The sequence below is a fragment of the Giraffa tippelskirchi genome, chromosome 1 (assembly GCF_054371585.1).
Source record: "Giraffa tippelskirchi isolate mGirTip1 chromosome 1, T2T-mGirTip1v1.2.pri, whole genome shotgun sequence".
NCBI classification, from domain to species: Eukaryota; Metazoa; Chordata; class Mammalia; order Artiodactyla; family Giraffidae; genus Giraffa; species Giraffa tippelskirchi.
In genome coordinates, this window is record NC_137275.1 from 10,990,662 (window position 1) to 11,062,750 (window position 72,089).

Genomic DNA, 72,089 nt, shown 5'->3' on the forward strand with positions numbered 1-72,089 from the left:
AGATAGGGGATAACAAACACCTACTGTTTTAAGGTAGAGATTTGAAGTGGTTACTTACACACAATGAGTTTTTTCCCAATTTATTGAGATTTCATTGATATACAACGTTGCATATGTCTTTAAGGTTTAAAACATAATGATTTAATATCGATGCTTAGAAATAACTTTGAGATTGGGTGTTAGTCAGAGACTGGAAAAAGAAGTAAATTGTTGGTAAAGGATGAAAAATCTTGAGCTTCAGCTTTTCCTTTCTTTTTCCATTCAGACAGCTTCCCTAAATCCATCCAAAAGAAAGTTTCTTTCTTTTTGTATTTAAAATAATCTGAATTGCTGTATGTTGAGAGTCACTAGAACAACAAAAGAGATCAAGTCATTCCATCTTAAAGGAAATCAACCCTGAATATTCGTTGGAAGGACTGATGCTGAAGCTGAAGGTCCAATACTTTGGCCACCTGATGCAAAGAGCCAACTCATTAGAAAAGACCCTGATGCTGGGAAAGATTGAAGGCAGGAGGAGAAGGGGATGACAGAGGAGGAGATGGTTGGATGGCATCACAAACTCAGTGGACATGAGTAACTCCAGGAGATAGCGAAGGACAGGGAAGCCTGGTGTGCTGCAGTCCATGGGGTCACAAAGAGTCGACACCACTGAGCAACTGAACATCAACAATGTTGCTTGAGACCAAACAAACCTAACTGAAGCAAACTAGGAAGGAAGGAAGGACCAAATGGAGAGTAGGAAAAGAGGAAAGAAGGATGTCCAGCTCTTAAATACATTCTCTTCTAGAAAAAAAATTCAGACCTCTACATTTAAAGAAAAATGCATTTTCCAAACACCAGAGCATACATGAATCAGCTAAAATGCCAGTGATCATCAGACTTTAAAAAATAATATGTTCCGATGCTATGATTATTCAGTGTGTATATGTATATATATATATATATATACATATAAAATCCCTCTCTCTCTCACACACACACACATGCACACACACAGACACATAGAGTTACAAGTGGCTAACCAGTTTTGTCAGAGGGCAGCAGAAAAGTCACAAACAAGCGTGTACTAGAAGTTTTTGATTTATGTAGGAGGTTTCCTGTAAGCAACTCACTGTTGCTGATTAAATCACTGCAACAGGTTAGATTCTGTTGGTGAACAGGAAAACAAAGGGAAATCTATTTCTGCTACCCGAAGCATTTATGCTGTATGAACCTTAAACCAAGGCATTCTTCAGATAAACAGATCCCAAATGTTGTTGATCAAGAACAAACTTCGAATCTCTGCAAAATTACAGAATATGTCTTTTTTTTCCCCCTTTATACCCAAAGTAAAAAGTTAAATAACTTTTTTGTGCCCACCAAATAGTTTTCAAGTAGTTTATACAAAAATATGCAGATGATAGACAATAATTTACTCTTCACTACTCATACCTCAAATATGTTCTGATAATATTGGTATACTTTGAAAATGCTATACTTCAAGTGGCTTCCTACTGCCTGAAAAAATGTGTAAAAATTATTATAATGATTACATTATTGTTTATTGTGGTTAAGAATACTCATGGATCTTCCCTAGAAGGTTCTAGATATTGCTATAGCAGGCTCCAGTCACAGGTTTCCTGTGCCCATCCTCCAGCTTGCCACTCACTGACTGTGTTAACACTAGGCAGATCATTCACCCATACCTGGGTTTATTCTGTAAATGGAGCTAGGAATTTTGCTGTCTCTTACATTGTGGAGATTAACCAAGTAAATACATGCAAAGTGTACATGAGCACCTAACTGCTTAATAAATGTTAGTTATGTCAGTAACTATAATCCTCACCACCATCATCATCACAGCTCTGGATCACCTACTATTTCCCAAATTTGACTTCTCAGATCATTCCTGTAACTTATACTGTCATCCTTGTTTTATGGAATTGAAAGCAAGACTCAAGTTGGTGAACAATTTGTCACAGCCACTCTCCTAGTAAAGACAAAGTTCAGGATCAAGCTGGGCCTTGTGGTTCCTATGACTACCCACCCATTTCCTCTTCACCTTCTTCCCCCAAGTCCTCTACGTTCTGTCTAAATCAACCTCTGTGCTCAGCACTAGTAGAATATAAGCATGAATTCCTTCCAAGAAGTTGACCTTGGCATAATTCCCAACCCTGCTGTTATTAAAAGAAAAGTAGGAATTCAACACAGTGTTTATTTGGGAATCATCAGATGGCCTGGAATAATGCCCAGCTCCAGTGCTTATAACTACTATGTTAACTTGAATTATTGTGCCAACATTTCCTCATCAGTAAAACAATGCCTACCCGATAGGCTTTTCTGGGGATTAAATGAATAACCCGAGATTAACGCAGTAGTTGGCATGTCATAAGCCCTTAATAAATGCTAGCATAAAAGGCCTATAAGTGGGGCCTCTCTTGACTGCCCAAAGAGTACAATAATGGACACAAATCACCTGGATCCTAAGTAAGAGCTGTGCCATATTTGAGACAAAACTGTCCATCACCCACCTCCAAGGAGTAAAATGTTTGAGTGAAAAAACAGCTGAGACAGGTTTCCCCTTTTAAGAGTGCATCTGTGGGGGCTATGTGCCATCTCCTAAAACCAACAAAGGAGAGCGGAGTTTTGCTCCTTACCTCAAACCAAGTGAAGGGGGCTTTAAAGGAGCACTGATGTTCCTGTGTGACGTGGAATCTGGGGAACACATGCCCTTTGCCTGGGGAAGACCACAGTTGGGAGAGTTATGGCCAGAGTTATGCCTTCCAACATGGGAAAGAGATGGAGTCCCATCCATGAGGCAAGAAGCCTTTTCTAGGGCACCAGATATGACTGCAAGGTTGGAAGCTAGCCTGGCGTTTTTGTGGAATGGATTATTGGGAGACAAGGGCACCAGTGGAAAAGCTGGAAGTGGCCAACTAGAGGTATGGGATCATCTGTCCTGAGCCTCTAGCAGGAATACCTCTGAAATGAGTCCTTTAATGTGTCTCCTCGAGGGACTGACAGAGAGTGGCTATTTCATGTGTTGCAGGAACCGCGTGTCTGCCCATTACAGTGGCCACCATGTTACATCAAGCTCTTTTTCCTTATCACCCTCTCCTCTTGCATCTGATCATGGAGGGATCAGAAACCTACGCTAGCAAGAGCAGGAGGGAGCAAAAGGATAGGGTGAGCAAGTAAAAATGATGCTCACCTGCCTGTAACAACCAAGGCACCCAGACCTGAAGATGGCCTGATTCAGGCAGGGGAATGGTTATATGTTTGAATAAGACTCGAATTTTGATGTTTGCACTGGTCTGTACATTTATGATTCTAAAGGGTCTATACTGTGACGTCACCCCAGAAAGTATGGGAATAGTCAAGACTTGGTCCAGGGCAGGAAATCATAGGACCATGTAAGGGTCCTTCTCACATGGGAGGGAGTCAATAAATTTCAGACTGTTAACACCTTTTGGCACTTTCCTTATTGCAGGTATAGTGACTTCTCTCAGTGATACATTTGCGAGAATAAACTGGCTATGTTCGGCTTATCTCCTCCAGTTGGGAGCAAGCTCTGAAGAGAACAAACCTTCTGCCGTCTGGGAAGTGAGTCTTACCTGGGCAGCACCTTGGTCACCCCTCCGATGGATACCCATGCTGGGCCAGCATACCAGTGACAGTTGGGGAGTCTGTTTAAATCAGGAATTCACTTCTCTGTTGCGTTTGGCTCTCAGTTTGAGCTAAGTCCTACAACCAGCCTTTCTGTGACATGAAGACCCTATACGGATCTCCATGTGTTTACTCTCTATCTAATTTCTCAAACTGTTCAAAGCTCACACAGGGAAGAGAAGTGAGAGGCATTGGGTCTCCCGGATATAACAACAGTCCAGAGAGTGAGACTGATGAGGAGAGGTGATAAAGACTAAAGATATCCTCTGATTGTAACCAACCCAGTCCAGCCTTATTGCATACTACTGTGGCTATTACTACTTGTATTAGTACTTGTATGAACCCAAGTATGCCCCCTTCCTTTCCTGCATGTTTGTGTTTGCTAAGGAAATTTTCCATCTCTGTCCTATTTCCTTTTCTGGATTCAACTCAATGACTTCCTGGTCTACAAAGCCTCTTCTAACTCACTCCACACTATGTCCTCCACCCAAATTATGTGATACTTCTCCATTCATTCTTACCCAGAAACTATGAAAATGGCCCTTACAGTACAGTCATACTTGCCTTTGAAATGTTTAATCCTATTGAACACAATCAGCCTGGTCCTTCTTCATCTGTGCGTCCTCACAGCACTGCTCTCACATAAAATGGGGCTTCAATGTTTGCTGAAACTGATTGAAATGACACTGATTCTGTATCATGTACAGTTCTTGGGTTCAGAGAGGTTCCGCTTAAACACCAGACTATTCTCTGCTTCTTTCTAGTTTTTCTCATGCAAGCACTATTGCTCTCTGAATCTGTTTGTATCACAGTTACAGAGAAAATGTAATGCTTTATATTAAACATCTAGGGCTGTACCTGGTCTTAGCACTCCAAAAAATCTATTTCAGCTTCCACTTTGATTGGAAACATGATAACAGAAGAGACATTACCGTTATTTTGCCAGTACTTTGACAAGAATATTATCCCCCAAAGCATTCAGATCTATTGTTCTTTGGGTCTTGAAATGTCAAAGAAATCTTTTTAAAAAGATAAGGGCAGGACTTTCCTGGTGGTCCAGTGGCTAAGTCTCTGCATTCCCCAGGCAAGGGGCCCGGGTTGGATCCCTGGTCCGGGAACTAGATCCCACATGCCACAATTAAATATCCTGCATGGCACAGCGAAAATGTAAGATCTCACATGCTGCGACTAAGGCCCAGAGCAATCAAAAATACATATTAAAAAATAATAAAGAAGATGAGGGTATGTACAAGCTCTTCAAAAGTAGACAACCCATCACCAAAGAGGGAGAGTATGCCAGAAGCATTGCATTAAAGGGCCATACTTAGCTGATTCAGACTGTGAGCTCAAACAGACCCTATGGATCCCCAGCCCAGCTTGGCTGTCTTTCCTCTAAAACTAGAGCAATGATAACCATAAAATCAACCTCGGACTTCACAGGACTTTATGAGCATGTATGGATACAATATACACACCATGCTTATAGACTACAAATGTGTCTATTAACATCAGTGTTACAAGAAGGAAACCACAGCTCATCCCCACGAGTCTGGCTTCTGATGCTCCTGTGTCCTCATCTGTATCTTTTATACTTTTGTAATTTTTATTGTGTTTTTACTTTCTATTAGTTAGAGATAAATGACCGTTTCAATATGGAAATTAAATAAAGTGTCTTATTAGAGATAACTAGGATCCCTTTTAGTCTCCTAATTAAATAAAAAGTCAGGCTCAGCAGTCACTCACTATGATCTGGGGCAAGTCAGTTTGACCCTCTGTGTCACTGTCTTCCTTATGCATGAGCTGATGTTAATAGCTGATGAAATGGTGAAGTAATGCCTTGAATGATAAATGTCTCCATAATAAAATATAAAGCTGACAACTAGTGTTAGGTGTGCTGGGTTGGCTAGAAAGTTTCCTCGGATTTTTCTGTAAGATCCTACTGAAAAACCCAAATGAATCTCTTGATCAACTTAGCTGGGGACAGCAGAATCCTGAGGCTTTTAAGTCCTGGCTCCCTAGTCATATAACTGAACATATCTGTGGCCTCCAAATCTATTTTCTTACCTGCCAATGGCTAGAGAAGAATAATAGTTACCTCACAAGGTGGTGATAAGATTTAAAGGAAATAATATACACGAAGTGTTAGTCACTCAGTTGTGTTTGACTCTTTGCAACCCCATGGACTATGGTTCACCAGGCTCCTCAGTCCAAGGAATAATCCAGGCAAGACTACTGAAGTGGGTAGCTGTGTCCTTTTCCAGGGGATCTTCCGGAACCAGGGATCATGCCCACATCTCCTGTATTGCAGGCAAATTCTTTACTGCCTGATTCACCAGGGAAGCCCCAATGAACATGAAAGAACGTGCTCAATTCTGAGATCCTATAACACGTTAATATGCATTACGTTTGTAAAGCCCTGCCCTTCCTTCTTCATAAAGAACCAGATAAAGAATAGAAGGTGGGGGAGGGGGGAAGAAAGGTGGGCATGAAGAAAGGACTCTGATTGTACACTCAATGCCACCACCAGGTGAGTCAGCTATTTCACCTTGCCGGGGAACTAAACATTCACTTAACAAGCAAAAAGAAAACTATGCTACTGCAGGAAGAATGCGCTATTCCTATAGCCCTTTCAGACTCTGAAAAGTCTGCATGATTTCCATGCATCTGCTATCCACTTACAAATAAAATAGAATCTAATCCTTTTATAACAAATAATTCCACCATCATTAATGAAGTACAGCAGTGCAGTGTAGTGAAAAGAAGAAACCAAAGCCAGAGAGCCCTGGTTTGAATCTTGATTCTCCAGCATGTCAATTGACTCTGGAGGAAGTTATTAAATTTTCATGGCCTCGGTTGTCTTATTTGTAAAATGGGATAATGCAACCCCTCATGGGACTTCCGTGAGGGGAGACAAATCCATGAGACAGTGCATTCTAGTTCATTTGTTCTGCCCTTTTAAAAATATCCAGCGGGCATATGGCAAATGAAATACTGAACCCCCTTAGTTCTGCCTGGTTGGAGACATTGGGAGTCAGGGAGCTAATAAAGATCTCTTGGCGTCAAGGTTAAAGTCAAGCCCTTTGTGTTGACTATGGGTGACGGACACAAAGCTAATGGCTAAGTTAGAAAAGACTGTTGTTTCAGTGGTGTAGAATTCCAGACACATTCTGCACTCTGTATTGCCAGGAACCGTGCAAGCAGAATGCTGCGGAAACAACAGGATTAATCCTCACCGGAGGACATTTGCCTTTAGTCCCCACAGGAAGCCTGCTTTCTGTGGACTGTTCTGGGAGGAGGGGAAACTTGATATTTTTTCTGGGTTGAAGGGGAGACTCAAGCCTTTCCTTTCTTTGAAGACTGAGAGCAGAAAGTGGAGAAGTGCAGCCATATGAATAGCTCTTCCCACCATCCCAGAAGCCTCAGGCTCAAAGCATTAGACGTACATCTTCCATGTGTTCCCTTCCTTAGTGAGCAAACCTCGCAGGTTGGAACGCCCAACCTGTCTGTCTCCCACTGATCTCTGAATTGACGACCCAGTGGTCTTCATCATGGAATGGGGACCTAGGGCATATGTAACGCAGTTCATTAGAATGCATCACTAAATCAGTAAGCCTTTGCTTTATGCTTCATTTAGCCCATCTAATGTTTACTTTCCCTGGAGAAGGGAATGGCAGTCCACTCCAGTATTGTTGCCTGGAGAATCCCATGGACAGTGGAGCCTGGTTCACTGTCCATGGGGTTGTAAAGAATTGGACACAACTGAGCAACTAACACACACAGTGTTCAAATTTGTAATGAAAATAATATAATAGCACAGTAGGTGTTGTTGTTGTATTCTATATAATTCATAAATAAAGTTAAATATTGCAGTTGTTTGAATTACTGTTGTATGCAGAAACAAGTAATATATAAACAACTAGTAAAGTACAATCCCCCCAAAATTCATATCCTTAGACTATAGTCTCTTTAAAAGCCAAGACCAGGACATTTATGTTTGAATTGCAAGTGCCTTGTACAATGTTGACAAAATTGGGTACATACTATGGTCAAGGTTCTATTCTAGGCCCTCAGGATTCAGAGACCTTTGTGAGAAGGTAATTATGTAAACAACCGACCAGAAGACAATGTGGTCAGTGCTTCCGGTAAATTGTAATTATAATGATGAGAATGCAAAGAGGATATAATTCATTTTATTAAGATCAGAGCAAGATTGGGCTCATTCACATAAGAGTAGGGAGTTGAACTAAGCCATAAAGGCTATATAGGAATTTTTCAACCTTTTGAGGAAAGAGGGGAGAATGGACTCAGAGAATTTGTAATTCCCTATAACTTCCAAAATTGGCACAGGGCCAAGCACAAAAGAGGTGGCTCAGTGGTATTAATAAAGAATCCTGCCATGAAGGAGATGCAGGTTCGATCCCTGGATCAGGAAGATTCCCCTGGAGAAGGGAATACCCACTCAAGTATTCTTGCCTGGAGAATCCTATGGACAGAGGAGCCTGGTTGGCTACAGCTGTTGGACAAAAGAGTTGGACACAACTTAGTGACTAAACAACAACAACAGGCAAAAAAGAGTTGTTTCTAAACATGTATCAGTTAGAATCATTTTAGTTATTCTATTAATAATAAATACCACATCTTGACTGACTAAAAAACAAAAATAATTTTTAACTTACACTATGTAGAACCATAAGATTAAGAGGGTTTCAAGTATAGTTTGATTTAGAAGTTTACCATGTTGTCAAGATTTCCATTTCCTTTCTCTTAGAAACCTTGAACTCTGCCTTCTGCTGTGATACCATCCTCAGGCTGGCTTCCTACCAGTACTGGCTATGGCAATTCTAGCCTCATCTCTACAGCTTATAACCTTCAGAGGCAGAGAGGGCCCCTGTGTCCCAGAAGCTCATGCAAGAGTTCCACATCACACGCACACAAGCTCAAATATGTCCGACTCTTTACGACCTCATGGACTGTAGCCCACCAAGCTCCTCTGTCCATGGGATTCTCCAGACAAGAATACTGGAGTGAGTTGCCATTTCCTACTCCAGGGGATCTTCCCTACCCAAGGATCGAACCCACGTTTCTTGTATTGCCTTCTTTGGCAGGCAGATTCTTTACCCCTGGCCCCACCTGGAAAGTCACCAAAAGAATTCCACCTCCAACCCTAATTGCACTAGTTTAGATCACATCTCCCTTCCTGAATCAAATGTCAGCCAAATACGATGACTGACTCTTGGAGACAGGTCGGGGGTCAGCTTCTCTAAACCCACCTGGGTCCCCAAATACAAATCAAGGCATTTCTGACAGAGGCAATGAAGAAATTGACACTGATGGGGCAACCAACAGGGGACTTACTACAGGTAGAGCAATCCCAAAAGTATTTGAAGAGTACTGGCGTCAATTTTGCCCATTCTGAAGGCAAATGAGTCTGAGGGTTTGTTTGTTTGTTTTTAACTTAAATCTCCTGAAATTTTTCAGGTATTTTTTCCCCTATATTTCATTCTGTTTTGCCTCAACCTCCAAGTGGAGCTAATGATAAAGAACCTGCCTGCCAATGCAGGAGGTGCAAGAGACACAGCTTTGATCCCTTTAGATGAGGGCATGGCAACCCACTCCAGTATTTTTGCCTGGAGAATCCCATGGACAGAGGAGCCTGGAGGGCTACAGTCCATAGGGTCACAGAGTCAGACAGAACTGAAGCAACTTAGTACTCAGGCATAAACTGAAATAAAACATCTTCAGTGAAGACAGACTAGCTCTCATTTACCAACATGGTGAGTGAGAACTGAGCTTCCTTTGTTTTTTGCTTCTCTCCTTTTTTCTCTTTTCTTTTCTTAGAAACTTAAAACCTAAGTAACTAAATCACACTCAAAGCCTCTGTTTTATTCTCTGCCTTCTGTGTCTGCTCATGATATCATTATCTTTTCCTCTGAGAAATAGATATTTGTTTTATCTTGTATAAAACTAGCCTGAGTTCCTGAACAAAGTGCAAGTATATAATAACCATTTTGTTAGACAGAGATTGACTGAAAACAAACTGGTTCTTTATGAAGAAATGCAAGTAGCCCCCAAAGATATCCAACTAGAGCAATTTCATCCACAATAGGATCTACACCCATTTGTATGGTCTACCCTTGTCCTGAATCCAGCCAATTCTCACCCTGGAGCATAAATCTACTCATCACAAATGAATCTCATAGTTTCCAGTTTGGAGACTCATTTTGTATGTCAGCCCACTAGCTTTCTCCTTTATTCTACTCCATTCTTAACACAAGCTTGCTCCATATTCAATAAATATTAAATGTGGCAATAATGATGATGACCATGTAAATAAATAAAAAGAAATAATCCTTTTCAAGCCTTTCAAGATTGTCTACACTTACGATTTAAGATGAAAAGGCAAATCATTTCTTGAGGTCGAGTGGAATGTCTCTTAGCCTCTTCGTATGTTATTAAACCTACTTGATTCTCCAAAGCCAAAGGATAAAACTCCAGTGGAGTAAGATCATTCATTCCTGAATGGACACAGAACCCATTCAAATACCATGTTAATAGTATTCTTGGAAATGAAAACAGCATATTTGACCTCTGCAGTTTCATATATAATTGAGTCTTTTCTCTTGTACAAAGCTCTACTAAAGTAGCATTAAACTCAGGGACATTGTTGGCTTAAGTGTCTTGCACTGGGCTGTGACCGTTTTCACAATAACCACAATATATACATTTGTACACCTCTCATCCCAGTCACAGAGGCTGATTATAGTAGGTATTCATTAAAGGTTTGCTTATAATTACTTTTAAATGAGTGAGGTCTTTCTGCAAATGTTTAATACAAACATACAAACACACAGCTAAGAGTTATTTGAGGATTTCCCGAATCTATCTGCAAATGCATCCCCAATCAACCAATACTTGGAGTCCCAACATTATGTGTGCATTTATTTTTATAAATTAAAGAACAAACTTCAGGTAAAATGAAATAGACCAGGTTGCTGTTCACCTCGACAGCATTTTACCTTTGGCAAAGCGAGCACTGAGCTCTTGCTTGACAAACTGTAAATATTAGCCCCAAACCACCCCAGTCACCCTTGGGGAGGAAATGGAAACCCACCCCAGAGTTCTTGACTGGAAAATTCCATAGACAGAGGAGCCTGGTGGGCTACAGCCCATGGGGTTGCAAAGAGTCAGAGAAGACTGAACACAGACACACACAGAAACACACACACCCCAATCTCACTTCTTACTTATTCAAATGCCTCCTCTACCAGGTGTGTTCTCTGACCTGGTCACTGCAGGCATCTTCCATTTGTCCATCAAGACCCACTTAGCTCTTCTTCTGGGAGGCTGACCTCTTGAGCAACTTTGACTGTCTGTTGTGCCCTTTGACCTCGGATTGAATTGAGCCAATAGGGAGCCTCAGCAGGAGACTAAAGGGAAGAGAGAGGTAAGGGTATTTCTTCCATTGGATTACTTCAGCATAGCCATGTCCTCTTCCAGTTCCCTACCCCTCCCAAGGCAGTCGCTCTATACATGAACTTTCTCTGGCCTTCCAGATTTCAGTAAATCCCCTTCTCCTCACCCTGAAAGGGTGACCTTGAAGAGGTCACTGCTGAGAACAGGGTCTTTGCAAAATCTTTTGTAGTTCCCTACACCACACACACACCTTAAATTAATCTCCTTATAGGTAACAATGTTTGAATTATCCTAATTTCAATATGCTATTTTTTTTTCCTTTGTACCCTGACACAGACATCACTTTGCCAACGAAGGTCCATGTAGTCAAAGCTATGGTTTTTCCAGTAGTTCATGTATGGATGTCAGAGTTCGCCCATCAGGAAAGCTGAGGACAGAAGAATTGATGCTTTTGAATTGTGGTGCTGGAGAAGACTCTTGAGAGTCCCTTGGATAGCAAGGAGATCAAATCAGTCAATTCTAAAGGAAATCAAGCCTGAATGCTCATTGGAAGGACGGATGCTAAAGCTGAAGCTCTAATACTTTGGCCAATTGATGCCAAGAGTTGACTCTTTGGAAAAGATCCTGATGCTGGGAAAGATTGAAGGAAAATGTAGAAAGAGATGATAAAGGATGAGATAGTCAAATAGCATCACTGACTCAATGAACATGAATCTGAGCAAACTCGAAAACTCCAGGAGATAGTGGAGGACAGAAAAGCTTAGTGGGCTGCAGTTCATGGGGTTGCAAAGAGTCAGACAAAACTTAGCAACTGACCAACAACAACAACAGTTATAACAGGTCAACAAAAACAATAGCTCCTTCTCCTGGTAAGCCCATGCCTCATGCTACCCCAGGGTGATGTTGAACATCAGCTCTCCATCAGGGTTTGTGTGTCTTCTTTTGTGACTTTAGTGGAAAGTCAGGTTCTGTCCATCTCAGAAACCTATTGCATGCACCAGTTACTTATTGTCACAGTTACTCTTATATCTTCATCAAGCAAGGTCTGCTTTAATGAGTAATAAATTAAGCAAAACCTCCCAAATTCAAAACTTGTGAAAACCTGGCTTTTTGGTTGGTAAAATATTAACAATTTTCTGTGTTAAATGGAAGATTTAAAAAGAAAAATATTGTGTATCAATCAGAAAACTAAATGTTTTAAAACTAGAGAAAAAAATATTTTAAAAAATTTCAGCATTTTTCACATACACAAATGTACAAGTTATTGGGTGAGAAGAATGAATATAAAGATGACAAGACATTATTTCTACAGTCGAATAACATGTTCTAAAATTAAATGAACAACAAATGTTCTCAAACAGACACACTCACATCTCCGAAGTTCATTGAAAGGCTATTAAATGCTGACGTATTTACATACATTGCTTTTTAAACCCCTCAACAACTGTGAAAACTACATACTGCTATTCCAAATTTAATGATGAAAAAGCTTCATTCTCTAAGTCTGTGGGTCTGTCTCTGTTTTGCATTAAGTTCTTTTGTGTCATTTTGTTAGATTCTGCATATAAGTGATATCGCATGATACTTGTCTTTCTCTAACTTAATTCAGTTCAGTTCAGTTCACTCACTCAGTCTAGTCTGACTATTTGCAACTCCATGGACTGCAGCATGCCAGGCTTCCCTGTACAACACCATCTCCCAGAGCTTGCTCAAACTCACCTCCACCGAGTCGGTGATGCCATCCAACCATCTCATCTTCTGTTGTTCCCTTCTCCTCCCACCTTCAATCTTTCCCAGCATCAGGGTCTTTTCCAATGAGTCACTTCTTCACATCATGTGGCCAGAGCATTGGAGTTTCAGCTTCAGCATCAGTCCTTCCAGTGAATAGTCAGGACTGATTTCCTTTAGGATGGACTGGTTGGATCTCCTTGCAGCCCAAGGGACTCTCAAGAGTCTTCTCCAACACCACAGTTCAAAAGCAACAATTCTTTGGTGCTCAGCTTTCTTTATAGTCCAGCTATCATATCCATACAGCACTACTGGAAAAACCATGGCTGTGACCAGACAGACCTTTGTTGGCAAAGTAATGTCTCTGCTTTTTAATATGCTGTATAGGTTGGTCATAGCTTTCTGCCAAGGAGCAAGCATCTTTTAATTTCATGGCTGTGGTCACCATATGCAGTGATTTTGGAGCCCAAGGAAATGTTGAGTTTTAAGCCAACTTTTTCACTCTCTTCTTTCACTTTCATCAAGAGGTTCTTCAGTTCTTTGCTTTCTGCCATAAGGGGGTGTCTTCTGCATATTGGAGGTTATTGATATTTCTCTCAGCAATCTTGATTCCATCTTGTGCTTCATCAGCTCAGCATTGCATGATGTGCTCTGCATATGTTGAAAAAGCAGGGTGACAATATATAGCCCTAACGTACTCCTTTCTCAATTTGGAACCAGTCTGTGGTTCCATGTCCGGTTCTAACTGTTGCTTCTTGATCTGCATACAGATTTCTCAAGAGCAGGTCTGGTGGTCTGGTATTCCCAACTCTTTCAGAATTTTCCACATTTTGTTGTGATTTACACAGTCAAAGGCTTTGGCATAGTCAATAAAGCAGAAATGGATGTTTTTACTGGAACCCTCTTGCTTTTTCGATAGTCAAAAGAATGTTGGCAATTTGATCAGTGGCTCCTCTGCCTTTTCTAAAACCAGTTTGAACATCTGGAAGCTCATGGTTCACGTACTGTTGAAGCCTGGCTTGGAGAATTTTGAGCATTACTTTGCTAACGTGTGAGATGATTGCCATTATGTGGTAGTTTGAGTATTCTTTGGCATTGCCTTTCTTTGGGATTGGAACGAAAACTGACCATTTCCAGTCCTGTGGCCACTGCTGAGTTTTCCAACTCTGCTGGCATATTGAGTACAGCATTTTCACAGTATCTTCTTTTAGGATTTGAAAGCGCTCAACTGGAATTCCATCACTTCCACTAGCTTTTTTCGTAGTGATTCTTCCTAAGGCCCACTTGGCTTCACATTCCAGGATGTCTGGCTCTAGGTGAGTGATCATACCATACCATCATGGTTATCTGGGTCATGAAGATCTTTTTTGTATAGTTCTTCTGTGTATTCTTGCCACCTCTTCTTAATATCTTCTGCTTTTGTTAGGTTCCTACCATTTCTGTCCTTTATTGAGGCTACCTTTGCATGAAATGTTCCCTTGTTATCTTTAATTTTCTTGAAGAGATCACTAGTCTTTCCCATTCTATTGTTTTCATCTATTTCTTTGCATTGATCACTGAGGAAGGCTTTCTTATCTCTCCTTGCTGCTGTTCTTTGGAACTCTGCATTCAGATGGCTATATCTTTCCCTTTCGCCTTTCACTTCTTTTCTCAGCTATTTGTAAGGCTTTCTCAGACAACCATTTTGCATATAATACTCTCTAGGTCCATCCATGTTGCTGCAAATGGCATTATTCCACTCTTTTTAATGACTGAGTAATATTCCATTGTATATAGGTACCATATCTTCTTTATTCATTCACCTGTCGATGGACATTTAGGTTACTTCCATGTCTTGGCTATTGTAAACAGTGCTGCAATGAACATGGAGTGCATGTATCTTTTTGATCCATGTTTTTCTCTAGATATATGCCCAAGATTGGGTTTACTAGATCATATGGTAGCTGTATTTCTAGCTGCTTAAGGAAAATCCATGCTGTTCTCCATAGTAGCTGTACCAATTTACATTCACACCAGGATTGTAGGATTGCTCCATTAGGACTCTATTCTTGCAAACAAACTTCTTCTTTCTTAATGCAATCAAGTCCACACCACATTTCATCACAGAGCTGTTTCATTCTCCAGCTCAGTGTTTTATAGCAGGACACAATTCTGCCCCTACTCAGGGGACATTTAGACATTTTTGTTGTCATCACGAGGGGAAAGAGTGTTACTGACCAAGTCATGGATGCTGCTAAACACCCTACAATGTCAGAGGACCCAGAGTCACTAGTGCTGAGGCTGAGACATCCTGTCTAGATCCATGGCTTTGCTGTGGGAGCACATCCTCTCCCAGCCTCTCTGTTAACATGACTCCAAACTGTACTTCTCATTCTTGCTGCTGGGTTTATACTTTTAAGGGCTTCCACCTGGACATTTACTGGGAAAAGTTATTGAAATATTTTGGGCCTCAGTTACTCAGAAGCATACTCAACCACTTTGAGCTTTATTTCTTCATCTTATGAAAATTAAATGAGATAATGTGGAGGCAGCTTTATCCATTTCACCTTCAAGATGTTTTTTTTTTTTTTCTTTTTTTACAAAAACACATTTGCCACAGTCCTGTCAAGCACAAGAGAAAGATGTCTCTTCCTACTCATGGTTAATGAGACTAAACATGTTTAAACAGCCGGTTCTCATTACACAAATCAAAATGCTCACTCAACCTCTTCTATAAATGCTCGGCAAAGGGTCTGATTCTCAGCCTCCAGTGTTTGTGTTTCACATGTTAAAATAAGGTCCCTGCCTACAATATCTGGTTTTTTTTTTCCCTCCTTTTTTTAATAGCTGTGTTTCCAGCTGATTTTATTTAAAGCTAGGCTTTTGATCTCTTTTCAATTCTGGGCCTCAGTCCAACTTGGCTGTCAATATTTCAAAAGCTCCCTTGGAGCCAGCCTTACTTAGAAGGTGGCCCCATGCCAACTAGGAGAATTGGTCTACCACATCTGATAGTTTGGTTAGTGTGCTGGGGTTTCAGACCTGCTCCCATCATGTGTATGGTACAAAATGTATCAGTCTGTAGTGATACTGCTCAGGACACTGTAAATTCATAGAATATTATGGTTAGACATGATTATATAATTCACTTAGTCCAACAGACCAACTTTACAAATGAGAACACTGAGCCTCAGAGAAGGAAAGAAGCCTACAAAGGAGACCTATTTTCTTTTTGTGTGTGTGTGTTTATTTATTTATTTATTATTATTATTATTATTATTATTTATTTATTTTAGTTGGGGGCTAATTACTTTACAATATTGTAGTGGTTTTTGTCATACATTGACATGAATCAGCCCTGGGTTTACATGTGTTCCTCATTCTGAACCCCCTCCCCCTCCCTCCCAATCCCATCCCTCTGGGTCATCCCATTGCCCCAGCCCTGAGCGTTTGTCTCATGCATCGAACCTGGAATGGTGTTCTGTTTCACATATGATAATATACATGTTTCGATGCTATTCTCTCAGAACGTCCCAACCTCACCTTCTCCCTCAGAGTCCATAAGACTGTTTAAACAAGACCTATTTTCTGATTCCACCTAACTTTTGATCCACAGTGCTTATGTGTTATACCATGATAGGATTAAAACAATGACATGAAATAAAATGCTAGCCTCTTACCTCCTGGGGTTGAGCACTTACTAAGTCTTTTTACTTTGCTTTCAATCCTATAGGTCACTATTCCTTCCAACCTTTCCACCCATACACTTGTCGGTTCTATGTTTGTAGAAGAATGTCTTCTAACACACAGTTCTATGTTTTCTTCCTCCTGAGTATCTCCAGTTATCAACTTCCTCCCAGCCACCACTCCCAAGATCACACACTAAGCTTATCATCACCAATACTCCTCTGATAGCATGAATAGGATATCATTTCTGAGGTTCCTGACATTGTACAGGAGACAGGGATCAAGACCATCCCCATGGAAAAGAAATGCAAAAAAGCAAAGTGGCTGTCTGAGGAGGCCTTACAAATAGCTGTGAAAAGAAGAGAAGCGAAAAGCAAAGGAGAAAAGGAAAGATATACCCATTTGAAGGCAGAGTTCCAAAGAATAGCAAGGAGAGATAAGAAAGCCTTCCTCAGCGATCAATGCAAACAAATAGAGAAAAACAATAGAATGGGAAAAACTAGAGATCTCTTCAAGAAAATTAGAGATACCAAGGAAATATTTCAAGCAAAGATGGGCTCGATAAAGGAGAGAAATGGTGTGGACCTAACAGAAGCAGAAGATATTAAGAAGAGGTGGCAAGAATACACAGAAGAACTGTACAAAAAAGATCTTCACAACCCAGATAATCACCATGGTGTGATCACTCACCTAGAGCCAGACATCCTGGAATGTGAAGTCAAGTGGACCTTAAGAAGCATCACTAGGAACAAAGCTAGTGGAGGTGATGGGATTCCAGCTGAGCTATTTCAAATCCTGAAAGATGATGCTGTGAAAGTGCTGCACCCAATATGCCAGCAAATTTGGAGAACTCAGCAGTGGCCACAGGACTGGAAAAGGTCAGTTTTCATTCCAATTCCAAAGAAAGGCAATGCCAAATACTGCTCAAACTACCGCACAATTGCATTCATCTCACACTCTAGTAAAGTAATGCTCAAAATCCTCCAAGCCAGGCTTCAGCAATACGTGAACCGTGAACTTCCAGATTTTCAAGCTGGTTTTAGAAAAGGCAGAGGAACCAGAGATCAAATCGCCAACATCCATTGGATCATAGAAAATGCCACAAAGTTCCAGAAAAACATCTATTTCTGCTTTATTGACTATGTCAAAGCCTTTGAGACTGTGTGGATCACAACAAACTGTGGAAAATTCTTAAAGAGAAGGGAATACCAGACCACCTGACCTGCCTCTTAGAAACCTGTATGCAGGTCAGGAAGCAACAGTTAGAACTGGACATGGAACAACAGACTGGTTCCAAATAGGAAAAGGAGTATGTCAAGGCTGTATATTGTCTCCCTGGTTATTTAACTTACATGCAGAGTACATCATGAGAAACGCTGGGCTGGGAGAAGCACAAGCTGGAATCAAGATTGCTGGGAGAAATATTAATAAACTCAGATATGCAGATGACAGCACCTTTATGGCAGAAAGTAAAGAAGAACTAAAGAGCCTCTTGATGAAAGTGAAAGAGAAGAGTGAAACAGTTGGCTTAAAGCTCAACATTCAGAAGACTAAGATCATGGCATCTGGTCCCATCACTTCATAGCAAATAGACGGGGAAACAGTGGCTGACTTAATTTTTGGGGGGCTCCAAAACCATTGCAGATGGTGATTGCAGCCATGAAATTAAAAGATGCTTACTCCTTGGAAGGAAAGTTATGACCAACCTAGATAACATATTAAAAGCAGAGACATTACTTTGCCAACAAAGATCCATCTAGTCAAGGCTATGGTTTTTCCAGTAGTCATGTATGGATGTGAGAGTTGGACTATAAAGAAAGCTGAGCACCGAAGAATTGATGCTTTTGAACTGTGGTGTTGGAGAAGACTCTTGAGTCCCTTGGACTGCAAGGAGATCCAACCAGTCCATCCTAAAGGAGACCACTCCTGGGTGTTCATTGGAAGGACTGATGTTGAAGCTGAAACTCCAATATTTGGCCACCTGATATGAAGAGCCGACTCATTGGAAAAGACCCTGATGCTGGGAAAGATTGAAGGCAGGAAGAGAAGGGGACGACAGAGGATGAGATGGCTGGATGTCATCACTGACTCAATGGACATGAGTTTGGGTAAACTCCGGGAGTTGGTGATGGACAGGGAGACCTGGTGTGCTGCGGTTCATAGGGTGGCAAAGAGTCGGACACGACTGAGCGACTGAACTGGACTGAACTACCCCATGTGCTCCACCTCAATCTATCAGCTCACTCAAGCTTATGATCCCTTATCCAGTAATTGATTCCTGTGCCTTCTCGGATCACCAATCCATTAACCAACTCCTTTGTACTATTGATCCTCTCAAGACCTTGATTCACATTTTACTCAGTATAAACACTTGACTACATAAAAAAAATATACCTTAAAGTTGGACTAGAAATGTGCCACAAACAGAAACCAAGAGGAAGTATATACACTGGGCTTCCCTAGTGGCTCAGACGGTAATGAATCTGCCTGCAATGTGGGAGACTCAGGTTCGATTCCTGGGTCGTGAAGATGCCCTGGAGAAGGGAATGGCAATCCACTTATTACTCTTGCCTGGAGAATTCTATGGACAGAGGAGCCTGGAGGGTTACAGTCCATGTGGTCACAAAGAGTCAGACATGACTGAGTGACTAACAAATACAGATAAGATACACTGGGGAACATATTTACAGAATGGATCATAGACTTAATAATGGCTAATGTCCTTAACATGTAATGATTTCTTAAAACTCAGTAAGAAATTAAAAAAAAAAAGACCTAACGGAAAAATAAAGGATGTGCACAGGTTGTTTAATATAGTGGAGTAAACTCTCTCAATATACAACTGAAAGTGAAACTATAAAGAATATAACTTTTAAAGCTGATTTACAGAAAAAAATCTGAAAATTTCATAATACTCTTATAAAAAGGAACATTTTTATAGATGGCTGATGAAAGTTTCTGTTGGTACAACTTCAGGGGAAAATTAGAAATTTCTATCAAATTGAAATCCAAATAAAATTTGACTCAGCAATTTCAGTTTTAGGAAATTATGGATAAGCCTTCATGTATGTTCAACAGTATTCAATGCTGTTTTGTTTTTTAACAGCAGCAAGTAGGATATGACCTAAAATGCCATTAATGTAAAACTAACCAAATCAATTGGGGCTTCCCTGGTGTCTCAGATTGTAAAGAATCTGCCTGCAACGTGGGAGACGTGAGTTCCCACACGTCCTCCAAGGGTCAGGAGGATTCCCTGGAGAAGGGAATGGCTACCCACTCCAATATTCTTGCCAGGAGAATTCCATTGACAGAGAAGCCTGGTGGGTTACAGTCCATGGGATCGCAAAGAGTTGGACACGACTGAACGAATATCACATACGTGCATGTCATTTGTGGGGCCTAGTGAAAAGTGAAAATGCAGAGAATAAAAAGCACAGAAAGTATCTTCAAGAGGAGGAGATGGTTCGATAGCATCACCGCCTCAATAGACATGAAGCTGACCAAACTCCAGGAGATAATGAAGAACAGGGAAGCCTGGCGTTCTGCAGTTCATGTAACCACAAAGAGCTGGACATGACTTAGTGACTTAACAACAACAACAACAACCAAATAAATCTAGATTCTTCCCTTTATGTTATATTAATTGGCCATTAAAAAGAATGACAGAGCTCTATATACTGATTTGGAATTATCTTTATTTTATATATATTATATCTTGTACTTGAACCTTTGCCCGATCACTCTTATGCAAATAACCAAAACATATATGCAGCCTATTACCTTTCTGGCTTGTATATGTTCTTCCTCAAACATTTAGAACAGTATCTTCTATATAGTAGAAATTCAGTGTGTATTTGTAAAATTTATATATATATATATGTGTATAGATATAGATAGATAGATAAGACATAGTGTTGAACTTACTAGGAACATGTTACTAAATAGAAATTATCCTACTGCAGTAGGCTGAGGCAGGCATAGCACTTACTTCATTTGCTTTCTCTCAGTGATTACTCTGCTTGATGTTTAGGGTCTCAAAAGGCATTATAGTATTTTTTTAAATCATTAGTTTTTCTAAGAGAGATAACTTCATCTTTATCAGATGTAAAAGTCTCTCCAAAGTAATTTTGAGCCACAATTAAGTTATAATTTTTTAGCAATAAACTTGAGATTTGATTCACGTTCAGATCAAACTAAGAGTGATCACGAACCGTATGTACCTGCAAAAGGATAACATAATGAGATTGTTTTGAAAACCTGTGTTATACATCCCTCTGTCCCATTAACCAAAATTGCTCTTATATTTTATATAAATACGTAAGACTTATCTTTCTCTCTTTACAGTCTTCCTACTATGACTTTCTTAATGTTGATCTTTTCCTTACCTCTCTTATTACACTTATTTTTCTTATGGTTATTATTTGTTTTGTTTTCATTTCTTAGTGATTTGACATCTGGTAGTACCAGCCTTCCCTTCTCAACCACACTCACTGCTTCTAATTGTATTGCTTCTCATAGCAATAAAAGATTTTCAAGAAAATCACAGAACCAAACTGGTGAGTGATATAAGGTTTTGATTCAGTAATACAAAACTTGAAGTTTTTGTCCCCAAGTCATAAAGTAGCTCAATATTTCTCCTATAGAATGAAGCACATTGGTGTTACAGTCCATGTGGGAAACTTGTTCATTTATATCTAGGCAGGGAACTATGACCCATGTGAGTGAGAGAGTATACGGAAGTGATGAATGCACTAGAATTAGAGCCAAAGACCTTGAGTTCCATCCTGAGTCTCACTCACCAACTATAAAATGCTCTATAAGATGCTTACTGCCATTGAAACTCATTTTCTTCATACAGTTCAGATCAGTCGCTCAGTCGTGCCCACCTTTTGTTACCCCATGGACTGTAGCACGCCAGGCTTGCCTGTACACCACCAACTCCTAGAACTTACTCAAACTCATTTCCATTGAGTTGGTTGATGCCATCCAACCATCTCCTCTGTTGTCCCCTTCTCCTGCTTTCAGTCTTTCCCAGTATCAGGGTCTTCTCCAATGAGTCAGTTCTTCGAATTAGGTGGTCATAGTATTGGAGTTTCAACTTCAGCACTAGTCTTTATAATGAATATTCAGGACTGATCTCCTTTAGGATGGACTGGTTGGATCTCCTTGCAGTCCAAGGGACTCTCAAGAGTCTTCTCCAACACCACAGTTCAAAAGCATCAATTCTTCAGCGCTCGGCTTTCTTTATAGTCTGACTCTCACATCCATACATGACTACTGGAAAAACTATGGCTTTGACAAGATGAACCTATGTTGGCAAAGTAATGGCTCTGCTTTTTAATATGCTACCTAGGTTGGTCATAACTTTCCTTCCAAGGAGTAAGCGTCTTTTAATTTCATGGCTGCAATCACCATCTGCAGTGATTTTGGAGCCCCTAAAAATAAAGACTGTTACTGTTTCCATTGTTTCCCCATCTATTTGCCGTGTAGTGATGGGACCAGATGCCACGATCTTCGTTTTCTGAATGTTGAGCTTTAAGCCAACTTTTTCTCTCTCCTCTTTCATGTTCATCAAGAGGCTTTTAGTTCCTCACTTTCTGTCATAAAGGTGCTGTCATCTGCATATCTGAGGTTATTAATATTTCTCCTTGCAATCTTGATTCCAGCTTGTGCTTTATCCAACCTGGCATTGCTCATGATGTACTCTGCATATAAGTTAAATAAGCACGGTGACAATATACATTATATTAGGCATTATTAGTTTCTTCTTATAAGGCTTTAATGAGAATTTATTTATCCTTTGCAAAACATTTGTTGAAAATTCATAGGCATTGTATTACTGGTTGGAATACATTATTAAATGAGAGAGCATGTGCGAGTCTAGGGCATAGAAGTCATTTGATAAAATATAAAAGCAACGTTTTTTGGAAAGCCCAAGGAATGCATGGTTAATTCTAGTTGAAAAGACTTACAAAACCTTTAGGAAAAAGATGATATAAGCAGGGCCTTGAAAGATGAGATAGGACTTTAATTTCATGTACACCCATGGCTGATTCATGTCAATGTATGGCAAAAACCACTACAATATTGTAAAATAATTAGCCTCCAATTAAAATAAATAAATTAGAAGAAAAAATAAATAAATGTATTGATCTGCATAAAAAAATAAAGTACGTCATGGGGAAAAATTTTTCTTAAAAGGAATAGGAAGGGATGTATTTATTCAAAGCATATTTATTGAGCAATTACTATGTTCCAGTGCTCTGGATGCCATGAGTATCATCATTAACAAAAGAATGCAATTCGTATTGAAATTTACTGTCAAGAAGTAAATGTTTTTTCTAGAACTCTCTCGCATCCAACGGATGTTGGCAATTTGATCTCTGGTTCCTCGACCTTTTCTAAATCCAGCTTGAACATCTGGAAGTTCACAATTCTTGTACTGTTGAAGCCTGCCTTGGAGAATTTTGAGCATTACTTTGCTAGCATGTGAGATGAGTGAAATTGTGCAGTAGTTTGAACATTATTTGGCATTGCCTTTCTTTGGGATTGGGATGAATATTGACCTTTTCCAGTCCTGTGGCCACTGCTGAGTTTTCCAAATTTGATGGCATATTGAGGGCAGCACTTTCACAGCATCATCTTTTAGGATTTGAAACAGCTCAACTGGAATTCCTTCACCTCCACTAGCTTTGTTCCTAGTGATGCTTCATAAGGCCAACTTGACTTTGCATTAGAGGATATCTGGCTCTAGGTGAGTGATCACACCATCGTAATTATCTGGGTCATGAAGATCTTTTTTGTATATTTCTTCTATGTATTCTTGCCACCTCTTCTTAATATTTTCTGTTCTATTAGGCCCATAACATTTCTGTCCTTTATTGTGCCCATCTTTGCATGAAATATTCCCTTGGTATCTCAAGTTTTCTCGAAGAGATCTCTAGTCTTTCCCATTCTATTGTTTTCCTCTATTTCTTTGCATTGATCACTGAGGAAGGCTTTCTTGTCTCTCCTTGCTATTCTTTGGAACTCCATATTCAATTAGGTATATCTTTCCGTTTCTCCTTTGCCTTTCACTTCTCTTCTTTTCTCAGCTATTTTTAATGCCTCCTAAGACAATCATTTTGCCTTTTTGCGTTTCTTTTTCTTGGGGATGATCTTGATCACTGCCGCCTGTACAATTTCACGAACCTCTGTCCATAGTTCCTCAGGTATTCTGTCTATCAGATCTAATCCCTTGAATCTGTTTGTCACTTTCACTGTATAATTGTAAGGCATTTGATTAAGGTCATACCTGAACGGTCTAGTGGCTTTCCCTACTTTCTTCAATTTAAGTCTGAATTTGGCAATAAGGAGTTCATGATCTGAGCCACAGTCAGCTCTTGGCCTTGTTTTTTCTTACTTTATAGAGCTTCTCCATCCTTGGTTGCAAAGAATATAATAAATCTGATTTCAGTATTGACCATCTGGTGATGCCTGTGTGTAGAGTCTTCTCTTGTGTTGCTGGAAGAGGGTGTTTGCTATGACCAGTGCATTCTCTTGGCAAAATTCTGTTAGCCTTTGACCTGCTTTGTTTTGTACCCTGAGGCCAAATTTGCCTGTTATTCCAGGTATCTCTTGACTTCCTCCTTTTTCATTCCAGTTCCCTATGATGAAAAAGACATCTTTTTTGGGTGTTGGTTCTAGAAGGTCTTATAGGTCTTCATAGAACCATTCAACTTCACCCTCTTCATCATTATTGGTCAGGGTATAGACTTGGATTACTGTGATACTGTATGGTTTGCCTGGGAAATGAACAGAGATCATTCTGTCATTTTTGAGATTGCATCCAAGTACTGCATTTCGGACTCTTTTGTTGACTATGATGGCTACTCCATTTCTTCTAAGGGATTCCACCCACTGTAGTAGATATAATGGTCATCTGAGTTAAATTCACCCATTCCAGTCATTCTAGTTCACTGATTCCTAAAATGTTGATGCTCACTCTTGCCATCTTCTGTTTGATGATATAGATTGACAAGATGGTGGAATAGAAGGACGTGAGCTCATCTTCCCCTGTGAGAACTCCAAAATTACAACTCGCTGCTGAACAACCATAGACAGGAGAATGCTGCAACCCACCAAAAAAAGATACGCAATGTCCAAGGGCAAAGGGGAAGCCCCAGCAACACGGTAGGAGAGGTGAAATTTAGAATCAAACCCCATACCTGCCAGAGATGCTTGGAGGACTCAAACAAGACTTGTGCACATCAGGACCTAGGAGAAAGGAATAGTGACCCCACAAGAGACTGCCCCAGACTTGTCTGTAAGTGTCCAGAAGTCTCCAGCAGTGTCATAGGTCGGCGGTGTTCTGCTGCAGGGTCAGGGCACTGAGTTCAGCAATGCCTGCATGGGGCCTTTTGAAGTAGGTTGCCATTATCTTCATTAGCTCCACCATAGTTTGGCCTGAGGTCAAACAACAAGGAGGGAACACAGCCCCGCCCTTCAACAGAAAATTGGATTAAAGATTTATTGAACATGGTCCTGCCCATCAGAACAAGACCCAGTTTCCCCTCAGCCAGTCTCTCCCATCAGGAAGCTTCCATACGCCTCTTATCTTTATCCATTAAAGGGCAGACAGAATGAAGACCACAATCACAGGATCACAGCCTTGTCTAACTCAATGAAACTATGAACCATACCAGGTAGGGCCACCCAAGATGGATTGGTCACGGTGGAGAGTTCTGACAAAACATGGTTCACTGGAGAAGGGAATGGCAAACCACTTTGGTATTCTTGCCTTAAGAACCTCATCAACAGTATGAAAATGCAAAAAGATAGGACACTAAAAGATGAACTTCCCAGGTTGGTAGGTGCCCAATATGCTACTGGAGATCAGTGGAGAAAAAAAATCCAGGAAGAATGAAGAGATGGAGCCAAAGCAAAAACAATATCCAGTTGTGGGCAGCTTATAAAAAACAGAAATTTATTTCTCACAGATCTGGAAGCTGGGGAGTCTAAGATCAAAGTACTTGTGATGTATCATGAGAGTCTGCTTCCTAGGCTCTTCTATCTGCAACCCTACACAGCAGAAGAGATGAGATAGCCCTCTTGAGTCTCTTTTATAAAGGCACTAATCCCAATCATAAGGGCTCTGCTCTCATATGGCCTAATCACTTCACAAAGACCTACTTCCTAATACTATCACTTTTGGGGTTAGAATTTCAGTGTATGAATTTTGAGATGATGAAAAAATTCAAACCATAGCTCACGTACACACATATATCTGTATCTATGCTTCACAATCTACCTCCAATGCAGGAGACTCAAATTCAATAACAATTAGTAATAAGTGTGATAGAGAAAAATATGGTCAGGCAGTGGATAAGGTTTTTCATCACTTGGTATGTCTGGAAGAGATAACTTGAGATTGCAAATATGGTGGCAGAAAGACCTCACTGAGAAAGTGATGATTAAAAACTGGAGATCAGTTTTAAAAGCTGGAGATGAGTGAGTCAGGCTCTAAACATTGGAAGTGAAGAGAAGTGTTTGGATCCCAGATATATTTTGAAGTTAGAGCTGATAATATTTGTTGATTGACTAAGAGTGGGGCATTAACAGAGCATCTTTGGGAGAAGATAGAGAGTGTATATTTGGTCATATTTAACTTGAGCTCAATTAAACACTTGAGTGGAGAAGTCCTGGTGGCGCTAGTGGTAAAAAACCCACCTGCTAATGCTGGAGACCTAAGAGACACAGGTTCAATCCCGGGGTTGGGAAGATCCCCTGGAGAAGGGCATGGCAACGCACACCAGTATTCTTGCCTGGAGGCTCCCCATGGACAGTGGAACCTGGCAGGCTACAGTCCATGAGGTCACAAAGAGTCAGACATGACTGAAGCGACTTAGCATGCATGCATAGCATGGAGAGGTTCTGAGTTCAAGAAATAAGTGATGACATGCAATTTGGAGTCATCAGCATATGAATAGGATTAAAACTACTACAGTGGATGAAATCGCCTCAGGAATGATGTGTCGAAGACAAGGAGACCAGAGACTGCCCCCTTGGATGTTCTTTTTAAGAAAAATTAATTTATTTATTTTTGGTAGCACTGGGTCTTTGTTGGTGCTCATGGGCTTTCTCTAGTTGCTGCGAGCAGGGGCTACTCTCCATTGCAGTGCATAACCTTCTCATTGTGGTGGCTTCTCTTGTTGCAGAGCACAGGCTCTAGGTTCATGGGCTTTGGTAGTTGCAGCTTGCGGACTCTAGAGCACTGGCTCAGTAGCTGTGGCACATGGGCTTAGTTGGTCCATGGCATGTGGAATCTTCCCAGATTAGGGACCAAATTCATGTTCCCTGCATTGGCAGGTGGAATCTTATCCACTGTATCACCAGGGAAGTCCCTTTGGATGTTTTTAACTCAGAGGCTGAGAGAATAGGAAACAACAAAGAAGAATGAAAAAGAACATCCAACAAATTGGGAAGAAAACCAGAATTGGCTTGGAAAGCTAAGGGGAGACACAATTTAAAGAAGCGAAGATCAAATGTGTTGAATGTCAGTGAGAAGAAAAAGTTATTTGTTAATTCAACAAATACTAACTGAAGACCTACTATGCACTTATCAGTCTCCTAAGTGATAAAAATAGAACCTTGAAAACAGATGATTATCCTTCTTTTAATGAACATCAACTAAGTTGATGAAATTCAGAATGTGGAGGTAATCAGCCCGTGAAAAGGGTCTTTTCTGTGATTGAGGTGGGGTAAGAGCTTAATTGGAATGGGATCAGGCATGAATGACAGCAATTAAAGGCAATGAGTCAAGTCCTATCTTTGAGAGTTTTTGCTCTAAAGACAAAAAGAAGAATGAGAAAGAAGAGTGTAGAGGTTAAGTGTCTGTGTTGATTTGACCTAGCCATTGGTGCCCAGAAATTTATTCAAACATTATCCTAGGTGTGTCTATAAGGGTGTTTTGGATGAAATTAACACTTAAATCAGTAGGCTGATTTAAGCAGATTGCTCTCCTTAATGTGGGTGGGCTTCACCAATCAGTTGGCGGTCTGAATGGAACAAAAAAGCTGATCCTCCCCTGAGTAAACTAATAATTATTTTAAATATTTTTTTGTATGCCAGCCATTGAACTGGGACTTAGGGTTTTCCCTGCCATTGAACTTGAATTGAAACACTGGCACTTCCATAATGACCTTTGAAATGGAATCTACACTATCAGTTCTCCAGGGTTCCAGCTTACCAACAACTCACTCTGCAAATCTTGGGGCTTGTCAGCCTCCATAATCCTGTGAGTGTGTCAGTGGCTCAGTCATCTCCGACTCTTGTGACTCTATGGACTATAGCCTGCCAGGCTCCTCTGTCCATGGGATTCTCCAAGCAAGCATACTGGAGTGGATTGCCATTTCCTTCTCCAGGGGAATCTTCCTGACCCAGAAATTGAACCCAGGTCTCCTGCATTGCAGGCAGATTCTTTACCGACTGAGCTATGAGGGAAGCCCAATCATGTGAGACAATTCTTTAATTCTCTCTCTCTCTCTGCATATAGTAGTTGGATAGATAGATAAACATATATGTATAGTTATATTAATATATATATATACACACATATTTTATTATATATATATATATATTTATATATCCTCATCCTATAACTTCTATTTCTCTAGAGAATCTTGACTAGCACAGAGTTAGAGAGAGGTTTGTTGGTTTGTTTAAATATGCAAGCAGTAACCACATGTTGTATTCTAACAAAGAAGACCCTGGAGAGAGGGTAAGAGAACTGATGATACAAGAAGACAGGGGAGAATAGCTGTAGTGATACTCTTGGAAAGTAGGGAAGAGATTGAATCTGGCAAACAAATAGAAATACTAGCTGTACCGAGTTGAATTGTGTCCCTCAAAAAGACATGTTCAAGGCCTAACTCCCAGTGCCTGAGTGACTTTACTTAGAAATAGGGTCTTTGCAGATGCAATCAAGTTAAGATGTGGTCCTACCGGTTTAAGGTAGACCCTAAATCCAATGACTAGTGTCCTTCTAAGAAGGTGGTAGGAAGACACAATTTCTCAGAAGAGAATGCTATGTGTCCATGTAAGCAGAGTAGAATGATACATCTACCAGCTAAGAAGCATCATAGATGCTCAGCCACCACCAGAACCAACAAGAGACAAAGAAGGATCCTACTCCAGAGGCTTCAGAGGGAGAAAGCTCTGCTAGCATCTTGATCTCAGACATCTAGTCTCCAGAGATGTAAAAAAATAAACTTCTATTGTTTTAAGACACTCAGATTCTGATACTTTGTTTCAGCACCCCTAGGAAAATAATAAACTAGCCTTAATGGCATCCATAGCCATTTCAGGACAGGGAGTGACTTAGTTATGGGGACATAAAAGTCATGTTGTGCTTAAGAATAGCGATCTATTTTATGGGCTCAGTGACAAAGAGCACGGGTGGATGTCTTAGAGTGACTGTATGGGCTTCAGGTATCCATCCCTTTATCCTTCCTTTTCTCCAAGTTTTTGGCCTAGAAAGCCAACACATATAGAATTTATGCAAAAGGGACATAAATATCAGTTCTAGGCATGTTCACAAGTTATCTACAACTCCTCATCCAGTAGTCTCTGGGGAATTTTAGAATGGGGCCAAAGTAAAGTTTTCTTCCCCACTCCCCCGGACTTTTCAAAAACTTACATTTAAATATAATAAATAATGTGTTATTTGTTTATTTTTTGGCAGTGCCACATGGCTTGCGAAATCTTAGTTCCTCGACTACGGATTGAACCAGGGCCCTGGGGGTGAAAGCTCCGAATCCTATCCATCGAACTGCCAGGGAATTCCCCCCAGCCCCTGCACTTTTTAGGCTGGATCTACCTACAGTAAATCATGCTTGTAGAGCCATAAGGCTGTCAGGATGTGCGGTCTACTCAAAAGCACACACTTGCTTCTGTAAGGCAGACCCCAGATCTTGCCAGGTATGTTAACTCCTTTGAGATGTGAGGAAGAGAGTGAAAAGAGAAAGACCAGAAATGTTCCCCCATATATGTCTCTCTGCAGGAGACTGTGGAAGTTCCTCACTCTGTGAAAGCATAGAGAAAAGAATTAGGGAGTTCTGGTCTAATAATAATGGACCTTAAGTATCAGGCTAAGCGATTATACTTCAACTCAGTAGCAAAGATTACTTCTGGCTATGGAAATTTGCATTTCCATAATGTTGTAAGGCACTTACAACAAAGATACTTATGATGCTTCTTAAGTCTAATTACAATGAAGCTTAAGCCAAAAAGTTATACATGAAAAAGTGTTTGAATTCTAGCCAATGTAATATTTAATAAAGCAAAATTCCAACAGAACAGAAAGTACAGACTTCCACATGACTCTTTTTAAAATAAATTGTATTATTCTAGAAAATTCACAGGTTTCAGCTTCAGATTATCTGTATTTAAATCTTGACTCTGTCACTCACAGATGATATTGAGCAAGACATGACACTCAATTTCATCATCTGCTAAGAAAAACTGATACTTGTTCATATAGATCTCAGCCCCTGGTTAGGGTAATCCTATAGCCAGTGTGCTCAAGTCAATCCCAGATCATTGCCTCACCTAAGCAATGATGTCCTTTTACTCTCATAAATATCCAGATTTGTTTCATAAAATTCTATGATCACCAGTTCAAATGTGATGATATGAAAACAAGATGAGAGTTTTAAAATAGTATATTGATACTAATACAATTTGTGCTGATACTGTCTCTTTAATAGTGAAAGAGATTAAGCAAGAGAAATTCGAGAAAATCATCTACTTCTGCTTCATTAACTACACTAAAGCCTTTGATTGTATGGATCACAACAAACTGTGGAAAATCCTTAAAGAAATGGGAATACCAGACTACCTTACCTGCCTCCTGAGAAATTGGTATGCAGGTCAAGAAGCAACAGTTAGAATTGAACATGGAACAACAGACTGGTTCCAAATTGAGAAAGGAGTGTGTCAACTCTGTATATTGTAACCTTGCTTATTTAACTGATATGCAGAGTACATCATGCAAAATGCCGGGCTGGATGAAGCACAAGCTGGAATCAACATTGCCGGGAGAAATATCAATAACCTCAGATATGCAGATGACACCACCCTTATGGCAGAAAGCAAAGAGGAACTAAAGAGACTCTTGATGAATGTGAAAGAGGTGAGTGAAAAAGATGGCTTAAAACTCAATGTTCATAAAACAAAGATCATGACATCTGGTCCCATCCCTTCATGGCACATAGATGGGAAAACAACGGAAACAGTGACAAACTTTATTTTCTCGGGCTCCAAAATCACTGCAGATGGTAACTGCTGCCATGAAATTAAAAGGTGCTTACTCCTTGCAAGAAAAGCTATGACCAACCTAGATAGTGTATTAAAAAGCAGAGACATTACTTTACCGACAAAGGTCTGTCTAGTCAAACCTATGGGTTTTCCAGTGGTCATGTATGGTTGTGAGAGTTGGACCATAAAGAAAGCTGAGCACCAAAGAATGGATGCTTTTGAACTGTGGTATTGGAGAAGACTCTTGAGAGTCCTCTGGGCTGCAAGGAGATCCAACCAGTCATTTCTAAAGGAAATCAGTCCTGAATATTCATTAGAAGGACTGATGCTGACTCATTGGAAAAGACCCTGATGCTGGGAAAGATTGAAGGCAGGAGGAGAAGGGGACGACAGAGGATGAAATGGTTGAATGGCATCACCGATTCAATGAACATGAGTTTGAGCAAGCTCCAGGAGCTAGTGATGGACAGGGAAGTCTGGCACGCTGCAGTCCATGGGGTTGCAAAGAGCTGGCCATGACTGAGTGACTGAACTGAATCATGCTGTCTCTTCAGTCATGTCCAACTCTTTGTGACCCTATGAATTGTAGCCTGCCAGGCTCCTCTTGTCCACGGGATTCTCTAGGCAAGAATATTGGAGTCGGATGCCATTTCCTTCTCCAGGGGATCTTCCCGACCCAGGAATCAAGCCCGTGTCTCTTGTGTCTCCTGCACTGGCAGGCAGGTTCTTTACCACTGAGCCAGTGGGAAAGTAAGAATTAAATTTTGTTGTTGGTTTCTTTTAGGCAGCCTACCTGGGAATGTGTTCAGTTCAGTTCAGTCACTCAGTCGTATCCGACTATTTGTGACCCCATATAATGCAGTAAACCAGGCTTCCCTGTCCATCACCAACTCCTGGGGCTTCCTCAAACTCATGTTCCATCGATTCAGTGATGCCATCCAACCATCTCATCCTCTGTCATGCCCTTCTCCTCCTGTCTTCAATCTTGCCCAGCATCAGGGTCTTTTCCAAGGAGTCAGTTCTTAGCATCAGGTGGCTAAAGTATTGGAGTTTCAACTTCGGTGTCAGTCCTTCCAATGAATATTCAGGACTGATTTCCTTTAGAATTGACTGGTTGGATCTCCTTGCAGTCCAAGGGAGTCTCAAGAGTCTTCTCCAACACCATAATTCAAAAACATCAATTCTTCAGCACTCTGCTCTCTTTAGGGTCCAACTCTCACATCCATACATGACTACTGATAAAACCATAGCTTTGACTAGACAGACACTTGTCGGTAAAGTGATGTCCCTGCTTTTTAATACACTGTCTAGGTTGGTCATAGCTTTCTTCCAAGAAGCAAGGATTTTTTTAATTTCATGGCTGCAGTCACCCACCATCTGCAGTGATTTTGGAGCCCAAGAAAATAAAGTCTGTCACTGTTTCCACTGTTTTCCCATCTATTTGCTGTGAGATGATGGGATCAGATACTATGATTTTAGTTTTCTGAATGTTGTTTTAAGTCAGCTTTTTCACTCTTCCCTTTTATTTGCATCAAGAGGCTCTTTAGTTCTTCTTCACTTTCTGCCATAAGTGTGGTGTCATCTGCATAATTGCAGTTTTTGATATTTCTCCTGGCAATCTTGATTCCAGCTTGTGCTTCATTCAGCCCGGCATTTCACATATGGGGATGTGTAGCATGCATTAATAAAGGGCTGAAGTATATGAGTGAGTGAGTGAGTGAGTGTATGAACTTTTGTTTTGGAAGGGTAAGGAGGCATTCCTAAAACCCAGTAAATCTTTTCAGTTACTAGCATATCACAGATAGATTTTTCTGCAGAGAAAAACTAAGAGGTGCAGTATGAACAAAATTGCATTATGACATTGACAATATACCAGATGCCATCACTTGAGCCAGTTTTCTATGTATATCTATACATCAGTTTAAACATAAATTCTTACCACAATCTTGTTATGTAAGCATTGATAAACCCACTGGATAACCATGGAAACAGACAATTTCATTGGAAAATTATGCAAACAATTGGCAAAACTGGACATTACCCAACTGAACAACGGAACCAGGCTTTGGATCTTCCCAAAGCCTTGCCCTTTATCCTGTCTATTGATCCTTGATATGACTCATCATTTCCCAACCAAGAAAATGTTTGAAAAAATAGAATGAGGGCCAGAGGTTGAACTCAAATCCCACTCTCTGCTCCATCACAGCCAGCAGAGATCTATGTCACTACCAGTGGGGGAGGAAAGAGCCTCTGACAGTGTCATCAGAGAGGACCACGTCCAAAAAGGCTGCAGAGGAACTGACCTGGAAAAGTGAGCTCCTTAAGAACGTGCATGCTCAGCTACTTCAGTTGTGTCCAACTCTTTGCGACCCTATGGGCTGTAGCCCACCAGCCTCCTCTGTCCATGGGATTCTCAAGGGAAGCATACTGGAGTGGGATGCCATGCTTTCTTCCAAGGGATCTTCCCAACCCAGGGATCAAACCCAGGTCTCCTGCATTGCAGGTGGATTCTTTACCATCTGAGCCAACTTCAGGCTCTTCTGCAATTCCACACCCATGGTGGCTTCCACCTCCCTCCCCCACCCAGCCCCCACTGAGCCCAAGGACCCTGCATCTCTGCCAAGGCTGCTGAAAAGACAAGGGGTGGCAAGAATGCTGCATTTCAACTCTGACCTTCTCTGTCTCTCCTTCCCATATGCCTTTTAACATGGCTTTCTTTCTACAGGAAAAGCAACCGGAGGGGGAAAAACCCAGTTGAGTGACTGTCACACATCACCACAGGGGAATTGTTCTCACTTGTTTCTTCTTTCCATATCTATTCTGAAAGGTATTTGCATAACTCTGGGTAACAGTCAGCTTATGTCAGGTGTTCTAGTTGAAACCCCACCTATACCTTATCTATTCAATAAGCTTGTATAAATAATTTTGGAAAATAGCCACAATTGTAGCATCTCTGTTCATACATAGATGGGCAAAAAGAGTGGAATTTTCTAAATGCATACTCATACCAGTGTCATATATATATAATTGAAATTTTAATATTGCCAGTAAAATGCGTGGATCTTAAAGTGTACTATTTGATGCATTTTTTAAAATTTATACACAGTCACAATCAATATATAGGATGTGTTCATTGTCTTAGAAACTTCAGTCTCATCCCTTTCCATTCAAGCCCACCAGCAACCCACCTCGCCACCCCCAATCCACCTCCAGAGGCAACCAATTACTTGATTTCTATCACTGTAGTTTATGCTTACCTATTCTTAAATTTCATATAAAATGAAGCATACAATATAATTCATTTTTGCTGTCCATTCACTTTGTATGCATCAATACATTATGTTCATCCATTTTTCTGTGGCTGGACCTTTGGGTTGTTTCTAATATTTTTGCTTTTATGAATAATGATGCAGTTGATATTCTTGTGTACATCTCTCTTATAGACATGTTACTGTTTCTTTGGGATAAATTGGGGGAGAAATTTATGGTAACAAAATCAGTTATAGGAAATTGCTAATAGTTTTCCAAAGTGAGCCATTTACACTTCCATTAAAAGTGTATCAGGGTTGTAGTTGCTCTGCATTCTGTCCAAAATTCAGAAATGTTAATTTTACAAATTTTAATCACTCTGGTGTGTAATGATATATCACTGTGGTTTTAATTTGTACTTTCTTAATACCTAAATTTAATGAATATATTTCACATGCTTATCAAACATTTAGTATATCTTCTTTGAGAAATATCTGCCCATGTCTTTTTCTCACTATTTTGAAGGTTTTTGTCTTTTTAAAATTGAACTATAGGAATTCTTTATATATTAAGGATACAAGACCATTGCCAAATAGATGATTATAGATCATTTCTTCCAATCTGTGGCCTGCCTTTTCATTTTCAAAGTTGACTTTTAACGAAGTTTTCATTTTTCATGAGGTCCAGGGTGTCAATTGATTTTCTTCTCTTTTAAAAGCATTGCTTCTTGAATTCTAAGAAAACTTTACCTCCATCAAGAGCTAAAAGATATTTTCCTATATACTCTTCTAGGAACTTTAGAGTATTTGTTTTTACATATAGGGCTATGATTTATGTACATGGTGTGAAGTGTGGCTAGTTGTGGTACTCAGTCACTGTCGTGTCCAACTCTTTGTGACCCCACGAATTGTAGTCCACCAGGCTCTTCTCTCCACGGAGTTTCTAGGCAAGAATCCTGGAGTGGGGTGCCATTTCCTATTCCAGGGAATCTTCCGAACCAAGGGATCATCTCCTGCATTGGCAGATGGATTCTTTACCACTTGTACCACCTGGGGAGTATGAAGTATAGTTAGAGACTCATATTTTTTCATAGAGAAGTTCATGTTTTCTAACACTATTATTGAAAATATTTTCCATTCTCCATTGAACTGATTTGCCATCTTAATAAAAGACCATTTGGCAGGATATTTCTGGACACATTGTCTGGTCTATTTTTGTGCTTTCTATTGTGTTCCTTTGATTTATTTGCCTATGTTTATTTTCATAACACGTCTTAATTATTGTGACTTTATGATGTCTTAAAATCAGATAGCATGTGCTCTCTTGCCTTATTCATCTTTTTCAAGATAAATTTTAGTGTAAGCTTGTCAACTTTACAAAAATTCCATGAGAATGGAATAGGAACTACACTGAATTATGTATTAATTTTGAGAAGATTGACATCTGTATTGAGTGTTCCAGCCCATGAGCACAGTACTTATCATCCTTAACTTAGCCTTTAAAACTATCTTTTAGCAATAATTTCTTATTTTAAGCATATAAATCTTATTCATCTTTCCTAAATATATTATGTTTTTAGGGCTGACCTAAAAGATATTTTTTTTATTTTTTAATTTAAAAAATTTATTTTTAATTTATTTATTTTAGTTGGGGGCTAATTACTTTACAATATTGTAGTGGCTTTTGCCATACATTGACATGAATCAGCCATGGGTTTACATGTGTTCCCCATCTTGAACCCCCCTCCCACCTCCTTCCCCATCCCATCCCTCTGGGTCAGGTATTTCTTTTTAAATTTCAAATATCAATCCCTTATCAGATATACAGTTTACAAATATTTTCTCCCAGTTCCTAAGGTGTCTTTTCATTTTGTTAACTGTTTCCTTTGCTATGGAGAAGCTTTTTAGTTTTATATACTGCCACTTATTTCTTTTTGCTTTTGTTCTCTGAGCTTTCGACTTCATATTCAAAAGTCATTACCAAAACCAAAGTCAAGGAGATTTTCCCTATGTTTTCTACTAGGAGTTTTAGTGTTTCAGGTCTTATATTTAAGCTTTTAATCCATTTTGGCTTTATTTTTGTGTATGGTACAAGATAAAGGTTCAATTTTATTGTTTTGCCTGTGGATATCTGTTACTCCTAACAGCATTTATTGAAGAGACTACCCTTTACTCATCGTGTATTCTTAGCATCCTTGTCAAAAATCAGTTGTTCATATATGCTTGTTTGATTTCTAGGCATTCTATTCTGTTTCATTTCGTTTCAGTACTCTATGTATCTGTTTTTCTGCCAGTGCCATATTATTTTGGTTATCATAGCTTTGTAATATAATTTGAAATTAGGAAATATGATTCTCCTTCCTCAAAGTATGTGTTCTTATCACACACACACATACACACAAATGGTAACTATGTGAAGATGATATGTTAATTAGCTTGACCATAGTAATCACTTGACTACATATATGCATATCAAATAATCCTGTTATGCAGCTTAAATAAGTAAAATTCATATCTAAAAATAAATTAAAGTTTAAGATAGTTAAAAGCATTTTTTACCCAGATGTTTGTTGCAGATATGAAGAAATAGACCTGATTTTTGTGTACTGACTTTGTGTTCTGAGATTTTACTGAATTCACTTATCAGGTCTCAGAGTTTTGTAGTTTCCTTTGGATTTTGTAAGCACACCATCAAGTCATCAAAAGATAGCTTTGTTTCCCTTATCTCAATCTTTATGTCTTTCACCTTTGTTTCTTCCTGCCCTGCTGTACTGGCTAGGACTCCCAATACAAATATCCTTTGGCATTTCTTGCAGTAAATGTTTACTGATGGTGAACCCCTCAATTTGTTTTTTTCTTTAATTCAAAAATGCTTTTATCTTTATCTTTGGCTGCACTATGCAGCCAGGGCTTGAACCCATGCCTGTAGTGGAAATATGAAGTCTTTCCAATACCTGTTGGACCACCAGGAAAGTCCCTTCTACACTATTGTTTTTTTCTTGACATAGAAGTATAGTTGTAATTCCACAGTGCTCTCTTCCCCTTAGCAACATTTACCTATCTTATTGTCATCCCCTCATATTCCTGATGGACAAAAAAATAAAAATCTTTTTTGTTGTTCTGTTAATTAATCCTAAAGAAGCTATTAATGGCAGGTACTGGTCTATGGCATTTAATACCAAGCCAGATGGAGTGGAGAATACTGTCTGCTGTCCTTATACCATCCATCTTTACCGTTCCAGTCAATCTCATACCATTTCCAACTATTATCACCACATAGGCTTTACCTGAGGTTTCCTCTGGCCTCCAGACCCACTCTATCCATACATATAACAGCCTAAAAGTGCTACAAGAGCCTGTGCCAGCCTCTCTCTGGAAGTATAACTCAACATATGATTGGATGAAATTAGTATGAACCAACAGAACCTTCCCTTTGTCTAGGATGGCTCTGAGACACACATTCTCTTCTGACGCCCAGCGTTTCCTAGAAAAATTTAAGCTCTGTTAGCCTCACTAGTCACCTGCTTAGTCCTAACCCTCTGATATCACATGAGAATTCCTTCCTGTCTCATTTGTCTGGAATCAACCCCAAGTAAAAACGTGTACTTGAATCTTTGTCTCAGGATCTGCTTCTGAGAGAATCCAGGTAACGTGTTAAAAAACCATCTTCAATGCTCCAATCCCAAAGAAGGACTTGCAAATGCCTAAACTATTTCCTGGTTATTAGAATATATGTTTAGGCTTATGTCTAGGAATGAGTTCATGTTTTCCCAGTCATCAGCTTGGATCTAAGTTATCAGTGGCTTTTGGTTCCCTTTCAGTGACTTACCACTATCTTTTGTTTGCAACTCACCATGAAATAGTCCTGATGTTCCTCACCATTGGATATGGAACTTTCACATCTGCAAGAAACCTCCTTCTGCCTCAGTCGTACTGCCATGACTGCCTGCAGAGCACACTGTAGACATTTGGGGCTTTACTCCTGTCTTGCCCATGGATGTGTCCCTCCCACCATGCTGCTCATGGCATGGCCATCTGATTAAGATTCCTTACAGGCAGAAATAGAAGTGAGCTACTGGGATGGTGTCTCCCTACTCCCAGACTAAAGGTCCTGATACTTTCCTCCAAACCCCAATAGAAATTCTTTCCTCTGAGTTAGCTGGGCCATGTCAGTTCACACCAAACTGCATGCTAGTCATTCATAAAAGTGTTTGATGAATCTTTCGTATTGCTCCCTAGTTTTTCCAGTAGTAATGTATGGATATGAGAGTTGGACCATAAAGAAAACTGAGCCCTAAAGAATTGATGCTTTTGAACTGTGGTGTTAGAGAAGACTCTTGAGAGTCCCTTGGACTTCAAGGACATCCAACCAGTCCATCCTAAAGGAAATCAGTCCTGAATATTCATTGGAATGACTGATGTTGAAGCTGAAACTCCAATATTTGGCCACCTGATGTGAAGAACTGACTCATTGGAAAAGACCCTCATGCTGGGAAAGATTGAAGGCAGGAGGAGAAGGGGATGACAGAGGATAAGATGGTTGTATGGCATCACCAATGTGATGGACATGAGTTTGAATAAACTCTGGGAGTTGGTGATGGACAGAGAAGCCTGGCATACTGCAGTCCATGTAGTTGAATAGAGTTGGACACAACTGAGAGACTGAACTGAATTGAACTGAATTTAGTTCCCAAGGGGCTTCCTTGGTGGCTCAGATGGTAAAGAATCTGCTTGCAATGCAGGAGACCTGGGTTCAATCCCTGGGTCAGGAAGATCCCCTTGAGAAGGAAATGGCAACCCACTGCAGTATTCTTCTTGGAGAATCATCCTATGGACAGAGGACCTTGGCAGGCTACAGTCCATGGGGTCGCAAAGAGTCGGACAGGACTGAGTGACTAACACTTTTACGTTCACGTTAGTACCCAAGTCTCAGGAAAAAAGTTCTTTTTCTCTTCTTATAAAGAAGAAAATACACCTTGTGAACCCTGCCTCCCCCAAGAATCTTTTTTTTCCTCCTCTCACCCCCACCACAGCCATCTCTTTTGTGGATTAGGTCAATTACGTCTTTGGTCCCTATGCAATCATTTCATTGTATAAAAGTCAAAGAATTATGGTCACATGGAATGGAAGTGTTTCCCAGGTGATATTAGTGATAAACAACCTGCCTGTCAAAGCAGGGGACATAAGAGACATAAGTTTCATCCCTGTGTTGAGAATATCCCCTGGAGGAGGGCATGGCAACCTACTCCAGTATCCTTGCCTGGAGAATCCCAAGGACAGAGGAGCCTGGAGGGCTATAGTGCATGGGGTCACAAAGAATTGGGACACAATTGAAGCAACTTAGCATGCTTACAATAGAAGGAGGCAACAGAAGCTAACATCTTTATTCTAGAGATAAGGAACTCAACAGAAGACATCTGAGCAATTTGCTGAAAGTCTAACAGGAAGTTAGCAGCAGAACAGGGAATAGAATCTAGGTTTCCTCAATATTTGTTCAGTGCTTTTGGTATACATCAAAGAGAATATTTGTATAAAAGTAACCTATAGTCCATGAAGCATAATAAAAAATTGAATAGAGAGACTAAAGATGTCATGCATTTATTCAATAAATATTTTGAATGCTTATTGTGTACTAGACACTGTTTTAGATGAAACAAGAAGCAAAATAGAAAAATATCTCCAGTTTCACGGAACTTACGTTTTGATGAGTGAGACAGATAATAAATAAGCCTGGAAATAAATAAGGTACCTAGTACGTTAAGTGCCACAGTGAAAAGTCATGTAGAGAAAGGGAGTAAGGAAAACAAGAAGAATTAATATGAATTATAATTTGAGAAGGAAACACTTCTCTTACGCAGTAATATCTGGAAAAAGGGTTTCCCCAGTGGCTCAGTGGGTAAAGAATCCGCCGGCAATGTAGGAGACACAGGAGATGCAGGTTCAGTCCCTGGGTCAGGAAGATCCCTTGAAGAAGGAAATAGCAACCCATTTCAGTATTCTTGCCTGAAAAATCCTATGGACAGAGGAGCCTGGCAAGCTACGGTCCAAAGGGTTGCAGAGTCAGACACGACTGAGCAATTAAGCATGCACGCACACTGGGCAAAGGCTGGATGGTTTCATACAGCTCTTCCTTCATAGAAAGTTCTGCTTTCACTCCTCTCCTGACCAACTTCCACTCATTCTTAGTGACCTCTCTCTTAAAGAGAATTTTTGTTACCTATCATCCACCCAGATAAGGTCCACTAGTCCTATAGTGTGTTTTGACCAGTTACACCTATCATGGCCTGAAGCCATCTATTATTTGATTATTTGTTAGTGTCCTTGTCCCACCCCCCAACTTATCTATAATCTTTATGAGGTACAGGGATAGTAGTTATCTGTCTTTTTGGTATTATATCACCAGCACTCAGGGAGAGATAGACTCATAGTAGGCTTTAAATATTTGTTTAATAAATGAATGGGTGGGTGGATGGATGGAGCAGAAATTAGGAGGAACGTGGTGTGATTCATAGCCTCCAAAGACAGTGCTGTAACACCCATCCCTCCCTCCCATTATAGACATCTGTGACAGTCTGAAAGCAGAGTGTAATTTCCATCCTGTATATTCTGGGTGGGCTGTCATGACTTGGCTGTCAAAGCAACTTGGCAGAGGTGACATTGTGAGACTTCTAAGGCTATGACTCAAAAAGATTGCAACATCATCTCACAGCTCTCAAAGCACTCATTCTGGAGAAGCGGGCCACAATGTTAAACTAACTATGTAAGACCTCCATGATGGGAAGAAGCTTAAGGCAGGCAAGTCAAGAGGCCATATGGAAGGAGAGAAACTTGACCAGCCACAAGTGTCTCAGACCAGCTGTGAGTCTCCAGCCCCAGCTGCCTTCTGTTTGTGACCCCATAAAAGAATTCAAGCAAAACAGTTCAGCTGACTCCAGTGGTCCACAGAACCATGGAGGATCATAATCCATTGCTGTTGTAAACCACAAAGTTTTGGAACATTTCATTACATTACAGTGGATAACTGGCACACCTAGAAAAATAACATATTGAGAAGCTCACCACATCATTTGATATATACAGCAGTCATGCAGAGTAGGGTTTCTCTGGTGGCTCGGCAGTAGAAGAATCCACCTGCCATTGCAGGAGACCCAGATTTGATCCCTGGGTCAGGAAGTTTCCCTGGAAAAGGAAATGACAACCCACTCCAGTATTCTTACCTAGAAAATCCTATGGACAGAGGAGTCTGATGGGCTATAGTCCATGGGGCCGCAGAAAACTCAGACATGGCTTATGACTAAATGACAACAACATACAAAGTAGAAAAGGTGGGGATGAATGGACCCATTTTACAGATGACAAAAGATGAAAACCACAGAGGTTAGCAGAAAGCCAGTAAGTGGTATAACCAGGATTAGATCTAGCCCTAGAATCAAAAGGAAGTCAGGAGATAGAAAGAGGAGATGGAATCAAAAGGTGTTGGGCCTTCAGAGCAACCTTAATCTTTTCTCAAATCCTTCTTCACTGACTTGAACTAAAGCCAAGAGTGTATAATCTATGTGATCCTCACTGAGCTAAATAGGCCCACCCAACCCCCAGACTTATATATGAGCTATAATTTTTTGTTAAAAAAATCCAAAGTCCTCTGTGCCTGGAATAGCATTAGCCTTCATCCTCCCACTCTCCATAAGGCACACGCCTGGGAGATATGTCTTCTAACTCTTGGGTCCTTCTAGCTGCTTTTGGACCTGATCCAGTGATTTAGTAACTACCAGGAAACCCAGTAGAGCAAAAAGTTCAAAGCTACTTCCTGCTAATTAGCGCAGGCAGTTGTGAGGGTCCCAGCTGTGCAATTCATTTTCATATGCAATATCCCCAATTAGGCCAGCTCTGTCTGAATTTCTGGATCCACAATTTGGTAATCAGTAGAGAGAGTCACCAAACAAGCGTAAGGTCAAGGTATATTTTCTTTAGAGGCTCCCCCAAGACAACACTTCAAAATAATTTACCAGGGTAAAAACTATATTTCATATTCATTATGAAAATAATTATTCAGTCCTTGAAAGGGATGTATCAATGTTAAAAACCTTGCCATTTCTCTTAATGCTATAAGCTAAAGAAAACACTGTAAGGTTTTGTTTCCCTGACTTGTCTGACTCCTCTTCTCATATATTGAAATAAACTCTCCATAGATGATGAGAGTTTTCCTGTCTTTTCTTTTCCTTTTAGCCCAAAGATCCTTATTGGATTGCTGACCAAGGAATCCACTTAGCTTTAAGCACCTGGCATGTAGATGCTATTTCTTTTTTATTATTTTTATTTTTTATTTAACTTTTTATTTTGTTTTGGAGTATAGCCAATTATAGGGAGACTTGAGAGTCCCTTGAGCAGCAACGAGATCAAACCAGTTAATCTTAAGGGAGATTAACCCTTAATATTCACTGGAAGGACTGATGCTGAAGCTGAACTTCCAGCATTTTTGACATTAGATACAAACAGATGACTCATTGGAAAAGTCCCTGATGCTGGGAAAGATCGAGGGCAGAAGGAGAAGAGGGCATCAGAGAATGAGATGGCTGGACAGCATCACCGATGCAGTAAACTTGAACTCGGGCAAACTCCGGAAGATGGTAAGGGACAGGGAGCCCTGACATGCTGCAATCCATGGGGTCACAAAGAGTCGGATACGACTGGGTGACTGAACAACAGCAATAGCTGATTAACAACTTTGTGATAGTTTCAGGTGGACAGCAGAGGGACTCAGCCATACATATACATGAATCCATGCTCCCCCAAGCTCCCTTCCATCCAGGCTGCCATAACATTGGACAGATTCCTTGTGCTATACAGTAGGTCACTACTGGTTATCCATTTTAAATATAGCAGTGTGTACATGTCCATCCCAAACTCCCTAACTATCCCTTCCCCTCATCCTTCCCCCCCGGCAACCATAAACTCATTCTCTAAGTCTGTGAATCTGTTTCTGTTTTGGTCATTTTATCCTGAACAAAATAAGTTCATTTTATCACGTCTTTTTAGATTCCACATATAAGGGATGTCATACGATGTTTCTGCTTCTCTGTCTGACTTACTTCATTCAGTATGATGCTATTTCTTAAAGAAAATATTCTTTCCAGCATGAACTGTACAGAAGACACCTGATCACAGTCCCTTCCATGCAGACAGCCCCTTTGAAAGGAAATTGACCACCCACAGGATCTGAAGAAGTGGGTTTTGGCCAAGACAGCCAGCCTGCGGCCAAACCAGTGCTTGGCTATCTTGCATTTAAGTGGAAAGTCAGGCTGAGCCAATCAAACACTCCTCCTCTCTGCAATGCAAAAAGAAATTCTGAACAAAAGCAGCCTGAGCAAAGAAGCCATTGCTCAAAGCCTCAGCAGAGTGAGAGGTTAGAGGGCGCATGCTGGATCTCCACTGAAAGAACCAACGTGATGGATCTATAAAACAGAGAAATGAATGAAGGGTGAGAAAAGCCAGCTGGCAGCAAGAGGAGGCAGGAGCACAGGGAGAATGTGGGGTCACCCCGAGAGAGTGAATGAAACCATGCAGGTCCCTGGCACAGCCTTGGTTACCGAAGGCCACATGGTCTTCTGAATCCTAGATTTGTCCTGGTCCATGTGTATCCTTACAGCCTGCTTTTCACTTAAGCTGGAGAGAGCTCAGGTTCTTTATGAGAATGTTGGCAATGTGCTATGGAGTAGAAACCACCCTGAATCCAGTCTTAGAAATTTTAAGGGAGACTGCTGTAAGATCTGGAGGTGATCTCCTAAGGGCTGGACTTGAGGAAGCACACTTTTCCGAAGCAGCCTGACATAAGTGCTCCCCAGTGAGGCTGCGTGGGGGACAGGTGTGTGCGTGTCTGCATGTGTGCTCAGTTGTGTCCAAGTCACTGTGACTGTTAGACAGTTAAACAGCAAGTCCAGGAACTGGTCAAAGATTTTTGCTTATGACAAGTAAAAACTTCGATCTGCGCGTAGTCACTCAGTCATGTCCAACTCTTTGCAACCCCATGGACTGTAGCCCACCAGGCTCCTCTTTCCATGGGATTTCCCAGGCAAGAATACCGGAGTGGCTTTCCATTTATTTCTCCAGGGGATCTTCCCAATCCAAGGATTGAACCCACGTCTCTTGCATCTCCTGAATTGGCAGGTGAGTTCTTTACCAGCTGAGTCACCAGGGAAGCCACAGAGAGGTATTTACCCAGCCCAATTCAATCTTCCCATTTGGAAAATATAAAACCTTCACAAGCAAGATTAAGCTTGGGCTATTGTCACACAAAATGCTGAGCCATCTTACTGGCCTCTCTGAAGCTGTTGAGTTTTAGCCAGAAAAACACTGACAGTCTCAGTGCTGAGAGGCTTCTGAAACTTCGGTGTGGTTTGTGGTATATCCCCTCATCCACACCCCCACCACACCTTAATGCCCCTTTCTGGCTCCTTATAACCCAGGTCCTTCAGAACCTTAAGTTTCTCTTCCGTATGCTCTTTCATAGGCCCATAAGTGGGGACTTTTCATTGTTTTATTTTTGCTTTTTATCCATCACTTCCTGTGCTAAACCGCTTCAGACTGTAGACCACCAGGCTCCTCTGTTCATGGGATTTTCCCAGAAAGAATACTGGAGTGGATTGCCATGCCGTCCTCCAGGGAATCTTCCCAACCCAGGGACTGAACTCATGTCTCTTACATAACCTGCATTGACAGCCTGGTTCTTTACCATTAGTGCCAACTGGGAGCCCCCAAGACCAATTCAAATTATTTTTTTATCCCAAATCAATAGCAGTCTTGATTTTAACTTACCTTAAAATCAATATATGTTTATTATACATGATCGGAAAAATGCAAAAGAAATCAGAGAAGAAACAAAATTTCCAGCCCAGAGACAATCAATATCAAAAATATATTATTTTTCTAATTTTTTCATGAATGTATTATTCATAGATATGCAATCTGATGCTTTTGTATTATAATATTCTGCTATTTTCTTTTAACATTGTTTCATAAATATTTTAGACTATCATTAAAAATCTTCTAAAACATGCTTTTAAAGTTGCTGCATAATATCCTCTCTGATGAAAAGACAATAATTTACTCAGTCATTGTTCTGTTGTTGTATATTTAGTTCAGTGCTTCAATGGTCATAGCTCTTCCAGAACAGTTGATACTGCAAGTTTGGGTCTCATTGCTGTACAGATGGCATGTGGACCAGATGACATGAGAGGTCAGAGGTCAGAAGGTGTGGGGGCTCAGAGTGCCCTTAGCAACCACCCCATCTGCATTTAATTCAGGCTTAACCATTTGCTTTGTGCATAACTTCTGGCAAGTTCTGTAATATTCTGAGTTTCAATTTCCTCATCTCTGAAATGGGGATAATAAAAGTAGAGTTGTTGGAAGGATTAAATGACTTAATATCTGCAGCTGGTTTATGATAGTTCTGCTGCATTAAACTGTTTGTATTAGTTCAAGGCTGTTAGGAGGAGACATCCTTGTGCCTAATATGGACTTTCTTGTTGGTGGACCCCTTTGGTTAATCCATGGCTTCCCTTCCTGCTATCCTTCGGAGGATGGACCTTCTTCATGGGAATTTGGAAGAAGGAATGAATATGTGCAGTGTAGTGGGTTTTAAGCTGGCTTGAAGCTCAACATTCAAAAAACTAAGATCATGCCATCCAATCCTATTACTTAATCACAAATAGGTAAAAATGAGAAACAGTGGCAGAGTTTATTTTCTTGGGCTCCAAAATCACTGCAGATGGTGACTACAGCCATGAAATTAAAAGCTGTTTGCTCCTTGGAAGAAAAGCTATGACAAACCTAAACAGCGTACTAAAAAGCAGAGACATCATTTTGCCAACAAAGGTCCATATGGTCAAAGCTATGTTTTTTTCAGTAGTCATGTACAGATGTGAGAGTTGGACCATAAGGAAGGCTGAGCACTGAAGAATTGATGCTTTTGAACTGTGGTGCTGGAGAAGACTCTTGAGAGTCATTTGGGTTGCAAGGAGATCCAACCAGTCCATCCTAAAGGAGATCAGTCCTGGGTGTTCATTGGAAGGACTGATGCTGAAGCTGAAACTTCAATACTTTGGCCACCTGATGTGAAGAGCTGACTCCTTGGAAAAGACTCTGATGCTGGGAAAGATTGAAGGCAGGAGGAGAAGGGGATGACAGAGGATGAGATGGTTGGATGGTGTCACTGACTCAGTGGACATGAGTTTGAGAAAACTATGGGAGATAGTGAAGGACAGGGAAGCCGGGCTTGCTGCAGTCCATGGTGACACGACTTAGCAACTGAAGAGCAACAACAAAGTAGGTTGCATAGCGCCCCCACCAAAAAAGATATGCCCAAGTCTTAATCCCAGTAACCTATGAACATAATCTTACTTATCAAAGAGATTTCTGCCAATCTTGAGATAAGGTCATCCTGGATTTAAGGTTGCCATTTAAACCCAATGGCAAGCGTCCTTTGAAAGGAAAGCAGAGGGAGATTTGACAGAGAGATAGAAAATAAGGTAAACGTGACATCCCATGTGAGGATGGAGGCAGAGATTAGAATGATGCAGCCACAAGACAAGAATGTTTGGAGAAGCTGGAAGAGGGAAGGAAGAAGGATCTTCTCTCTAGAGCCTTCAGCGGGACTGTAATTCTGCTGACCCCTTATTTTTGGACTTCTGGCCTCTAAATCTGCGGGAGAAGAGATTTCTGTTGTTTTAAGCAACTACTCTCCGAGTTTGTTATAGCAGTTGCAGGAGAACTAATACATATAATGCAGTCCCTTTTGCTTGGTGGTAAAGCATCCACTGGGATCACATGACTGACTCTGCTTCTCCATGTCACAGTCTTTACAGGGGTGGCCCCTACATGGGCAGGGTTGGAGCATTTGGCATTGACTGTGCTAGGGTGAATGAACCAATCTAACAAGATCCAGGTCAGGAGCCCACTTGATTGCATATTTATGTCACTTTCTTCTATTCAAGCTTTTGTTGCTGTTGTTCATCATTTAAGTTATGCCTGACTCTTTGTGACCCCATGGACTGTATCCCACCAGGCTCCTCTGTCCAAGGGGTTTCCCAGCCAAGAATATCCAAGCAGATCATCATTTCCTTCTTCAGGAAATCTTCTCAGATCAGGGATCAAGACCATGTCTCTTCCACTGGCAGGTGGATTCTTTACCATTGAGCCACGAGGGAAGTCCAAGAAAGTGAAAGTCGCTCAGTTGTGTCCAACTCTTTGCGACCCCATGGACTATACAGTCCATGAAATTCTCCAGGTCAGAATACTGGAGTGGGTAGCGTTTCCCTTCTCCAGGGGATCTTCCCAACCCAGGGATTGAACCCAGGTCTCCTGCATTGCAGGCAGATTCTTTACCAGCTGAGCCATAGGGGAAACCCAGGGAAGTCCATAACAGTATTGAAATAGATCTTTGGATCTCTGTGTGTTTTAACATCTTCTTTTCTCACTGTTAGTGCTTAGAACCCAAAAGATCCCAGGGGCTATGATAAACTTTTGGTACTTTTATCCCTATTTTATTTATTCTTATTTTTTATTAGAGTATAATTGCTTTATAATGTTGTGCTAGTTCCCGCTGTACAACAAAGTGAATCAACTATGTGTGTGTGTGTGTGTATATATATATATATATATATATCATCTCCCATCTTGAATCTCCCTCCCACCTACCCTCATCCCACCCCTCTGGACATAGGGAGAGAAGAATGCAGGATGGGATAAACTGAGAGATTGGGATTGACATATATACTTGTATCTTTAAACTCATCTCTTGTCTCAGCTCTTCGGATAAGAGTGATATTCTTTTATGGATGGACCAGGATATGTCTAACTGCTTTCATGATACTATCATCTGAACTACTTGACATTTTTTCAGCTTTGTGGATGATTTCTAAATTTTCCTGCCCTAGCTCAGGCTCCTGTGATCTCAGCATTGAATGTTGGATGCTTGCTTCTGACTTGTTTTTTGAATTTTCTCTCCTCACTTCTCAATGCTAACCCAATACCATGTTAGATTTACTCACTCTTTGGGCTTGATCCAGCATCATCTCTCGTCTTCCTGGGCTACCTCATCATGCTGTTTTTCCATCAGGCTCCTCTTTCCCATTTCCACTTGGCAGCAGTCTCAGAACCTCACGATTGTGTATTAATAAACCCTATTATGATGAGTAATGTCACAGTTCTGGTTTGGATTCTCATCCCGTGTGATAACAAAAACATAAAATATGGCAGGATGCTTTTATTGGAATGGTATGCACTGTAATGTTTATGTTCTGCTTCCCCAATTCAATCCAATTTTTTTTCCCACATACAAAAGTTGATCTTTCCTGAGACCCATGCCTGCAACTCCACACTATGATAAAAGTTATCATCCTTGCCACTACTTGTTAACTAAATCACGTGATGCCTTGTGATGCTTTATAATGTTTTTATATTCCTAATTCATATTTGTTCAACTAGAATATAAGTTATTGGAAGAGTATACTCCTTAGAGCTTAGTGTGGGGCCTTTGCCCAGGTCTCCATGCTGTAGAATTTCCCTTAAAGTACACAAACACACACACACACACGCACACACACACAAACTTAGTAAAGGAAACAGAGATGCGTCTTTTACTTGAAATCAGGTGCTTCACTTCATGTACATTGTTGTTGTTCAGTCACTCAGTCACATCCAACTTTTTGCAACCCCATGGTCTGCATAATAATGGACTTTCTGGTCCTTCTTTATCTCCTGAGGTTTGTTCAAACTCATGTCCATTGAGTTGATTATGCCATCCAACCATCTAATCCTCTGTTGCTCCCTTCTCCTCCTGCAATCAATCTTTCCCAGCATCAGGGTCTTTTCCAATGAGTCAGTTCTTCACATCAGGTGGCCAAAATATTGGAGCTTCAGCTTCAGCATCAGTCCTTCCAACGAATATTCAAGGTCAATTTCCTTTAGCACTGACTAATTTGATCTCCTTGCAGTACAAGGGACTCTCAAGAGTCTTCTCCAGCACCACAATTCAAAAGCATCAATTCTTTGGGGCTCAATCTTCTTTATGGTTCAACTCTTACATCCCTATATGGCTGCTGGAAAAACCATAGCTTTGATTACATGGACCTTTGTCCTGCTGATATAGTATGAACCTTAACCTTAAACATCCTCTCTCATAACTCACACTAGTCAGCCACTGGAAAAATGCTTCCCATATCTTTCCCCCTGTATCCTTGAATAAGAGATGACTACATCCCAGAGACTTGAAGGTATGTGGGTTAAACCAACTGTTGACTTTGAATGTGATTGCTCCTTCAGAATCCAAGGAGGATTTGAGCAGAGGAAGTACCAAGAAAAGACAGATTTATTAGTTTATCACGTCTTTTCCTTCAGATGGCAAAAGTACATTAAATTATTACACAATAAAGAAAAGTTTTGCACTCATAACAGGAGTCCTTTTTGTTCTATTTAACAGTACTGGAGATGTGAAAAGAAATAGGTAAGGAATACAACATATTTTAACAGCTTATTATTTTTATTTATACACTTTAAATATTTAAACATATGGTGTGTGGGCTTACATTTATTCTTCTGCTCTGCGCCCTGCAAATGAAAAGGGTGGGATTTCCGGGAATCTGGTAATCGTGCCTCATGTTCCTGTATCTGCCTTCAGTGTTCAGCTCAGGACTGCACTGTGTTTGGGAAGTGTCAAGTCACGTTTGTCAGATTAGTCAAAGCTAAATATCAGAGACTGAATCTTCTTTCAGTTCTGAGACAGTAACCTGTTTTGAGATCCACGTCTAGGAGTCTAAACGGGATTATGAGGAGAACCTCAAGCAGAAACCAAATTAACTCAGCTCTAGGGTAGTATTACCAGAGCACCTTTGCAAACAGAGACAGGAATCTATAGCAGGAAAAAATCTGGAGTCGGGGAAACTGAGCAGTCTGAAGATAGGGCTGATCCCAAAAGGTGTCATCTTTCTGTCTGGTAACTGAGGATGCAAATAAAGTTACTCTCACATAAGAAGGAAGCAGAGACCATGGAAGTAATCAGAGGAGGAGGACAGGACAGGAGAAGTGGGGAACATTCTACAGGAGGATCTTCACAAGCCACAGAGAAACCCCACTGCACCAAGGCCATGAGGGCTGAACTTTGAGTGCCTGTAGCTCAGAAGTCAGAGAATTCTAAAACTCTCTCATCACTTAAGATATCAGAAATAATGTAGCCAGCACTTCCAAGATGGACCAGGGAAGTTGGAAATGATACAGAAGCAGAGCATCAGAGCTCCAGAAAGGAGAGGTTGGTGGCTATATACATCTGTCAGATCATAATTACAGTAGAAAATTTAGAAACAGTTTAATTTATTATATAGGTATGATTTTTCTCAACTAATGGCTTGTCTTTGTGAAATCCTAAACTAAGAATGTTGTCAAATGAACAAGAGAGGGGTGAGGCTATTGAGAATTTTAGCAAAAATTCTAGTGCCTGGATAGCGTGAAATGGGAAAAGATGCTTCTTACTGAATGGCAGAAGGAAAAGAAAAGAAATGAGAATAAAGCTAATGCAGAATGCAGATGCCAGTGCCCAAGGTGAATTAATCTATTATACTACTCAATCATAATAACACTTGAAAAAACCTAGCATGCTCTCTGAGCTACAAAGTTGTAATTTAAGATATATAGAGTGTAATCAATATGCCCAAGATCATAAAGCTAGCAAACAGGCCCTGCCAGGATTCAAATTCAAGACATCTTACCATTAAACTCTGATTTTGACCCTTAACACACCCCTTCTGACCCTGGTACTAATTCATGGTTGACTTGAGACTGGGCAGGTGACATTTTTAACTAGTGCATTAGCTTTCCATTGCTGCTATAGTGAAGCACCTCAAACTAGTTAGATTAAACCAATATACACTTATCATAAGGTACAAAACAGTTGACTCATGTCCCCTTCTTCCACTTTTTAAAGACCACCATTCCCCTCTGCTTCTGTCATCACATCTTTTTTACTTATGTCTATCTGAATTACCCTTATCAGGACCTTATGATTACACTGAATCAACCTGAATAATTAAGCCAACCTGGATAATTGATCTGGATAATCCAACATCATCTCCCCATCTCAAGATCCTTAGTTTATTTATGTCTGCAAAGTTTCTTTCACTTTGTAAGGTAATACAATCACAGGCTCTGGAGATTAGGACATGGACATCTCTGGAGGGGATATTATTCAGCTTTCTATTGATTGATAATGTCAGGCACGTTATAGATATTCTGCCTTTATTGAGTGCTGGCAGAGTTTAGAGCCTCTCGTAGACACGGAGAGGTCAGAGTCTCTTACTGACCCACAGCCCAACTGTGTTAAACAGAACCTGGAGTCCTGTGATTGTAAAACAAAATTCTCAGGGAGATAACAGGACAGTCAGTGTGAGTGACAACAGAAACAATGTTCTTTGATTGATGATCTTCTCCTCCAAGATGGTCAGAGGCCCTGCCCCAAAGGCCCTGCCTTGGCAGGATCTATAAGGCAATGTATCCACATGGGTTCTTTGGACCAGGATGAGTCTGAAGAAAGCACTTGGTCAAAGAGACAGGAATCTCTACCCTGGCAGAAGAGATGAAATTGTTTTAATTCAGAAGTAACATACAAAATCATGTGATCTGTAAAAATGAAAGGGCCAGGGAAGTTAAACTCACTCCAAGTTCTCTTTGTCTCACTCTCAGATACACATTCATCATCTCTGTAAATAACTTAACCATCCTGGACCTTGACTTTTCACCTGAAAAATAGAAATAACAATGACCTAGAGATGATTGCCAGGAAAACTGGATGGCATACAACTCACACTGCAGAGAGCTCACCCTAATTCTTAGCATGTAGCTCCAAATAATGATTTTGTCCATTGTGGTTCAATATCATAGCTTTACATACCAACTGTGTAACCTCTGGATTTGTTTCTGGAAGCTTCACTTTTCCAAACTGAAAGGTAGAATAATAAATTGTTACCTACTAGAGTTACTAAAGTAGGCTTCCCAGGTGGTGCTAGTGGTAAAATAATCCTCCTGCCAATGCAGGAGAGGTAAGAGACGTGGGTTGGATCCCTGGATTGAGAAGATCCCCCAGAGAAGGGAAGGGCAACCCACTCCAGTATTCTTGCTGAAAGAATCCCATAGACACAGGAGCCTAGAGGGCTATAGTCCACAGGATCAAAAAGAGTCAGACATGACTAAGCACATGATCTGAGCACAGGGTTATGAAAATTAGAGAATTTATCAGAGGACACAATTCAAATGCTGTGGCCCATACTGATGGATGGCCTGTGACTGGTGGTTTATGTGACATTTTCAGAGCTGTGTGGCAAACACATAAGAGGTCTATTCTACAAATTTTATGTCTTTCAGTGTGAATGAATGAATGTATTCTAGTAAACATATTCATCAGTGAGTGAATGTCTGTCAGTTATTCTGTGCTTGTACTCAGAAGGTCTTTGTGTTCTGTAATGATTTCTTTCTTGTCCTCACATTACACTTCAAGTCTCTCCTCTCCATAAAATATGTCTTGATCCCTCTTTGTACTCTCTCATTTTCCTATCATGTCCTCAGTACTTGAATTTTAGCTCTCAGTTCATACTGACTTGTGTTTTCCTCTAAATAAGTGATCCTTGGTGCTACATATGGAACTGAAGACCTCTCCTGGACTGTATTCTCAGCAGAGCTCTACAAAACTGAGGCGTTCACCCCTCTCTGTTGGCTCCAGGTTATTTTCCTGGAACTGGATGCTGGTCTTCCATGAGGATTCAGCACAATAGCTATCTCAGTTTGGGTTCACTCATATGCAGACTTGGTATCAAGTAAGCAGGTGCAAGTAAAAAAATAAAACAAAACACTAGAGGACTAAGGCGTGAACCTGGAACAGAAAGCAAGGAATAAGGGTTTGTTATCACTTTGGAGAATTCTAGAACAATGAAGATAATACTTCTAATAGTCAGCCCATTTGCGATATTAGTGAGCTGGAATATTTGAATACAAATTCCTGCCATACTTGAGGACTTTTGGTGAGTGGACGTGAATTCTCCAGTATTTCTATTCAGCCACATCATACACAGAGTGAACTCAGGCTTTCAGAAATCAGAGACTGGCAATTGGAACTCCATCAGAGGACAGAAGAGCCTGGCAGGCTACAATCCATAGGGTTGCAAAGAGTCAGCCAGGACTGCAGTGACTTGGTACACACTCACTCAGGGTGAGGGACTGTGAGGGAGGCAGGGACAGCTCCTGCCATGGAGTGCAGGTCACTCAGTCACGTCCAGCTCTTCATGACCCCACTGACTGTACAGTCCATGGAATTCTCCAGGCCAGAATACTGGAGTGGGTAGGCTATCCTTTCTCCAGTGCATCTACCCAACCCAGGACCCAGGAACCAAACTGGATCTTCCACATTGCAGGCTGAATTCTTACCAGCTGGATTCTTTACCAGCTGAGCTACCAGGGAAGCCCTTGTAAACATAAAACTAGAATTCTTTAAAATTAGACTCTTTGGAAAAAAGTCTATTCAGTTCCTCTGCCCACTTTTTAATCAGGTTGGTTGTTTGCTTTATGTTATAAAATTGTATGAGTTCTTTATGTATTTTGGATATTAACCTCTTATCAGATAAATGGTTTGTAAATATTTTCTCCCATTCTGTAAGTTGCCTTTTCATTTTATTGATTGTTTCTTTTGCTTTGCAAAATCTTTTTAGTTTGATGTAGTCTCACTTGCAACTTTTTGCTTTTGTTGCTTGGTGTCATATCAAAAAAATGGTTTCCAATATCAAAGTTCAGGGACTTTTTACTTATGGTTTCTTCTAGGAGTTGTTCAGTTTCCAATCTTATATTCTAGTCTCCGATCTACTTCAAGTTACTTTTTATTAGTGATATAAGATAAACATACAATTGCATTTTGTTGCATGTGGTTATCCAGTTTTCCCAATACCATTTATTAAAGAGATTATTTTTTTCTCTACTTCATACTTTAGTTTTCCTTATCAATTATAAGTTGATCATACATGTGTGTGTTTATTTCTAGGCTTTCTATTATATTCCTTTGGTCTTTTATTTATTTTAAAGCCAGGACCATACTGTTTTATTTACTATAGCTTTATAGCTCAGTTTGAGATCAGGAAATGTGATGCTTCCAGCTTTGTCCTTTTTTTCTCAAGATTGCTTTGACTTTCTGGAATCTTCTGTGATTCCATAAAAATTTTAGTTTTTTTTCCTATTTCTGTGAAAAATACCATTGGGTTTATGATAGGGATTTTGTTGAGTCTATAGGTGGTTTGTGTAATGTAGACATTTTAACAATATTAATTCTTCCAATTCATGAGCATAAAATATCTTTCCACTTGTTTGTCTTTCTTTGATTTCTTCCATCAGCATTTTATAGTTTTCAGTATACTAATATTTCACTACCTGTTGAATATACACAATATGTGAATTAGATGAAAAAATTCTCAACATCATTAATCATCGTGGTAATGGAAATCAAACCACAATAACATATCACCTCACACCTATTAGAAAGGCTACCATCTAAAAGCCAAGAGATCCAAAGCATTGGTGGTGATCAAAAGGTAACTCTCATACATCATTAGTGGGAATGTAGATTGGTGCAGCCACTATGGAAAACAATAGGAGGATCCTAAAAATTAAAAATAGAACTATCATATTATCCAGCAATTTCGTTTTGTGGCACAAATCCAAAGGAAATGAAAACAAGATATTGAAGAAATATTTGCACCCTCATATTTATTATAGAATCATTCAAATAGCCAAGATATGGAAACAACTTAAGTGTCCATCAGTAGATAAATGGGTAAAGAAGATGTGAGATATATGTATTGGAATATTAGTCAGTCAGCAGAAAGAAGGAAATCTGCCATTTGCAACAACATGGAAATGAGGAGATACTGACCAAACCATGCAGGCTTTCAGTCAGAAGATGAATAAGTTCTGAGGATTTAATGCATAGCATTAGGAATATAGTTAATAATACTGCATTATATAGTTGGAAGTTGCTGAAAGAGTAAATCTTAAATGTTCTCACTGCAAAAAAGAAGCGATAATTATGTGATGTGATAAATATGTTAGCTAACTCTACCATGGTAATCGGATTGCAAAATATAGCTGTACCAGATCAACATGTTGTATACCTTAAACATACATGATGTTATGTATCAATTATATCACAGTAAAGTGAGGAGAAAAGACTAGACCTAAAACCCTGTTTTATCCATAAACCATATGAACTTAAATCACTCTACTTACATATCTAAGTCAGATTTTCCCCTAAAAGATGGATATTAGAATAATATGTGCCTTTTGGAATTGTTGTAAGGATTAGATAAAATAATAAAATTAGTATACCCCTGAGTTCATCTACGGAGAAGGCAATGGCACCCCACTCCAGTACTCTTGCCTGGAAAATCCCATGGACGGAGGAGCCTGGTGGGCTACAGCCCATGGGGTTGCTAAGAGTCGGACACGACTGAGTGACTTCACTTTCGCTTTTCCCTTTCATGCACTGGAGAAGGAAATGGCAACCCACTCCAGTGTTCTTGCCTGGAGAATCCCAGGGACGGCGGAGCCTGGTGGGCTGCCGTCTATGGGGTCGCACAGAATCGGACACGACTGAAGTGACTTAGCAGCAGCAGCAGCAGCAGCAGAGTTCATCTACATGATAACAGTTATTATTATTGTTATTATTAAGCCAGTTTTAGCGTGATACTGGAGAAGGAAATAGCAACCCACTCCAGTATTCTTGCCTAGAGAATCCCTTGGACAGAGGAGCCTGGTGGGCTGCCATCTATGGGGTCACACAGAGTCGGACATGACTGAAGCAACTTAGCAGCAGACGCAGTGTAATACAACAGCTTCCACACAGGAGTGCCTAACAAATATTTACTGAATCTAAATTTATACATACCAAAAATCTACTTAAAACTCCAAAAGACATTATCTTGACTTTTCCTTATTTGTATTTTTTCACCACACTACCCAGCATGACAGAAAAGTACAGATGTTATTGAAAATAAGTCTTCAAACATCAGGGACACATTTTAGTATATATATATATATATATATATATATTAACAGAATGGCTTTGCTTTCCAGTGCTCCACAAAAAATAAACTAATTAGAAGGAAGGAAAAAACATAAAAAGAATTTTTTCTTCAAGCAGGACATGAAAAGAGAGCTATTCTTCAAATATTTATAGGGTTTTGGCCCCAGAGTCTCCCATGTTTTCCTCTCAATTCAATAGCCTCAGGAGATGGGGAGGGTGCATTGTATAACGTAATGGGAAGAGGAGACCCTCTGGAGGATTTCAAGGTTGAGATGCTGCACTGTGGCGAGAGGGTCTGGTAGGTGTTTTCTGCCTCCTTTTCTGGGTATTCCAAGTGGGTGGGGAGGGAAGGGAAATAATACAATTTGGAATCTGGAAAACATAGAAGGAAGAAAGTTTTTTTTTCTTTTAATGAATAGGTGACTTTTAATTGTTACCATATTTCTGGTTCTATAGGTCACAAATCACAGAACTCAATATATCGAGGGGAAGATACTGGGAAGACTCAGAGGGTGAGTTTTAAGTCCCAGACTTGGCAAGGTTCTTTAGACCTCAGCACAGGGCTTGGTGGTCTTCTAAACCAGGGAGGTGGTGTCATTAACATGACTCAGCACCTCTCTCTCTCCATTTTCATGTGACAATCCCAGGAGACAGAACAATTCAGCTGGGGCGAGCTGCCTGTGCTCTGGGTCAGTCAACCGTGGTGAAGGACAGAGCCCCCTGGCCCCGAAGTGACCTGGGAGAGAGGCAGCCAGCCTACCTGGCATTTAGTGCTAGTCCATGCTCTTTCTTCTGCCCTTTACCTCCTTCTTCCTAAGAAGAGTAGATGGGCTGACGGTTTCCTTCATTTAAGAGGCATCTTTGACTGCCAAGAATTAAAAAAAAAAAAAAAACCCACAGAATAGGACCTCAGGTAACAGAGAGCTGTGACTTTACTGCAGTCAGTTAAAGGAATGACACATTGAATGTGTCTTCTAGATAGTCCAAACTAATTCATCTCAGACTGTGAACTTGAGATTCAGGATAGAAGTGGAAGAGAAAAGGACTAAAATAAATGAAATAATTCAAATACCATTGGAAACACAAGGGAAAATTTTCACCTATGGTGTATCATTTAACCCTAATAGCACCCTGATGAGAATGGATCAATAGTTCCATTCTATATGAAAAAAAGGAAAAAAAGGAAAACTATGTTGTAAGTGGACAGAATTTTTGTGCTAATACATGATTTTTATGCTTCCAGGTTGAAGTAACCTGAGTAAAAGCTCATGCCATTCCTGAAAGCTCTTATTTTTTAATAATTCCAATTGAGTTATAATTTACATATGAAGATATACATTCATCTGAGTTGTATAGGTCAATAAGGTTAGACAGACATCCTCACCTCCCATCACGTCAAGAATTTTTCCCGTCACTCAGATATGTACCTCATGCTTTTTCTCAGGGATCCCCCTAGCAGTCTCTGATTTGATTTCCATCATTTCATATGAACAGATAAATACATTGGCTATTCTCTTGGGGCCTTGATTCTTTTGCTCAACATATGTTTATATATATATTTATATTCATCCATGTTATTGTATGGATCAACTCTTCCTGTTTTTGTAGTTGAGTAGTATTCCAGTGTAAGATTATACCATCTTTTATTTTTCTCTCTTAATTCTTTTCCCTAATAACGAGCATTTGAGTTTTTTTCTGTTTTGGAGCTAGTAAGAATAAAGTTGCTTTGTGGACTTCCCTGGTGGTGCAGTGGATAAGAACCTGCCTGCCAATGCAGGAGATACAGGTTCAATCCCTGGTCTGGAAAGATACCACATGCCACAGAGCAGCTGAGCCCCTGTGCCACAACTTGTGAGCCTGCAGTCTAGAGCCCGTGAGCCACAACTACTGAGCCCATGTGCCTAAAGCATGTGCTCCACAACAAGAGAAGCCACTTCAATGAGAAGCCCTTGTACCACCACCCAAGAGTAGCCCCCGCTCACCACAATTAGAGAAAGCCTGCACACAACAGTGAAGACCCAGCATAACTAAAAAATATAAATAATTTTTTTTTTAAAAAAAGAAGTAGATTATTAAAATAAAAAAAAAAGAACAAAGTTTCTCTGAACATTTATTTGTATAAGGGATTTTTTTAAGGACATAGGTAACCGTTACTCTTGGGTAAATATTAGAAGTAGACTTGCAGAATCATGAGGTACATATGTATTCACTGTTATAAAAATTTCAAAATTATTTTTTTTCCAAAAGTGGCTTATATCTTATATCTCCATCAACAATGCAAAAGACTTCAGGTTACTTTGCCCTCCCACTAATGTTGGATATTGTCCATTTAAAACTTTTAGCCTTTTTCGTGAACATGAAATAGTATCTCACTTGGGTTTTAACTTACATCCCCTTTTGACAAATGATGTGAAGCACAGTTTCACGTGCTTATCTTCTATTTGTGTCTCTTTTGAATGGATTGACTAAATTAGAGGTACTTGTATTTTTATTTCTGAGTTGTATTAATTCTTTATTTATTCTAGATGCAAGTTTGTTTGTCCCCCCCCCCCCAGTTGTGTTTATTGTGAACATCGCCCTCATCCAATTTGTAACTTTCTTTTAAACTTTCTTTGAGACCCCATGGACTGTAGCCTACCAGGCTCCTCCATCCATGGGATTTACCAGACAAGAATACTGAAGTGGGTTGCCATTTCCTTCTCCAGGGGATCTTCCCGACCCAGGGATCGAACTCGGGTCTCCCGCATTGCAGGCAGACGCTTTACCGTCTGAGCCACCAGGGAAGTCCTCTTTGTCCTCTTATGGCTTCCTAAGACGGGCTTCCTTTACCATAGACAGTTGCAGTGCAGGAGACCCGGCTTCGATCCCTGGGTCGGGAAAATCCTGTGGAGAAGGAAATGGCAACCCACTCCAGTACTCTTGCCTGAAAAATTACATGGGCGGAGAAGCCTGGTAGGCTACAGTCCATGGGGTCACAGAGAGTCGGAAATGACGGAGCGACTTCACGTCAAACTTTCTTAATGTTATCTTTTAACTCAAATATTTTGTTTTAATCAGACATATTAATATTTTAAATTCAATTTTTGATTTTTTGGAGTTAGTGCTTTTTGTGTCCTAGAAAAGTTTGTCCAACTCCCACATTTTATAATTTTAACTACAGTTTGTGTTCTGATCTTTCTTGAATTTAAATACCATATGAAGTGAGATACAGGTGGAAGTTCATCTATTTTCATATTACTGATATGAAATATGTTTTTCTATCACTATTTGTTCAAAATTTTTTTTCTTGCCCTTGAATTTGCCTTGATGCCCTTGTAGGAAATAAGTTTAATATTCATAAAAACATTTCAGGAACATCTGACTGTGTCACAATTTTTTGTAAGCACCATCTTTCACCAAAAAAGAAATATCCTGTTTTTACTCGTTTGAAATTTTTGTCTCTCTTACCAAAACAATACATTCTACCAAAAATGTTTAGTTAACATCTGTCCAGTTTCACCTAAGTTAAACTTTAGAAAGAGAAACTTCTAAATGCTTCTAGGAAGGAAAACAAGAAACAGACTATTCAAAGGATCAGGAATCAGAAAGACATTACATTTGCAACCAGAAAAACTGACAGCCATGAGACAGAGAAAAATGCTTCTGAAATTCTGAAAATAAAATATTTAACCTTGGATTCTATACCTCAAACATCAACTGCAAGTGAAGATAGACTAAAGACAAGTATTTAGGTAAGCACATTCTTAATATGTTACTTTCTTTGCACTCTCTCATAGAAAGCTATTGAAAGTTGTTTCCATAAAAATAAGGGACCAAAACAAAATGTAGAAGGCATGAGATCCACAGCACAGACGATGCAAAAAATAGACAATGAAACTCCTAGGGAGATCGCTAAAGAAAATTGCTAGATTTCATCTGTACAACTAAACCAGAAATCAATCAGCACAGATAAGAACTGGTCAAAAATCTCAAGGCAGCACAAAACCTTATATATTTCAATGCAGCAAAGTTTTCATAGTTGAGAAAACTATGGGGAACATATTAGTAACAAGTGCCTAGATGATTACAAACAAGACAAAATATTGCACAGAGAAAAATTAAAATCACCATAGGTTACTAAATGACCCAGCAATCAATAGATTTATGTGACCATGATAATTTAAATTCTCAATAATGATTTAAATCAAATTATGGTATATATACCACAGGTAGAAAGAAAGCTGGAGAATAAACAGATGATTGATGCAAGGGAAGGAGATGTCAAAGAAAGGAAAAAATCCTCATTTTCCATACTAAGAACACATTACATAAAGCTTAAAAATTGTAAAAGCAATAAGCAGACATTTAGTTTTGTTATATAAACATGGAGATAAATGACAGAAGTGGCTATTCTTAGTGAGGAGAAAAGAAACTGAAAGGCATTTAAGGACAATCTTTTCCATAACAGTACTTGTAAAATGGTTTTACTTTTTATACTAAATGCCTGCATAACTGATGTATTTTTTTTTTTAATTTAAGCTTCCTCTTCTTCTTCTTCTTTTTTTTTTTTAAAGAAAGTATCCTAAACTGAGGAATCTAGAGGGGGCTGAGTTTAAGTGGAAACACTTCCATAAACTACAAGTGTTTTTCAAGGTACCTATGGATCTCAGTTCCCTTTCTTTAATAAAATGAAGATAATTAAGCCCATTTTCCAGTTTTAGAAGGACAAACTGTGAAGTTTTCACTACTAAAATGCACATAGAAAAGTCTTTAATAATGCATTTCTCAGGGATTATTTGAGTTGAAATTGTTAAAACGCAGGTCACTGGGACTTCCCTGGTGATCCAGTGGTTAAGACTTCACCTTCTAATGCAGAGAGTGCGGGTTCAATCCCTGGTTGGGAAGCAAAGATCCCATATGCATCATGGCTCCAAAACCAAAAAACGTAAAACAGAAACTATAATGTAGCAAATTTAATAAACACTTCAAAATGGTCCACATCAAAAAAAATCTTGAAAAAAAAAAGTGCAGGTCCCTTCCATCATCTGTAAATCCAAAACCTAGGCTTCATGCTCAAGGATTTGTGCATTTAGTAAAGCCTCAGTTGGTTCTGATGCTCAAGAGAGCTTGGGAATTAGAGGCACATAGTTTTGATCCTTGCATAGATTAGTAACCTGGGAAATTTCCTTAGACTGCCTTGGCCTCTGTTTTCAAACTTTTGGAATAGAGTGAGATGATTCCTCCAGCACATAAAAACTTTAGCACTGGGCCTCCTATTGTCAGACGTTCAATAAATGTGCACTCTCTCTCCCTCCATCAATCAGCTTTGTCTCTGATATAAAATTATCTTGGCACATTACAGAATCAGACAGTGAAAATAAAAAACCCCAGACATTGAATTGGATCCAGCTTCAATTGTACAAACTACCAACAGCTGGTTATTGAGCGACTGGTATGTGCCCAGCATTCCATGAGATGCTGTGAGGAAAATTAACATTTTTGGAACAGAAGTTTATGCTGTAAGAGGTCATTTTGACAGACGGCATCCATGCAAAGCCATTTTAGAACCAGACAATGTTAAAGATGGAAGGTACCTTAGAGAATTTCTGGTTAAACACCTCTATTACATAGAGAAAGGGACAGGAGATCTGTTGGGCAAAATTTCCTCAAAACTGTTTAGATAATGATGGAGAAATATGCCAGACTCAGGTAGAACCACTCAAAGGCTATCTTTCTTTTGAATGCAGCAACGATTTTCAAAACAATTGTTTTATATGATGAACATTTTTGTTTTCTAATGAAATGTGATATGGCAACAATACATATGAGCGAAACTACTCTGTTTAAGGTAGGATTCAGATGTCTGCACTTATCCTCTCTTGGACCCTTCATGGAACTTGTCAAAACGTGGCTATTCAAACATCACCAACATAACCTGTTGATAAGACAAGAATGAGTTTATTGCTTACAGAGGTAAAGGAGAACACCATCTTTGCAAAGATTTGGCAGTGTCTCAGCATAGGGATGGTAATATCAGAATTTATTAAGACTTGAAAGTTTGGCTTAAGTAAAATCTTTCAATGCAGTGACTGGATAAGGATTGGCTAAGGATCATGATAAAACAACCAACAGTTTGTGGAGATTGCAAGCAGGGACTTTGAGGTGCAGGACTCAGAATTTGAGGGTGCAAGCTATCTATTGCTGCCTTCCTTTGAAAAGCCAATGGGGTTTTTAGGAAGTTCCTGAAATGAGCAATCCAATTGTTTGCTGGGGCAGAACAATTCCAGTAAAGTCAAGTGGTGTCCTGAAGACAGTAAAATAGCAAAGCCAAGTTACTAAGGAAAATAAAGTGTGATTTCAGTTCAGGGCTCAGGTTGAGGGGGCAGGGGCGTGGGAGTGGTGGTGGTAGACAGCTTTGGTTCACAAACTCAGGGTTTTATCAGGCAGAGCTAAAAAACTACCCTCACCCTGACTTCACCAATCAATCCTTAATGTAGTTGACACCCAGTACTAAGGATCCCAGCTTCTCTCTCTATGAAAACAATAAAGTGTCTTTTGTCATATAATCTTGGGTTTCATCTCCATACTTTCTCCCCAGCCTGCCCCACCTCCACAGATGTCTCAGTTCAGTTCAGTCAGTCATGTCCGACTCTTTGTGATCCAATGGACTGCAGCATGCCAGGATTCCTTGGTCCATCACCAATTCCCAGAGCTTGCTAAAACTCTTGTCCATCAAGACGGTGATGCCATCCAACCATCTCATCCCCTGTCATTCCCTTCTCCTCCTGCCTTCAATCTTTCCTAGCATCAGGTTCTTCTCCAATGAGTCAGTTCTTCGAATTAGGTGTCCAAAGTATTGGAGTTTCAGCTTCAGCATCAGTCTTTATAATGAATATTCAGGACTGATTTCCTTTAGGATTGACTAGTAGGATCTCCTTGCAGTCCAAGGGACCCTCAAGAGTCTTCTCCAACACCACAGTTCAAAAGCATCAATTCTTCTGTGCTCAGCTTTCTTTATAGTCCAACACTCACATCCATACATGACTACTGGAAAAACCATAGCTTTGACTAGATGAAATTTTGTCAGCAAAGTACTGTCTCTGCTTTTTAATATGCTGTCTAGGTTGGTCATACCTTTTCTTCCAAGGAGCAAGCGTCTTTTAATTTCATGGCTGCAGTCACCATCTGCAGTGATTTTGGAGCCAAAAAAAAAATAAAGTTTGTTACTGTTTCCAATGTTTCCCCATCTATTTGCTATGAAGTGATGGGACCAGATGCCATGATCTTAGTTTTCTGAATGTTGAGTTTTAAGCCAACTTTTTCACTCTTCTCTTTCACTTTCATCAAGAGACACTTTAGTTCTTCACTTTCTGCCATAAGGGTGGTGTCATCTGCATATCTGAGGTTATTGATATTTCTCCTGGCAATCTTGATTCCAGCTTGTGCTTCATTCAGCCCGGCATTTTGCATGATGTACTCTGCATATAAGTTAAATAAGGAGGGTGACAATATATAGCCTTGACGTACTCCTTTCCTGGTTTGGAACCAGTCTGTTGTTCCATGTCCAGTTCTAACTTTTGCTTCTTGACCTGCATGCAGATTTCTCAGGAGGCAGGTCAGGTGGTCTGGTAGTCCCATCTTTTGAAGAATTTTCTACAGTTTGTTGTGATCCACACAGTTGAAGACTTTGATGTAGTCAATAAAGCAGAAGTAGATGTTTTCTGGAACTCTCACTTTTTCGATGATCCAACAGATGTTGGAAATTTGATCTCTGGTTCCTCTGCCTTTTCTAAATCTAGCTTGAACATCTGGAAGTTCACCGTTCACATACAGTTGAAGCCTGGCTTGGAGGATTTTGAGCATTACTTTGCTAGCATGTGAGATGAGTGCAATTGTGCGGTAGTTTGAACATTCTTTGGCACTGCCTTTCTTTGAGATTGGAAAGAAAACCAACCTTTTCCAGTCCTGTGGACCAACTATCTCTTTACACCCTCTTTTCAGAACTTCTTTAAGTCTATTCTTCAAAGGCATCAGTCTAGCACTGACTGCTACTGCTAAGTCGCTTCAGTCGTGTCCGACTCTGTGCGACCCCATAGACGGCAGCCCACCAAGCTCCGCCATCCCTGGGATTCTCCAGGCAAGAATACTGGAGTGGGTTGCCATTTCCTTCTCCAGTGCATGAAAGGGAAAAATGAAAGTGAAGTCGCTCAGTCGTGTCCGACTGTCAGCAACCCCATGGACTGTAGCCCACCAGGCTCCTCCGTCCATGGGATTTTCCAGGCAAGAGTACTGGAGTGGGGTGCCATTGCCTTCTCCCTAGCACTGGCACTATTACAATAATATCTCTTCTTGTAGTTAACGAAACTGTTTCTGAGAATGGATACATAATTTGCCCAAAGTTATACAACTTATACATGGTAGAGATGCTGATGAAAACCAAAGGTCTTGACCATTATGTCCTCTGATGACAGCACATGCTGTGAGGGGGTGAACCAAAAGATTGATCACTAGCAGGAGCTGAAAGATAATACACCTTGGCCAGAAAGTCCAAGCCAATGGAGTGAGCCTGGAAACAGAGCCAGGACATAAAAATCAAATAATGAAAATTAGACCAAGTAAAGGTGGGATAGAGGGAAGGCCAGGTTAGATGCATGAGCCACCATCTATTAATAAAGATAAGGACCACTATCCATAGTAATAAACCCAGAGAACTAGTGTTTTCAACCACACTCCTGCCGTTTTGCCTTATAAGCCATGTGTATTGCATAAGCCATATTTGGCTGTCTTATAGCCATGAACACTTGTGAATATACAACAGGCTTTGAAGCTTGGACAAAATATCTTTCTTTCTCATACTTGCAGTCTTACAAAAATAATTCAAAATGCTTGTAAATTCCCACTGAGTAGGAAAGTATTGATGTTAATAAAATTTTGAAGAAATATACCCTTCCAATAGCAGCCAAGTTCCCATGTGTAAGAGTAAAGCTTAAACTTAAAGTAAGAATTCAGTTAGTCATTCATTATCAATATATATTTTGTGAGCATCTTTTTTACACAAAGTTCCATCCAAGATGTAAGTAGAGTAAGCATAAGAACAGCAGAACTCCTGGGCTTGAGAAGGAATATTCCAGCTGAAAGAGTGAGACACAAAACAAGCTAAAAGTAAATTATCTCTGACAGTGTCAAGTACTATGAAAATGAAAGTATTAGACTCTTGGCAACCCCATGGACTGTAGCCCACCACGCTTCTCTGTCCATGGAATTCTCCAGGCAAGAATACTGAAGTGTGTTGCTATTTCCTTCTCCAGGGCCTCTTCCCAACCCAGGGATCGAATCTGGGACCCCTGCACTGCAGGCAGATTCTTTATTGTCTGAGCGACGTGGGAAGCCCTTCCTTTCACTTCATTTATTTCCAAGTACTATGAAGGAAATGAGAAAATAAAAAAGAAAGCACAGTGCTAAGTGACCAGCAGGGAGAAGTGGCTTTCCACGAGATGTTCAGAGGTGGACGCCTTCTTAGAAAGATCATCCCATGCACTGAGTTCTGTGTGTAATTAGTTGGATGAGAGCACGGCACGGAGGGCAAACAGCAAGTCCAGTGCTCGGGAGACAAACCACGCTGGGAATACAGACCAAAGGAAAGACTGCTAGGCAGAACTAAGAGAGCATAATATGACTTTTTAGGAAAAGGATGGAGGGATCTTGTCATATTTTGAGAGTTATGATACAGAGGTCAGAATTTATTTCGAGCACAAAGGAAAACCACAGAAAAGCTTTAAACAGCAACAGGGGTGATATAATCTGTAACTACTTTTAAAATATCTCTGTAGTTACAGATTGTAGAGGAGAAAATGATGCTGTTTTATTATAATTACCCTAAGCAAGAGACACTTTTGAAATTAATTTTTATTGGCACATAGTTACTTTACAGTGTTGTGCTAGTTTCTACTGCGTTGCAAAATGAGTCAGCCACACATAAACATGTATCTCCTCCCTTTTGGACTCCCTCCCCATCCAGGTCACCACAGTGCATTAAATAGAGTCTCCTGTGCTATACAGTACAACTCATTAGTTACCTATTTTATCCATAGTATCAATACTCCTCAGCCACAGAAAGGAATGAAATCGAATCACTTGTAGAGACATGGATGGAACTAGACTGCTGTGCTGTGCTCAGTCACTCAGTTGTGTCTGACTCTTTGTGACCCCATGGACTGTAGCCCACCAGGCTCTCCTCTGTTCATGGGATTCTCCAGGCAAGAATACTGGAGACGGTTGCCATACCCTCCTCCAGGGGATCTTCCCAACCCATGGATCGAACCCTGGCCTCCTGCATCGCAGGCAGATTCTTTACTGTCTGAGCCACCAGAGAAGCCCAAGAATACTGGAGTGAGTAGCCTATCCCTTCCCCAGGGGAACTTCCTGACCCAGGAACTGAACCAGGGTCTCTTGCATTGCAGGTGTATTCTTTACCAGCTGAGGTCATACAAAGCGAAGTAAATCATAAAGAGACACTATTATTATGGGCTGAAGTAGGTCAGTGGAAATGGAGAAACATGAATAGATTTAGGATGAATTTTGGAGGAAAACCTGCTGATGGGTTAGGTAAGAGGTTAACAAGATAAGTAATAAAAACTAACTTCACTCATCCCCTTAAGCCAACAGGTGTGCTGGTGTTACACACTCAGAGAGATCAGCAAGAGGAACACATTCGGAGATACAAGAGAAAGCAGCTTCTGTTTTGATGTTGTTAGGTTTGAAATTCTTTTAGATATCCAAGTGCAACAGTCAAGTAAGCTGTTAGAAAACTATTCTTGAGCTCAAGGGAGTTTTCAAGACTGAAGGCATAAAGTGGGGAGTCATCAGCTTGTTGATGTTATTTAAAGGCGTGGATGGAATCATTCGGGAAAGAGTATAGATTGTTAAGAGAGGAAACAGGAACCTGCCCTGGGCACTCAACTGTTGAGATCTACAGAGAGGAGCAGAGTGTTTCCCATCGGTGCTGTACCAACAGTATAAAAGCATCATTGAAGCTAAGGGGGGAATTTTGCCCTTAAAAGCATTGCTTTATCATTCTGCAAAGTGCTCAGAGCTAAGGCAAAGTAGCAGAAGAAGACTGCAGCTGGGGAGGCTAATGTGGAGTCTAAAGGAAATTTTGTTCCTTCAGGGAACAAAATTGTTTCCTACACACACAGACACTTTCAAAGGTTCTTTATTTTATTATTCCTCTCTATCTTATTCTATTTTATTTTATTTACTTTGTTTATACATCATCAGAAAAAATAAGGAGGGAGAAAGCTCTCTCTCTTCTTTCTCTCCCTCTCTTACACACACACACACACACACACACACACTCATCTGAAACCAAAAATGACTAGCAGAGAACATTGCATCTCAGAGCTATCAAAGATCTCAGAGAAGCTTTAGGATGTCCATTAAAGTGTCATAACATCAAAGCAGGGCAACAGTTATGACCAAGATGGACAATATCATTCAATGCTAAGGCCAAAATTTTTCTGTATTCTGGCTCATTATCAGAAAAATGTGGGTTGACACAGAATGGAATAAAAAATACACAAGACAGCTTGAAAAAGATCAGAGTAGGGTAGATGGAGGATTTGTAAGCATTGAGGACAAAGAGCAGAGAAAAACACCTTCTATGCTCTCAGAACACACACAGCCATGGGGGGAAAAAAAAGTGATGCCATGAATGCCAGGGAAGAAGTGATCACAGGTTCAGCAGATACTACAGGGTGTGCAGTACATTATTAGGTCTGAAGGTTACTAGTTAAAAGGTTACCTTACAGTTAAAAAATGGGTGTGGATATTGATATTCATGTGTTATAATATTGTAGAATTATTCTCCTATATTTTCTTTCTTCTTCCATTAATTTTCCTTTGTTCTTTACTGTATATTTTCATTTTAAAATGTACATTTCAAAGATGTCAGGTTAGTCAGTATGATCTTTGAAGTATGAAGAATGTAACAAAAACAGAACACCGACCATCTCTCCGTTATTGCTGTAAGGGAACATTTTTAAATTATGTATCTATATGTAATTATATTTACAACATATATTCTACAGATATATGTATACCTTTTAGTGAAAGGGACATCTCACATTGTTAACTTCCACCTCAGCTTGTGACTTCCTAATAATTGAGTCTGTTGCAATGAGGAAAGTCAAGCAATTTCATGCCAAAGCCACCTGGACATTAAGAAGTTGATTCAACATACAAGTTTGCACCGCCAAGAAAAAATATGAACATGAGCTCATAGCTTCTCACCAAGGAATAAGATGGCTCCTTGCTCTGAATCTGTGGCTGAGTGCAAACATTCTGTCACATTTGTTCATTCTGCCCTCAAAGAGTAAGATACAAGGTCAGACTGTCTGGATTTGAAACTTATCTCTGAGATGCACATGGTACGTGGCTTTAGGCGAGTTACTCTTTTTACATTAACCCCTATTTATGCTTCCCTGATAGCTCAGTTGGTAAGAATCCGACTGCAGTGTGGGAGACCTGGGTTGGGAAGATCTCCTGGAGAAGGGAAAGGCTATCCACTCCAGTATTCTGGCCTGGAGAATTCCATGGACTGTATAGTCGATGGGGTCTCAAAGAGTCAGACATAACTAAGTGACTTTCGCTTTCTATTTATTCAATGTCGGGGGATGGGGAGAAGCATGGGGGAAGAAAGAGGGGAAGGTAGAAGAGGGGAGGAGATGGAGAGAAGGAGCAGGACTTTGTCGGGTTATGAAGAGAACTGCACTTTAATATATGTGAAACACTGAAAACAAAGATCCCTCAAGAGGTACTGTCATTATCATTCATTTATGCAACCAGCCTAATTGAGAACCAATTGCATACGAGCTTCTCTGTCACTGTAGGGATAGGGGGATGAGTGAAGTTGTCACCATCCAGTGTAAAACTAGTCTAACAAACAGGTACAAAATCCTCCGTGGGCTATAGCTCTGTCTACTCCTGTCATCTTTGTCTCTTCCTTGTACTTACTAATGCCTTGATGCCTTAATAAAAAGCACCCCTTCCCCCAATGACTTGTGATCTTCCTTAAGGCAATCGATCTGCAATCACACTACACATCCAAAACTGTAACCCCAGGATTCCTATTTCCTCACATTCAGACCTCCTGACCTGCCTCCTGAGAAATCTGTATGCAGGTCAAGAAGCAACAGTTAGGACTGGACATGGGACAACGGACTGGCTCCAAATTGGGAAAGGAGTATGTCAAGGCTGTATATTGTTATCCTGCTTATTTAACTTATATGCAGAGTACATCATGAGAAATGCTGGGCTGGAGGAAGCATAAGCTGGAATCAAGGTTGCCAGGAGAAATATCAGTCACCTCAGATATACAGATGACACAACCCTTATGGGAGAAAGCGAAGAAGAACTAAAAAGCCTCTTGATGAAAGTGACAGAGGAAAGTGAAAAAGTTGGCTGAAAACTCAACATTCAGAAAACTAAGATCATGGCATCTGGTCCCACCACTTCATGGCAAATAGATGGGGAAACAATGGAAACAGTGACAGACTTCATTTTTTTGGGCTCCAAAATCACTGGAGATGGTGACTGCAGCCAAGAAATTAAAAGCTCTTTGGAAGAAAAGTTATGACCAACTTCAGCTCAGTCGCTCAGTCGTGTCCAACTCTTTGCAACCCCATGAACTGCAGCACGTCAGGCCTCCCTGTCCATCACCAACTCCTGGAGTCCACCCAAACCCATGTCCATTGAGTCGGTGATGCCATGTAACCATCTCATCCTCTGTCGTCCCCTTCTTCTCCTGCCTTAAATCTTTCCCAGCATCAGGGTCTTTTCAAATGAGCCAGCTCTTTGCATCAGGTGGCCAAAGTATTGGAGTTTCAGCTTCAACATCAGTCTTTCCAATGAACACCCAGGACTGATTTCCTTTAGGATGGACTGGTTGGATCGTCTTGCAGTCCAAGGGACTCTCAAGAGTCTTCTCCATCACCACAGTTCAAAAGCATCAATTCTTCGATGCTCAGCTTTCTTTATAGTCCAACTCTCACTTCCATACATAACCACTGGAAAAACCATAGCCTTGACTAGACGGACCTTTGTTGACAAAGTAATGTCTCTGCTTTTAAACATGCTATCTAGGTTGGTCATAACTTTCCTTCCAAGGAGTAAGTGTCTTTTAATTTCATGGCTGCAATCACCATCTGCAGTGATTTTGGAGCCCAGAAAAATAAAGTCTCTCACTGTTTCCACTGTTTCCTCATCTATTTGCCATAAAGTGATGGGACCGGATGCCATGATCTTAGTTTTCTGAATGTTGAGCTTTAAGCCAACTTTTTCACTCCCTTCTCACTTTCATCAAGAGGCTCTTTAGTTCCTCTTCACTTTCTGCCATAAGATTTGTGTTATCTGCATATCTGAGGTTATTGATATTTCTCCCGGCAATCTTGATTCCAGCTTGTGCTTCCTCCAGCCCAGCATTTCTCATGATGTACACTGCATATAAGTTAAGTAAGTAGGGTGACAATATACAGCCATGATGTACTCCTTTTCCTACATGGAACCAGTCTGTTGTTCCATGTCCAGTTCTAACTGTTGCTTCCTGACCTGCATACAGGTTTCTCAAGAGGCAGGTCAAGTGGTCTGGTATTCCCTTCTCTTTAAGAATTTTCCACAGTTTATTGTGATCCACACAGTCAAAGGCTTTGGCATAGTCAATAAAGCAAAAATAGATGTTTTTCTGGAGCACTCTTGCTTTTTTGATGATCCAGCAGATGTTGGCAATTTGATCTCTTGTTCCTCTGCCTTTTCTAAAACCAGCCTGAACATCTGGAAGTTCACGGTTCACATATTGCTGAAGCCTGGCTTGGAGAATTTTAAGCACTACTTTACTAGTGTGTGAGATGAGTGCAATTGTGCTGAGCATTCTTTGGCATTGCCTTTCTTTGAGATTGGAATGAAAACTGACCTTTTCCAGTCCTGTGGCCATTGCTGAATTTTCCAAATTTGGTGGCATATGGAGTGTGGCACTTTCACAGCATCATCTTTCAGGATTTGAAATAGCTCAATTGGAATTCCATCACCTCCACTAACTTTGTTTGTAGTGATGCTTCCTAAGGCCCACTTGACTTCACATTCCAGGATGTCTGGCTCTAGGTGAGTGATCACACCATCATGATTATCTGGGTCGTGAAGATCTTTTTTGTACAGTTCTTCTGTGTATTCTTACCACCTCTTAATAGCTTCTGCTTCTGTTAGGTCCCTACCATTTCTGTCCTTTATTGAGCCCATCTATGCATAAAATGTTCCCTTGGTATCTCTAATTTTTCTAAAGTGATCTCTAGTCTTTCCCATTCTGTTGTTTTCCTCTATTTCTTTGCATTGATGGCTGAGGAAGGCTTTCTTATCTCATCTTGCTATTCTTTGGAGCTCTACATTGAAATGGGTATATCTTTCCTTTTCTCCTTTGCTTTTCGCTTCTCTTCTTTTCACAGCTATTTGTAAGGCCTCCTCAGACAGCCATAGTTATGACCAATCTAGACAGCATATTAAAAAGCAGAGACATCACTTTGCTAATAAAGATCTGTCTGGTCAAAATTATGGTTTTTCCAGCAGTCATGTATGGATGTGAGAGTTGGAGTATAAAGAAAGCTGAGCATCAAAGAATTGATGTTTTTGAACAGTGGTGTTGGAGAAGACTCTTGAGAATCCCTTGGACTTCAAGGAGATCCATCCAGTCCATCCTAAAGGAAATCAGTCTTGAATATTCATTGGAAGGACTGATGCTAAAGCTGAAACTCCAATATTTTGGCCACCTGATGTGAAGAAGTAACTCCTTGGAAAAAACCCTGATGCTGGGAAAGATTGAAGATGGGAGGAGAAGGGGATGACAGAGGATAAGATGGTTGGATGGCATCACTGACTCGATGGACATAAGTTTGAGTAAGCCTAGGAGTTGGTGATGGATAGGGAAGCCTGGCATGATGCTGTCCATGGGGTGGCAAAGTGTTGGACGTGAC

General features: G+C 40.2%; 1 long non-coding RNA gene across 1 annotated transcript; it reads right to left on the minus strand.

Annotated features, from left to right (window-relative positions):
- Positions 1 to 7,819: 7,819 nt before the first annotated feature.
- On the minus strand, positions 7,820 to 33,357 carry LOC145505132 (uncharacterized). The gene is made up of 7 exons (XR_014052888.1): positions 33,048 to 33,357; positions 23,744 to 24,233; positions 21,402 to 22,154; positions 12,778 to 14,588; positions 10,928 to 11,072; positions 10,029 to 10,160; positions 7,820 to 8,158 (listed from the first exon to the last, which is right to left on the minus strand). It is a non-coding gene; the product is annotated as an uncharacterized LOC145505132 (long non-coding RNA).
- Between the last annotated feature and the right edge of the window lie 38,732 nt (positions 33,358 to 72,089).